The sequence below is a fragment of the Cucurbita pepo genome, chromosome 9, assembly GCF_057944985.1.
Source record: "Cucurbita pepo subsp. pepo isolate OVF chromosome 9, ASM5794498v1, whole genome shotgun sequence".
Classification (NCBI taxonomy): domain Eukaryota; kingdom Viridiplantae; phylum Streptophyta; class Magnoliopsida; order Cucurbitales; family Cucurbitaceae; genus Cucurbita; species Cucurbita pepo.
In genome coordinates this window covers 5,841,155-5,912,920 of record NC_141806.1, presented here as the reverse complement: position 1 = coordinate 5,912,920, position 71,766 = coordinate 5,841,155, and the positions used below count along the sequence as shown (strand labels likewise).

The window sequence follows — 71,766 nt, the reverse complement described above, 5'->3', positions numbered from 1 at the left end:
TAACAGGTAACTAAGAAAGGAAAGATGGAAAGAAGAAAGAAAAGATTTGGAAAGAAAATTTATCTGTTATATCTGTGAATTTTAAATGTTAACAAAATTGAAGAAAAAAAGAAATGAAAAGTAGATAAGATAAAGGAAAGATTTGGAAAGAAGAATTAATTAGAATAAAAAAGTATGAGAAACAGTAGAGAGGCCAGACTACTGTTAACAAAATTAGAAGAAAAGAAAAAATATATATATATATAGGAGGCCAAATACTGTAAACAAAATCAAAAGGAAAGAGAGAAAAGTAGAAATGTAAAGAGAGCAGGAAAGAAGTAAAAGAGAAAATACAAAGAAAGTATATAGACAAAAAAATAATAATAATAATAGAGAGGGCAGTGAAGAACTAAAAGAGAAAATACAGCAGGAAGAATTAAAAGAGAAAATACAAAGAAGGCCAAAATACAAAATCAAAAGAAAAAAAATACAGAGAAAGAGAAAAATAAAAGGGAAGAGTTGGGAATAAGAAGCGATCAGAATGGACCAATAATATGATTAAGTAAGAAAAAAATAAAAGGGAAGAGTTGGGAGCAAGAATGGATCAGAATGGACCAATAATATGATTAAGTAAGAATCGATTCAAAATTGGTCAAGAATGTCTTGAACAAAAATTGAGAGAAAAAGCGGAGTAGAGAAAGAACATCAAAAGACAAGAGAAGAGTCACTCGAAATAAAAAATAGAAAATGAAATCTTAATATAAATAAAATATATATATATAATATGTATATATATTTAGATGTATATTATAACGTTCCAAGACTTTATCCATGCAAAGTCTTTAATGCTCGCATGAAGTTTAAAACATGAACAATTGTAAGAGTTAGAGAATTGAACATGAAATTGATGCCATGGATTCTTATAGGTTGGCTCAGATATAATGGGAAAAATTGAACTTTCATTCAGGATAAATTGGAATACCCCTTCCCGAGCGGTCGACTTCGTCATCGAACTCGAGCCGGGAACTGGGCCTATTTCTAAAGCATCCTATCGCATGGCGCTAGCAGAGTTGAAGGAACTCAAGGCGCAATTACAAGACTTACGGGATAAATGGTTCATTCGACCTAGCATATTCCCCTGGACTGTGCCAGTGTTGTTTGTTCAGAAGAAAGATGGATCGATGCGTTTGTGCATCGATTATAGAGAGTTAAATAAGAGAACCATAAAGAACAAATACCCTCTGCCTAGAATAGAAGACTTATTCGATGAACTCAGAGAGGCAACGATATTTTCTAAGATAGATCTACGGTCAGGTTATCATTAAATAAAGAGTAAAGAAAAATATGTACCAAAGACAGCATTTAGGACAAGGTATTATCGCTACAAGTTTGTGGTGACGTCATTTGGCCTCACCACTCCAGTTATGTTAATGGAGTCAATGAACCGAGTGTTCAAGGACTGTCTAGACACTTTTGTGATTGTGCTCATTGATGACATCGTATTGTACTAAAAAATAGACCTAAAACACCGGGAACACCTCTGAAAAGTCCTAGCAACCCTAAGAGAGAACAAGTTGTATGTCAAGTTCTCGAAGTGCGAATTTTGGTTACGACAAGTCTCTTTCCTAGGATACGTGGTGACAAAGGATGGAGTATCCGTAAATCCTACTAAGGTCAAAGCAGTCACAAAGTAGGAACGCGCAACTACGGTAACATCAGTACAGAGTTTCTTGAGACTAGCGGGATACTATCGAAGGTTCGTACAGGATTTCGCTAGGATAGCCTCGCCTTTGACACAATTAATGAGAAAAAGGGTACCATTTATATGGAATAATGCTTGTGAGGCAAGCTTCCATAACCTAAAAGAGAGATTGGTAACTGTCCCGGTACTCACAATACCTGAGAGCTCAGAAGGGTACGTAATCTATAGTGACGTGTCTAAGAAGGGACTAGGATGTGTGTTAATGCAACATGGTAAAGTTGTTGCATACGCGTCGCGTCAACTAAAAGATTACGAAAAGAATTACCCTACCCACGACCTTGAGTTGGCCGTTGTAGTGTTCACGCTGAAAATTGGGCGACACTATCAGTATGGAGAGAAAACTTAAATTTTTCTGACCATAAGAGTTTAAAATATTTCTTCACCAAGAGAGAGTTAAATATGAGACAGAGAAGGTGGCTAGAATTAGTGAAGGACTACGATGTAGATATCCAGTACCACCCTGGAAAAGCAAACGGGGTCGTAGATGCTTTGAGTTAAAAAAATGGTCCACTCATCGGTCCTCATTACAAGGGAAGTAAGGGTAAAAGAGAACTCGAGCGAGCCAAAATAGCTGTAGCGATCGAGAAAGTCATAGCACAGCTGGCCCGAGTCATAGTGCAACCTACGCTTAGACAGAGAATTATTACCTCCCAACGAGATGATCCAAGCCTACAGAATATCCTGGGCAAGCTAGACAAAAGTCCTAGGTCAGCTAGACAAAAGTCCAGTAGACAGGTTCTCGAAGTCCTCAGATAAGGACTATTGTATCAGGGACGCCTATGTGTCCTAGAGGAGTTAAGGAAAGAGACACTAACGGAAGCTCACAACTCGCCATTTGCCATGCACCCAAGAGGTACTAAAATGTACCAAGATTTTAAACATGTCTGATAGAAGAGCATGAAGAGGGACATGGCCAAGTTTGTGAGCAAGTGCTTAGTTTGTCAACAAGTGAAAGCTCCTAGACAAAAGGCAGCGGGGATGTTGCAGCCCCTAAGCATACCAGAGTGGAAATGGAAAAACATAGCGATGGACTTCATAGTAGGATTACCCAAAACGCACAAAGCATATACAGTGATCTGGGTAGTTGTCGATAGGTTGACCAAATCGGCAAACTTCCTACCTGGGAAAGCTACATATACAATTCACAATTGGGCACAACTGTATGTGAAAGAAATAGAAAGCCTACATGGAGTCCCAGTGTCTATAATGTCGGATCGGGATTCACGCTTTACGTCAGAGTTTTGGTGCGAACTTCAAAAAGCACTGGGTACTCGCCTCGACTTTAGTACCGCCTTCCACCCCCAAACAGATGGACAAACGGAGTATTTAAACCAAATTCTAGAGGACATGTTATGCACTTGAGTACTAGATTTTAAGGGAAGTTGGGATTCCAAACTCCACCCGATGGAATTCTCGTATAATAATAGCTTCCAAGCAACTATTGGAATGGCACCGTTTGAGACCCTGTACGGAAAATGGTGTAGGTCCCCACTATGTTGGGACGAAGTAGGCGAGAGAAAGTTAGTAGGACCCGAGCTGGTTTGACTCACCAATGAGGCTGTCCAGAAAATTCGAGCGAGGATGCGTATCGTTCAAAGTAGACAGAAAAGCCTGGAGTTTGAGATAAGAGATCCAGTATTCCTCAAGGTGACACCTATGAAAGGTGTCTTGAGGTTTGGACGTAAGGGCAAGTTAAGTCCTAACTTCATTGGACCATTCGAGATCCTAGAGCGAGTTGGTCCAGTAGCGTATAAGATAGCCCTACCTCCAGCCCACTCAGGAGTACACGATGTATTTCATGTGTTGATGTTCAGAAGTACATTACGGACCCTATCCACGAAATAGACTACAAGTCACTCCAACTCAATGAAGATCTGAGCTACGAGGAAAAAAAAGTAGTAAAAATCTTAGCTAGAGAAGTAAAAACCTTACGCAACAAGAATATTGCGTTCGTTAAGGTATTGTGGTGGAATCACCACAGCGAGGAAGCCACGTGGGAGCGTGAGGACGAAATAAGAGAAAAATACCTCGAGCTAGTACAAGAGTTTGAGACTTTCAAGGACGAAAGTTCTTTTTAGGGTAGATAATGTAACGACCCGAAAAAAAAAAGAATAATAATAATAATAAGTAAATAATTAAATAATTAAAATAATAATTTTCCCTACCTACTCTCCACTCATCCCTCTTCCTCTCCCAAACTTTCTCTCCTCAACCAACTCATGAGTCAAAATCTCAATCCAAAATACAGTATGCATAACTTTCTCTCCTCAACCAACTCATCAGTCAAAATCTCAATCCAAAATACAGTATGCATAGCTGTCTCTCCTCAACCAACTCACAAGAATACAGGATGCATTCCGTGGTTCCTACAACCAAGAAAGAAAGAAAAAAAAAACCAACACCCAGATTTACAAGGAGAGCTAGAGATTTAATTTTTGGAGAGAGATCTTGATTTGTTATTACGGGTAAGCCATATTTCAGATCTCCCCTCCTTTATCTTATAAGAAATTAGTAAGAATTAGAGATTTCCTTTTCTTTTGTCTAATTATTCATAATTAGATCCCTGTTCTCCAGAGTTATTTAGATTTTTGGTAATGATGTTAGGTCATAGAAAATAACTTAGAATAAATGAGGCAAATATTTGTCAATAGAATAAAAGAAAATACAAAACAGATAGAAAAATGGGAGATAGGAAGTAAATACATAGAAGAAAAGAGAAGAATCGAAAAAAAATTAACATGTAACTAAGAAAGGAAATATTTGAAAAGAAAATTTATCTGTCATATCTGTTAATTTTAAATGTTAACAAAATTAAAGAGAAAAAAATACAGATAAGATAAAAGGAAAGATTTGGAAAGAAGAATTAATTAGAATACAAAAATTATGAGAAGACTGTAGAGAGGCAAGAATACTTAACAAAATCAAAAGAAAAGACAAAATATATATATAGATAGGAGGGCAAATATCGTAAAGAAAATCGAAACGAGAGAGAGAAAAGTAGAAATGTAGGGAAAAGAAAAAAAATAAATAAAGAGAGCAGGAAAGAATAAAAGAGAAAATATGGAGAAGGCATACAGTGAAAAAAAAATAATAGAGAGGGCGGGCAGGTAAGAACTAAAAGAGAAAATACACAACAAAATACAAAATAAAAAAAAAATAACAGAGAGGGCAGAAAAGAACTAAAAGAGAAAATACATAGCAAAATACAAAATCAAAAGAAAAAAATACAGAGGAAGAGAAAAATAAAAGGGAAGAGTTGGGAGTAAGAATGGATGGGAATGGACCAATAATAATATGATTAAGTAAGATTTTAAAAAATTGGTCAAGAATGTCTCGAACAAAAATTGAAAGAAAAAGTAGAGTACAAAAAGAATATCAAAAGACAAGAGAGGAGTCACTCGAAATAAAAAATAGAAAATGAAATCTTAATATAAATAGAATATATATATAATATGTATATATATTTTGATGTATATTATAACGTTCCAAGACTTTATCCATGCAAAGTATTTAATGCTCGCATGAAGTTTAGCACATGAACCATTGTAAGAGTTAGAGAATTGAACACGAAATTGATGCCATGATTCTTATAGGTTGGCTTGGATACAATGGGAAAAATTGAACTTTCATTAAAGATAAATTAGTGACACCCGTATAAGCTAATCAAGTAAGTGGTCTTACTATAAGATAGACTAAAAATTGTATGAGTTATGATGATGTATGAACTATGTCGTACGATGCAACTTATGAGTTATGATGATGTGTGGGTTACGATACTTGATGATGTGTGGGTTACGATACTTAATGATGTGCGCAGTATATATATATTTTGATGAATGACGTACTTGATATGTTTGATGCACTTTGTGGCAATATGATGAGTATGATGATTGCGTGACGTTTACCTTAATATGATGATGTTTTCCATATTGAGCATGCTATATGATGATGAGTGTCATATTGCATCATGTCGTTAGACCAACATAGGACACAACCCTAAGAGCGTGAAAATGATATTAATATAAATATCCACGAGTATGTGTTACCCAGAGTAACAAAGAGCTGAGACTAGAGGGTTGTGTCAGAAGAGACATTATGATGGATTTAGAGGGATCTCATGCATATTGTATGTTCATAAGCATAGGGCTACTTCCCCTAGAGATGATGAGTGCGAACGAGCACCGTATGATGAACGCGAATGCGCACAGGTGCGAATGCACACAGATGAGGGTGTTCATGAGGCGCATGACACTATGGGGTTCCGCTAACCTCCGGACGTCGCTACAGTTTAGCTTGACCAGAGGGTCCAGGGGGTGTGCGAGCGCCCTGGGATTCATACTCTCACGTGTCAATCGTGTGTAGGGAAGTACTACACATCCAATTTGTCCGAGACTGGAGGCCACTCCTAAGATGATTAGAGATAGGTCCCTACATCATGATTGCTTGTGTTTGCATTTGCATGGCCCCTATAGTGGGGCCACTTACTGAGTATTCTTTGAAATATGCAGGTCGTGTGCCACATCATTTTTCAGGTAAAGGCAATGCGCACTTGTATGGAGGACGCCGGCATCGCGAGCAGAGACTGTGGCACGTGCATAGGGTAGATTCATATTTAAATTTCTAGTCTTCCGTTAGAATAAGTTGTTTTGCATTTCATTGTTTTAAATTATTTTGTATTTGTTTTTTGTTTTCTCTAAATTTCAGTATTTCATATTGAAACACGTAAGACCATGACTGTGTTTTCAAGAGAAGAAGTTGTTTTAAACGTTTTTTGAAGTGTACGTTATAAATTATGTTCATGTAAGAGTTATATTTCCGCATTATAAATGAGCATGAAACGTTAGTAGCGACTCTGAGTATGTGGAAATTTAGGGTCGTTACAAAGACATACGTAATTATTCCAAATCATTTATTTGGAATTAGTTAGATAGTCATCTATTTATATTAGATTGAAAAATTACATCATTCATAATGAGTAATATGTCATTAACATAAAAAAATATTGAAAAAATCCATCCATTAGTAATTTTCTTGTTTTCACAAGCTCATTACAATTCATTAAAATCATAGGTTATTAAAAATTTTATTAAAAAATCTATAGGTAAAATTCATTTCAAAAATGAATTTTACTCAAGTTTTGCCTTTTTATCTAAAGTTTTATTAAAAAATCTATAGGTAAAATTCATTTCAAAAATGAATTTTACTTCAAACTTTTGCCTTTTTTTATCATTAATTCTAAACATTCATTTAACATATCTTATATAAAAATGAATTAGAGAACCATAGAGAACCATAGATACTCTAAAAGAAGATAACATAAGAGAAAGTCTACTCCTAGCTACTTTCTTCAGTTAAGTTCAATTCTTTGTCATGAGTCCTGTTTTAAAAATTTGTATCTTCTTGTCTATATATAATTTTCCTTTTGTAGATTGATTCATATCCTATAAGTTTAACCTCATCAAGAATACCTATAAATTCCTGAATTTTATGACTTTAACTTATTTATCCTTCGTCATCATCCCTCATAACTATTTTGAGGGTAATAAACCTTCAAATTGGTCATCTAACATGACAATTTGAATTTTAATAGGATTCAATCATCTCATAATTCTTTCGCTACGATGAGACTTATCGAATTAATGATCAGGATCCACTTTGATGACTCTCAAGTGAAATTAAATTGTTAACAACTTTCGTTAACTATTAGCAGCTTCACTTGAACTATTTAATTAACACTATCTCACCTTATTAAAGGTGTATGTCCTTTTATTTAAACTTGTTTAGAAAATTACATTTGTCATACAAATATGTTTTTCTATTTAGAATGAAATAAATGACTATTTTGTTTCTCTTTAGGAATAGGCTACACGTAGGCATAATTTTGAACATATTTGTCTCAGTATATTGATGGTGTTAATATAACACATGCGGAAGCAAGTTGGATCTTAGGCACTCTTCGAACATCAATTATAGTAAATAATTGGAATGTTCATAAGTATTAAAACTCAAGGTGTTTGAGTGCTAACCTTTTGTAGTTCAAATTCCTTTTTCCTCACGAACCAGTTTCGAACCACCACTAGTGTCTTCTCCACTATTCCCCGGCCTTAGAACAGGTGTGGAATCAGGTGAATGACTAAACATAGGAGGGATTTAGTATATATGAAGTATATATGAAGAGAGATTTTGTGAGAGTTTTTCTCAAGGTTTTTCCAATGGAGAGGTTACATGTACCATGATCACCCTATTTATAGAGTCATATTTGCATGTTCATGCAAATTTGAGATCACCAAATTTTAACACTCAAAATTCCACTCAAATGTTGTTAACCAAATTTTAACACTCAAAATTCCACTCAAATTTGTGGAGTTGCAAGCATGCAAGTTTGGTTAAACCAAATGTTGACACCTCAAAATTTCACTCACTCAAACATGGATTTTTCGATGAAGTGAAGTCAACATTTTGACTTTCTTCATTTTAATTCAACAAGTAATTTGAATAATTAATTTCAATATTAAATGATTAATTAAACTATTTTATTAATATTAAATATTAATTAAAATGTCAATCCCAATCAATTCCGACACATTTGATTAAAATATTTAAATCTTATTTAAATATCTTCGATTCTCTCTTTTTATTTAATTCGTAAATAAAACAAAAATGCGGTTAAATATATCGTATATATGTAGCACATATTCCCTAATTTGAATTCGAACACTTCGAACTCACTCGTCACGTTGTTCTATGATTTAGTTCGATATGAGCTAGCAGAGGGACCTAATGGACCTATAGATAATGGGCTCCAACAATCCAAGATTAACCGATTAAACTCATTAACCTTGTTAACCAACATTCGTTAACTACTAGAACACTCCACTATAGCCTAGTAGTTGCACTTCCCTCACTATAGATATATTTCTGTCCATTTGATATAATCATGATTAGTAAGTCGATCCTTCACAGGTTGTTCGTAACTAGAGCTGGGTCAATTTACCGTTTTACCCCTAAAGTTACTTCTTGTTCCTTAAGTCCCACTGATCCTCTAATGAACAATTGATTTGTGGTCCAACCACCAAACCGAATCCCTCTTGAGCCAATGAGAGGGTGGGGCCCCTTGTTCAAGACCTGGAGTCAGTACTTAAAAGAATAACCTCTCTACTATCCCTACAAGCGAGTAGGAGTGAATTCTATCTTGCACCCTATGTCCCCAGCTATTCACCCAGTCTTACCCTTGAAATGGGAGGCTTATTGAGTCGGCAAACTTGGGTCACTCTCACCATTGCAAATCTAAGGATAATTCTGAATTAACAGGAGTTCATAGTTAGCTTAGAATTAAGGTCGAGTTACCTAGGTCATCAAGTGAAAAAATCAGTCTCAATAGTAAACGGTATTATAAAGTGAGAGTGATTTTCTTCATGGTTCGATCTTATGCAATAATCATTGCATAGAATGCCCCCACTCACATGTCTCCACATTTACAACTTAGTGATCACATTGTTTATATCATATACAAAAGTGGGTCGCATCCATAGTGTCCCCAGAATGAGGTACTCAGCCTTATCCCTGTACTATAGATCATTTTGACTATATACTTGAACTTAATCCACTCTTATGTCTCTACGTATAGTTCAAGTAATCATCTTATAGCCAGAGTATTCTTAGTTTATTGGATTTAGGTTAATGATCGTAAAATTCACTTTATTCAATAACAATCTTTACTAAATAAACATCAATAATAAATTTATTAAAAATAGAATATGTTTTTATTTATAAACGATGAGTTTTAGGACATAAAACCCAATATATATATGCTTGATTACAATTATTGAAGTGTTGTAAACTAAGTTTACTACATTTCCATAATCCCAAAAATTGTCTCATAGACAATTTTGTAGGCAATAATGTTCATTATGCAATCCCTATTACATATCCTAATAAGAGTTCAATAATAGCGTATAATTTTTTTTTTTAATACGTGACTATGTGATATAGTCTTGTTTTCTCCTCTTACATCACAATTTTACAAAATTGTATTATGCTTAGAGTTTGAAATCAATTCCACTTTCTATCAACTAATTTTAGTATACAATGTTCTCGTACTATTCATGATGATCGGATCATAATGTCTTGATAGATTTACCAAAATGAATTTCAACTTTAGTCTATTTTTCTTGAACTTTTCAAACGAACAAAAAAAAAAAAATAGAGTAAGTTACATTCGGTAAAGATACTTATATATTGAAAAATCATCAATTAGATTGATAAAATATTAACAATATTCTTTTACTTTTGCATTCATCAGACCACTTGGGTCAAAATGCATAAGCCCAAAACGCTTTTTGATCTTGCAACCTTATTCAATAAAAGCCCAATGATTATCTTGCATGAAAAGCGAGATCTATAGACATGTAAAGCAATTAACTCCAACATTTAGAGAATTACCTTTTACTAGTCTCTTCCGTGTATTCAATTTGAATTTAATCAAATGAACTACCAAGCCAAATATCATCTTGGGGAGAAAACACTTTGTCTTTTTATTCTTGATTCTCTAATCATAAATATCTCAATGTTTCGTAGTATAGTAAGTGTTAACATTTTAACACATACTAATTGTACTTCATTTGAGCGGAACATATTTTTAAACAATTTTGAAAATATAAACTTCAATATTTCAAAGTAATTCATACTATATGAACTAAATTTCGCTTATGGTTATTAAAAACACCATATTCAACTTTTAATAACAATTCTTAACTGACATCTCAATGTCTCCCACTACACCACAATGTATAATATATTCTACATCATCAACTATTTTCCAAGAATTACCTAATGAAAAACAAATCTTGATAGGAGATCTTATATCAATTATCAGGTGTGTCACCCAGTCTCCACCAAAAATTTAGTAAATCAAATTTAAGTTAATTTAGATTTTTCTTTCCCAGAATAATTTCAAAATTTTCTCCTACTATAACTGTATGGTTAGTTAGGAACTATTTCCTATCAATAGCTTCGATAATAAGATTTTTCTTGAATTTTATAATACTTAATTTTGAGATCATTTAGATAATTTCTAAATTTAGTTTCTATCTACCTAAACATCTCATATGTTTTCGTCATTTGCATATCTTTGTCATGATATCCAACATGTCAACTAGAAGATATGAACAAAGCTTTTTCATCACCTTTTGGTTCACCAATCATGTGCTCTTCTAACAATTTGATTCACATCGACAATAGGTCTTGAGAACATTTCTCAATAAAGACAACAAAAAAAAAAAAAAAAAAAAAAAAAAAAAAAAATTATATACTACCATCATAGTGCTAATATTCTTTTCCAAGTATTAAAATTTTCCCAATATGACTTATCGTGAAAATTAAACAATTAAGAGATCTTGAACATAATATTTGAAATATATAAATCAATTATCCATTCAATTTCATAAGAACAAACAATTTTAGAAAATGAATCCTATAAATCATTTCTAATGCTATGATACATTAGTGATTTAAAACAAGGGCTGTCTTAGGGTAGGTCAAGTGTTCCTTCACTAAAAAAGGGATGTCGTAGGATAGGTCAAATGTTCCTTCACTAAAATGAGACAATCTCAACCAAAAATTATACCAGAATAACTCTTATTCCTATAATATTTAGTTACCATTAGTTCGGTCAAGAACATCATTAACAACCTTAATGATCTCTTCGTAAATGTAGCCCATCATTTTAGATCTTGTAATTTTATCCCAACAAGTGCCGCTGTATGGTAGGTCAAGCATTGAAAATAAAATTACTATCTTATCATTTTCAAGAGTTCACCCTGATATTGACCCATGCAAACACCTTCCGTAGGGGGACGGTCCAAAAGCCGCCACGAGGCCCCGCATGGATCTCACGTTATGAACCAATGATGGAGACCATAGGATATGTTGACACATTTCCTTCTCTCATTTATTATAAATACTTTCTCAAGATATTCACCTTGATTTTGACTCATGCAAACACCTTCCGTAGGGGGACAGTCCAAAAGTCGCCACGAGGCCCCGCATGAATCTCACAGTGTGAATCAATAATAGAGAACGTAGGATATCCTAACATGCGTCCTTAATATATTTATATTGACAGATATCCTTCTCCCACTAAATATTTTGAAATAGGGTTTTCTATTACTCAGACAAATTAGGCTAATCTCATTTATCTAAGTTTCCAATCTACTCTTTCATAACTCTTATGTTGGTTGGATTGCTTTTAATATGAAATTGCCAAATTTTTAAACTGTATAAAAAAATTAAAAAAATTAAAATAAAATAAAATAAAATAACCTATCAGATTGTGAGCCTGCTTAATAAAATTAAATAAAATTTGACTAATTCAACTCCAGATAGAGGTGTTTCATTTCTGTCAGCTTAAATACTTTAGCTTAGTGAGAACCTTCCATAGACCGAGTTCCTTATAGTCAATTTTTATTTGAAATTCATTAATCTTTAATTAACTATTAATTACTAAATTAATGATTAAACTGTTATTCACTTATTGAATAATTAAGTATTAATTACTAAATTAATGATTAAACTGTTTTTAATCCTATTAAAAACTAATTCACTATGGAATAATTTTAAGATTCTATTATTTTAAACTTTTTAAAATCAAATTTAACCGAAAATTCTAATCATATTAGAACATACCATAACCTTATTAATATTCAGACATTCAATTTAAGAAATAAATATCCTAATTCAATTTTCCATTTTATTTACCAGCATAACAATTATACTCAATCATATATGGAAAATACATGTTAATCAGAAAATCATCTTAATTATATTAGGAAACTAACTTAATCAAAATTTTCCAAATATAACATTTATATTTAAAAAAAATAATTAAAATTCGTGATTATAAGGCCTATGGTGGGATTTTAACCTAAATGACATTTCAATCAATTAATTTAAAACATACATTAAAGCAAAATTGACTGGTATATCTGGCATATCCTATTATTGAAAATAAATTAAATTATAATAATTTAAATCCAAGACATATCTTGATTTTCAAAAAAAATTCTGCTTGGAACAATTCCAAATTTAATAAAATTAGATTTAGAGATCTTTCATGTTGGAAAGATTCTAAATCTAATAAAATTAGGGTTTGAGATGTTTCCGTGTAAGATTCTAAATCTAATAAAATTAGGGTTTGAGATGTTGCCGATATGAAACTATTCCATATGTAATAAAATTACTAGGATTTGAGATCTTTCCGATATGAAATTATTCATATGTAATAAAATTAGGGTTTGAAATGTTTCCTCAACTATTCCATGTAATAAAATTAGGATTATCTTTTACCTTGGAAAATTCAAAATCCGTCCAAAGATTTTCACTTGGAACGTTTCCAAATGTAATGTAATTTTTTTTTTTCTTTTTGAAACAATTCCAAATCGATAATTTTTTCTATTGGAACAATTCCAAAGGTAGAAAATTAAGGTTTTAAAAACCCTAGATTGTACAGCGAATTGATGAACATCGTCATTGCCACCGCCGTCTCTTTTCAATTTACAATAAATCTAACCGTATACATTTGTCTAACAAATTGGTAAATCTAATGCCACACCAATATGCCAAAAACAATCAATTTCGCAAATCAATATTGCATATATCACATATATGAGAAAAAAAAAAATACCCACCCTACTACTTTTAATCTGAAATAAAAAACAACAGGCTCTGATACCAAATGAAGGGAATGAACTCTTCATCTACGTAGCGGAAGCATTGGGAACCGTTTTGATTTTATTATGAATTAAAAGAAAAGCAATAAATACGAGAGTAAGAACTCTACCTTTGTAGAAACCCTAGCTTGCAAAACTCCTCGGAGTATTCCAGCCATGCAAAAATTCTTCAACATTCCACAAGATCTTTCTTACTATGACTCGAACATAAGGTCAAAGCTTGTGAGAGCCTCTTGAAAGAAAATCGCAAAGGGATTGGAGAAGGAGAGTTTCGAGAATTCTCTAAAGATGTAATTTCATTCCCTAGAGAAAGTGGGAGAGATTGATATCTTTTTTTCTCAACCCGAAATTCTAGTTATAGGGACTCTTGGAGAATCTTTGCCAAATAATATATTTGTATATTTAATATATTATGATATAATACCTTATATAAATCATATTTAGACATTATAAGATAGGCTAATATATATTTTATTAATTTGAATCTCGTTCAAATTTCAAATGTATTTTTATTTAATGTATCAAAATACATTAATTGATTTAATATTTAATTGCATCAAATACTATAAATATATTTTTCCTTAAAAAATGAATGAATATATTTTTCTCCATTTATATTTAACATGTCTAATATATTAAATATTAATTTGAACCATTCAAATTAAATATATTTGATCTATTTATTTAATATATCTAATATATTAAATATTAATTTGACATTTCAAATTAAATTTATTTTCTCCTTTATATTTAACATATCTAATATATTAAATATCAATTTGAACCCTTCAAATTTTTTTTGAAATAAATTGAACATTTTAGTGTAATTGTGAGCCAGCAAGGGAACCTTATGGACCTAACGATTATAAGCTCGAATGATACAAAATTAATTAATTAAACTCTTTAATTAATCAATTTACATTCATTAACTCACTTCACTATAGATCTAGAGTTGCACTCTTATGCACTTTAGGACAAGTTATGTCCATTAATATAATCATTACAAGCAAGTCGATCCTTCTCAAGTTGTTCATAATTACAGCTGGGTCAAAAGTTTGTTTTACCCCTGTAATTACATCTTTCACCTTAAATACCACTGATTCTCTAATGAACAATTTGTCTATGATTCAATCATAAACCAAGTCTCTCTCGGGCCAATGAGAGGGTGGGGCCTCATTGTTCAAGTCCCGAAATCAATACTTAAGAGAACAACTCATCTACTTTCATTACATGGAAAGGAGTGAATTCCATCTGATGATATTATGTTCTCAACTCCCTATTTGGTCAAGTCTCCAAAATAGTAGGCATATTGAATCGACTAAAAGAGTCATTCTCACCCATGTAAATCAAAGGACAAGCCCACACAGACAGACAGGAGTTCATAACTCACCGAGGGTTCATATGATCATCATGTGAAATATTAATCTTCTCAATTAATGGATTTATAAAGAGAGATTAAATATTTGTTTGTCCAGTCTTATACAAACTCATTGTACAACATAAAGAGGGAGAGAGAGAAGTTGCGGTCCAAAACTCCCATAATCGATGTCGGAAAGTTTAGTTAACACCAGGAGGAGGATCCCCGATGACTGGACATCATTTTAGGGTAAGTTTTGTGGCCTTGTGATTACGTATTGATATCATCTCGGCACCGTGGGGAAAGGAATTTGGAAAACGAATTTTTGAGAAAATGAGATCTCCCTCCCCCGACGTCCATCAGCCACGAAACTTCGTGGAAGAGAAGTTGAAGGACTAACAGAGAGATTGAGGAGAAGAAAGGCGAAGGAGAACGTCGAAAATTATCGCGGGAAGGAGAGAGAAAATGAATCAGAAAATCGCATAGAAATTTGGGTGAAGAAGAAAGAATCTGATGGATCCGGGTCGAATCCGAATCAGATACCCACAGCCCAAGTCGGATCTGGTCCAGCCTACAAAATCGAGGCCCAAAACTCATCTTGGCCCAATACCCCAGCCTACAACCAGAGCCCACGTCCTACGAACCACGACCCAAACCGAGCTTCGACCCGCACCTCGACCCGAGACGCTTGTGCTGTCGTGGCCCACTTAGAAGCTGCCACATGTCAAGCCGTGGTGCAAGCAGCCCCTTTGGCTTGAGAGGCTTGGACGGCACGGCGGCTTCTCGGCGGCCTTCCGATGAATTTTTCGACAGCTTTTCCCGGCAGCTTTCAGCAGCTTCCCGGTGACTTTTCCAACATGTTTTCTGGCGGCTCCTTGGCTTGCGATTTTTAACCCAGTTTCTACTGTTCTAACCCTCCAGAACCTATTTTTGTCTCCGATTAAGGTAATTGAAGTTGTTTAGAGTCGTATTTCATATTGTTCGGATTATTAATTAAAATGTGAAATACTAATGAAAAGTGACGAACAGTGTGATAGGAAACAAATCCCGACAACGCTTGGAGCAGCTATCAAGGAATGGAGCTTACGTTTAGCTAATTAGGGAGTACTTCCGCAAAGACCAACCAAGTAAGTGTCCTTAGTATAGGATAGGCTAAAAACTGTATGAGTTATGATGATGTATGAGTTGTATCGTCTAATGTCATATACTAGTATATGATGATGTATGAGTACATAATGATGTATGAGTTATGATACTTGATCATGTGTGTAATATATATAGTTGATGTATGACGCACTTGATATGTTATATGCACTTTATGGCGATATGATGATATGTTATATGCACTTTATGGTGATATGATGAGTATGATGATTACATGTCGTTTGTCTTAATATGTTGATGTTTTCCATTTTAAGCATGTTATATGATGATGAGTGCTATATTGCATCATATCGATAGACCAACATTATATTGCATCATGTCGATATACCAACATAGGACACAACCCTAAGAGTATGAAAATCATATTAATATAAATATCCAACGAGCATGTGTTACTTAATGTAACAAAGAGATGAGACTAGAGGGTTGTGTCAGGAGAGATGATAAGATGGACTTAGAGGGACCTCATGCATATTTTATGTTCATAAGCATAGGGATACTCCCCCAGAGATGATGAGTGTGGACGCGCATAGTATGACAAGCAGGGTGTTCATAGGGCGCATGACATTATGGGGTTTCGTTGACCTCCAGACGTTGCTACAGATTAGCTTGATCTAGATGTCGAATATCTCAATCAGATATCTCAATGTAAGAACACTGATTGAGATTCGAATCACTCCAATGTAAGACGATCATGTCAAGCTCGAATGATTTTAAACATGCAATCTAAACTACATAGTATTTTAATTTTTGTTTGTTTCTTACTCTAATTTCTAGTATATCCATGTATTAGACTTCATGCGAGCACCCAAAACTTTGCATGAGGAGAGTTTATGAGCTATTTTATATATATATATACTGTTGTGCAAAAGAATTTGATGGAATTATTTTAAGTTGGAGTATTCTCTGTTTTAATATTTCAAAATTCAATTCTATTTTCGTGTTCTTGTTGTGCTCCAAAAACGGAACAAATGTACTCACAACACCAATGAACGAAATTACACAAAGAGACACCAAGATATTTACGTGGTTCGGAGAGAAGAAGTTCACCTACATCCACGGGTAGCAACCAATCACTAATAAACAAAGTGTTACAAGTGAATACCTCACTATCACACTACAAAGACTCTCACCAATATGTCACTCAAGAAATACAATGTGACACACAAAACTTGATGTTTTCAGCAGCAGAAAGAATGACATTATATAGCTTTTGTTGAACCTAAAAATATCAGCGAAACTAACCAAACCTAAAAATAACAGCGAAACTTATCCTAGAGAATAAGACTAATCAGTCCTAAAGAATAGGACCTTATGACAATTTACAACAATCTCCACCTTGTCATAAGATCTCCAAGTTGATAACTGATTTGGTTCCTACCACGTCAACACACTACTCCTTTCTTCCGACGTTGATGAAATCTAAACAATTCCAGAACTTTTCACGAGCGATCACCTTTGTCAACATTATCAGCAGGATTATCAATAGTTCCAATTTTTAATAAACGAATGTCCCATTCGCTAATAATTTCTCGAATAAAGTGAAAATGGACATCAATATGTTTAGTACGAGCATGATGGACATGATTTTTTGACAAACAAATAGCGCTCTGGCTATCACAAAACACATCTATATGTTCCTGCAAAATACCCAAGTCATTGATCAAACCATGCATCCAAATAGCTTCTTTAAAAGCTTCCGTTACTGCCATGTACTCTGCTTTGGTGGTAGACAATGCAACAGTAGACTGCAATGTTGAACGCCAACAAACAGGTCCACCAACCACAGTAAATAAATAACCCGTAGTAGATCGTCGCTTATCCAAATCACCAGCATAATCAGAATCCACATAACCAACTACAAGATTGTCAAGATTAAACATTTCTTGTTTTTGAAACTTAATACCAACATCAATAGTACCAAGATGTACCTAAGAATCCATTTGACAGCACAATGCTCTTTATCAGGATTATGCATATAACGACTCACCATGCTTACTGCGTGTGGAAAGATCAGGTCGAGTACACACTATAGCATACATCAAAGCACCAACAGCATTTGTATAAGGAATATTCTCCATATACCTTTTGTCATCGTCAGAACTTGGACACATGGAAGCACTAAGCTTGAAATGAGGAGCAAATGGAGTACCAACGGGTTTGGTTGAATTATTCAAACTAAATCTTGTCAATACCTTGCGTAGATATTGAGACTGAGTCAACCAGACTGTACCTTTTTTTCGATCTCGCTCTATCTCCATTCCAAGTATTTTCTTTGTGTTGCCTAAATCTTTCATTTCAAATGTTTTAGAAGGCTGATCTTTGAGCTTATTAATCTCCACCTGTCTCTTTAAAGCAATTAACATATCATCAACATATTAGAGCAAATAGATAAACGATCCATCATCGAGACACCGATAATACACACAATGATCAAATTGACTATGAGTATACATATGTTCTACCATGAAATGATCAAACCTTTTATACCATTGGCGAGGAGATTGTTTCAGCCCATGCAAAGATTTCTTCAATCTGCATACTAAATGTTGCTGTCCAACTACTCGAAAACCAACTGGTTGCGCCATATATATTTCTTCTTCCAAATCTCCATGCAAAAAAACAGTTTTTACATCGAGTTGTACAAGCTCAAGATTAAATTAAGCAACCAAAGTCAACAAAATTCGAATGGAAGAATGTTTTACCATAGGTGAGAAAATTTCATTGTAATCAATACCTTCTTCTTGTGCATAGCCTTTAGCCACAAGTCGAGCCTTATAACGTATACCTGAAGAATCTTCTTTCTTTGCAAAAACCCATTTACAACCAATTTCCTTCCTACCTTTTGGAAGTTGTACCAAATCCCAAGTTTGATTTATCTCCAATGATGCTATCTCCTAATTCACAGCCTCTTGCCAGTGTAAGCTATTTGGGCTCTAAATAGCATCTTTGTAACTGTTAGGAACTCCATCAATCAAAGAGAAAGCATATGCTATCGTATCATCAAACCTTGCAGGTTTTCGAATTACCCTTTGTGGTCTATTCTTGGCGATAAACTCAAGTTCCTCCACTCTTTCATTTACAAGGCTTTTCTCCTCAAGGCTTTGCTCCTCCTGTTCTAAGACATCAGAGTTATTATCTACCTGATCAGGTTTTTCAGTAGGAGCAACCATATCAGGAGAGAACACCACCTTCTCCACCTACTTCAATGCCTCGTCATTATTTTCAATTTTCTGCAAAAACATTCCAGACTCATCGAATGTCACATCTCGACTATTAACAATCTTACTTGTTTCTAGATACCATAACCTATAGCCCTTCACACCTTTGCTAAAGCCCATAAACTTGGCTTTTTTTGCTCTAGGATCCAGCTTTGAGTCTGTCACATGATAATAAGCCGGACACCCAAACACATGCAATTTATCATAATCACTAATAGGAGTACCTGACCATACCTCAAGCGGAGTTTTCCCACCATTTTCAGAAACAGGTAAACGATTCACCAAGTGAACTGCATAATTGAGAGCCTCAACCCAAAATGCCTTACTCAATCCTGCTTGAGACAATATGCATCGAATCTTCTCTATTAATGTCTGGTTCATTCTCTCAGCAACTCCATTTTGTTGTGGCTTACCAAGAACAGTGAAGTGTCAAACGATCCCTTCATCTCGGCATATTTTAAGGAATGGATCATAAGTATATTCTCCACCGTTGTCTGATCTCAGCTTTTTGATTTTCCTGTCCGTCTGATTCTCTACCATCTTCTTCCACTCTAGGAAGATTTGGAGAACCTCGTTTTTGTGCCTCATGGGATACATCCAAACTCTCCTCGAGTAGCCATCAATAAAGGTGACAAACCACCTCTTTCCTCCCAATGAGACATTCTTCATGGGACCCCATACATCAGTGTGAACATAATCCAAAATGCCCTTTGTTTGGTGTATAGTTGTACCAAACTTCACATTTTTTTGTTTACCAAATATACAATGTTCACAAAAATCAATTTTACCAGTTATGACACCCTTAAGGACTCCTTGGTTCACCAATGTCTGAAGCGCCTTCTCACCAGCATGTCCGAGTCGCATGTGCCATAAATTCGATATGTCTCGTTCTTTCGAACTTGCCACAGCAGCATGCCAATTATTGTGGTTCCGTTGAGGCAGTATATGCTACCTCTTCTAGTTCCTTTAATTGCCACCAAAGCTCCACGAGCTACTTTCAAATTTCCTCCTTCCAAAATGATGTGATAACCAATCGCATCCAAAACGCCAAGGGCAATCAAATTTTTCTTCAAGTCAGGGACATACCTCACATCATTGAGTTTTCGTATAACCCCATCAAACATCTTGATTTGTACTGAGTCGATTCCCATCATCTTGCAAGTACTATCATTGCCCATATAGACAACTCCACCATTGAACTCTTTGAAGTCCAAAAACATCTCTCTGTTGGGACACATATGATAGGAGCACCCAGAATCAAGAATCCAAGGAGATTGTCAAGGCATCATCTGTATCAGTGTCGTCATCTCTAACCACATTGGACTTCGACCCCTTCTCTTTCTTCCAATGGCTTTTTTGTCGACAATATGCACACTCGTTTTTATCAAGTTTTCTCCAATTATCAGATCTACCTCTCGACTTTAATCGGGACTCTCCACATTCGTTCCTTTTCCAAGTAGAAGTCCTTCCATGAGCAGTGAGAACATTTGAGCTAGAGCCTTGATATGTCTCCTTTTCCTTCTCCCCCATCTCATTATTCATTAAGGCATTTGAAACATCTTCAAAATCAATATTAGTGATTCCATGTAGTAGGGTCGTTACTAAAAACTCGTAGGATTCCGGCAAAGAATTTAATAACAACAACGCCTTGTCCTCGTCATCAATCTTAACATCAAGATTGAGCAAATCAGTGATGATTTTGTTAAAATCATCCAAATGCTCAGCCATTGAGATACCTTCCTTGTAGTCAAAACAGAAGAGTTTCTTCCTCAAATAGAGTTCACCCGCTTCTTCATATATTTCGCCTCAAGCTTGTCCCATAATTCTTTCGCCATGGTAACCTTCATAAATGGATATTTCTGATCCTTGCCAAGACAGGATCGAATAATTCCACAGGCTTGCCGATTTAATTTCTTCCATTCTACTTCTGTCATGTCTTCAGGCATCTCCTCTTGGAGAGAAACATCAAGGTCTTGCATGACCAGCAAATCGCTAACTTCGCCTCGCCAAACACCAAAATTATTGGTTCCATCAAATTTCTCTACTTTGAGATTGGAACTCCAAAATCTCGATCCACGCCGTGATTATTCTGCCATTTGCAATAATTAATCTAGATGTAACTAAAAACACAATTCTTGAAAATTGATTTACAAGAGAATAAGCACGATTGTGAGCACGTCTAGTGGTCGATGAGGCCAAAACTTTCACAATACCCCAAATACCACAATCAGGCTCTGATACCACTTGTTGTGTGCCGAAAACGAAACAAATGTACTCACAACACCAATGAACGAAATTACACAAAGAGACACCAAGATATTTACGTGGTTCGGAGAGAAGAAGTTCCCCTACATCCACAGGTAGCAATCAATCACTAATAAACAAAATGTTATAAGTGAATACCTTGCTATCACATTACAAAGACTCTCACCAATATGTCACTCAAGAAATACAATGTGACACACAAAACTTGATGTTTTTAACCGCAGAAAGAATGGCATTATACAGCCTTGTGTTGAACCTAAAAATATCAGCGAAACTAACCAAACCTAAAAATAACGCCAAACTTATCCGAGAGAATAGGACCTTATGACAATTTACAACAAGTCTATCATCCCTAATTCTTATTTTTGGAAATTAAGTTATGTCGCCAATGCACATACAAAAATTTCCAACATTATTGAGCTACTTAATTTCACCCACAATAAAAGACAATTTAATCAATTTCATATCTCCCATTTTTTCTTCTCTCTTTTATCGGTTTTTTCTTTTAATTATGTTCACAATTATCTTTGGTCAATTTAATCTATTCTTATTTCTTTTTTATAATTTTAATGTTGTTGATCCTGATTTCTGTAACAAGTAAAAGATAGCAAAAATCTAAATAATTGAATAATTGAAATGGATAAAAGAAACAGGAGATCTAAGTTATCCTAAACTTTTCTATCTCTTTCCTCCTATTAAATGTATGCCTATTTTTCTTTTACTTTTTCTCTCTAAGTAAATTTGACTATGTTTGTGCATTTCTATTTTTTTTTTTTACAACCATGGTAACATCGGGGAAATTTACCCGAAATGTCTATGTAATACAGTTGGAGGGGTGTTGAGGAGAGATGTTTGGGGAAGGAGTTAGTGTTAGATTTGTAGAGAGATGAGATCACTTACACTTTTATTATTATTATTATTTTTACTGTTACAAAAGATTTATTTTGGGCACTTGAATCAACCGATTGGGAGGAAGAAGAAGATAGGTAGGCCCAGTTATGCTTTGGATGATGCTATGCTTCGAATTTTGTGTATAGAAATTAGTTCGACGAGAGCATACAAGTAGGTTTGTTCATGTTTTCAGGTGAGCAGTAGAGCAATGGTGGGGGTATGCTAGATCGTGAAGCTGTAGAGGGGACCTCGTCAACCTGATTCTTTTGAGTCTTATATTTATTTGTAAATGATCTTTGTGTTTAAAATAGCACGCTTGATGTCTTCCATATTAAAAGCGAAAAATTTTATTGTCTTTTTATAACCCATTTCATCGTGACAATCCATACTTCAATGCATTGAAAAATGAGTTGTGACCGGTTGCAACACCTCCAATCCTATGTTCGTCACAATTCGTGAAGCATTTGTCACGTGGCTCTCACTTGTTGACACATCAGTAATTTTTTAACATCTTTTACAATAACTTGTCTCCCTCCTTTTGTAAAACACTATCATTACTGTCATAAGTCAAAATTCTTAACATGTAAGCCTTAATCCATACGAGTCATAAATATTTCCTTTACATGCCTGAATCTTTCGTTGTCACATGGAATTCAAAAAACCTTGATTTCTTACCCTAAAGGTCATAAATGAGTCTCATATAAAATTTCATGTGATATCCTTTAAAGTCTTGGGAGTTTTTTAGAATTCTTATAGGGGTATTTTGGTCATTTACCACCCAAATCTTGATTTACGTCCTTAACATATTCCAATGGCCTTGTTAAAGGTGTAATAATTGACCTCTTTGCCTATATACCCTCAAAATCTCGTTTTAACATACAGAAAAGCATGGCAACTAAGGGAGTTTGTTTCTTCAAACTCTTTTGTAACACTAAGGAAGAAGCTTAACAAAACTCTCTTTTCAAAATTGATTTTGCATAAGCATAGTGAATATCCTTACCGGTAAAAAAAAACATTTAGATACTTAAAAATCTGGCTTCAAATAAGAATCTTAAAACTTTAACTACGATACTACTTTTGAAACATCTTGTCATGGCTAGAACAATCCAACATTAATTTCCACAAAAATTAGTTTATACCGTGCTGGAATGTATTTGTATAGGGGTATAGGGGAGATTGTCATGAGACTTCTAGTTGATTTATAGACAATTTCTTCCTTTATAATCCTGGTGAATCTACTCCAAATCAATCTTAAATCATGCATGATAGTAACGCCTCATTCATATTGTGGTTCAATATTTTTAATTCACATTATAACTTTCATATTTGCCGTTATTGTTAAACTTAGATTTTAATCTCACATTTAGAATGAGACTCGTAGAAATTTCTACCTTACAATACTTCTAACACTCAAATTCGATTAAAGGCACTAGTGGCATTCACACATCACATATTTGTGTCTTCTATTTGATCGAAAATCGAAATCACTTGTTCCTCATTCGATCAATTTCTTCTGCTCATTCTCTCTGATTCAAGCGAGGTTTGTTCGGAAGATAGAACAAGCAATGGCGGAAAATGGTATAAACCCGCTTAATCCAATTTTGTTGTAATGCTTTAATCCTTGATTCGTACATTCAGTCCATTTTTCCTTGAGATAATGGATTTCATTTCTTATTCGAATATTTTGTTAAAAGATTGTTTGATTTTGTTCTTAGTTTCTTTCGACGAGTTCCTAGGAACTGCAGTCGATGCCGCCAAGAAAGCCGGAGAGGTTTTTTTTTTTCTTTTTCTTTCTTCGTCTCTGTTCCATTTGCTTCATTCAATCTGCTGATGATTCCTTCAATTCCATTTGATTCTGTGGTTATTTTAAGGTAATTCGTAAGGGATTCTATCAGACCAAGCATATAGAGCACAAAGGGCAGGTAATCGATCCATTGTCCCTTTTCCCCCTTTTTCCTGTCAAAATTGCTTAGTGTACTGAATTATTTATTGGCACATCTGGATGGTAGAGTTGTATGCGAAGGAAGTAATTTGCTATTGAACTTTATCACTGATTGATGTTGTGGAGAAAATGATTTGCTATTGAACTCTTTCACTTATTGAAATCTTATTCAAATTCGTATGCTCTTTAGAATGTTGTGAGTCATCTGAATGGTTTCATGGAGAACAGGGGAGGGATCGAAATGAAGCTAAATTTTTTGTAGTAATTACATTCCTAACTATACTATTTTAGAATGCTCGATTGTTCACTATAATATTGACAATTAATTTACTGGTATTCACATGGTTCAAAGGTTGACTTGGTCACTGAAACTGACAAGGCTTGTGAAGATCTCATATTTAATTATCTCAAGGACCATTACCCTTCACATAAGGTCTAGTTCTTGTAACTCCTTTTAAATTTCCCATTATGTAGGAAGAAAAAGTATACTTTTGTTCATACTCCTAAATTATTCCAAACATGCTACCTCAGTTCATTGGGGAAGAAACTACTGCTGCTTTTGGTCATACTGAGTTAACCGATGAACCAACGTGGATTGTCGATCCACTTGATGGAACGACGAACTTTGTTCATGGGTACCCATCCTTGCCTGCAATTTAGGTTCCTTTCCTTTATGTATCTGTCGCTTTTGCTGACGTTAATTCTGCTACATGACAACTTGTAGGTTCCCTTTTGTGTGTGTTTCTATTGGTCTGACCATTGGAAAGGTTCCCACGGTTGGAGTCGTCTACAATCCAATTATTGATGAGGTGAGACTCGCATGACAGGAAAATGATGTTTGATACTATCCCAGGTTCCTATATTTGTTTGGCAAAGTTCAGCTTTGTGATAATCTTATATTGCCAAATAGGGACACAATGTTGCACATTTTTCTACCGTTTGGTCAATTGATAAACATTTTGCATAATCTTACGTAAATGCTGTTGGCTTTGATATGATCAAATTGACCTGTTTATCATCAAATAGGTGAAATATCTTTATCTTCTTCTAGGAGTGATAAGGCTGGATTAGATTATCTCTTAACATCAAAGATCTAGAAGTAAGATTTTGAACCTTGCTCTAAATTGAGTCACTCCACAATCGAACTTGATCAAGGCATGATTGAATAGCTCAGATGCAATCTACCACAATAATTGTATGAAACTTATAAATGACAAAAATGATGCTCAAATTTCTAAGGGTGAAAGTCTCAACTTGAGAGCTTAATTTCATTCATTAAAATTATGTCTTTTACATAGTAATTTGTGGGTATTTATAATTTCTCCGCAAAAAAAAACTTTTAACTCGTCAAAGGCCTACTAAAGAAGATAGTGGCTATGATTTACTCCCACTGCCCTTTAAATCTCCACAAAACAGTCTTTGACAAGTAATTTCCACCCTTTTTTTCACTACAAGAAATTATGAAATTAAAATAATGAATAAAGTTTTCTAACAAATTATCAATCAAGTGCAATTTATAGCAACTTCATCCGCTACTTCAACTGTGCAAATATTCACTTCCGAAGCTCCAAATGGTCCTTCCTCAAAACAAGCTTCTAACACATGAAATAATGGTTGAACCGAGCCTATCCAATTTTGTAGATGAAGAATAAATGCTTGTTGAATCTTCTTGGTCTTGGATCGTGTATTAGGTTCAGTTGAACATTTGGAACACCATGATCCTTATCAAAGAGACTTTTACATTGTTTTATTATCCATTTCTTGCTGAGCCACTTGTATTAGTTTTTTTTTCTTTCATGGTCTCTAGCTTTTTACTGGAATTCGTGGAAAAGGTGCCTTCCTTAATGGTAGGCCTATTAAAGGTGAGTATGTGGCATTTCAACCTCTCTGAAACTTTGAAATTTTATATTATATATTTCTCTCAAACGCCTCATTTCTTATTTTTCAGTATCCTCCCAAGACGAATTGTTGAAGTCTCTTCTTGTATCTGAGGTATCTGTATCTCCTTAAAAACTGGTTACATTAGTCAATGTCTTTACTGGTTATGACACTGCCATGGGCATCACAGGCACTTCTTTACTTTGCATTTCTTGTGGAAATGAATTAAAGTTTGTAAAACTGCATTCAACGTTCTGAATAGATTGCAAAACCTTCAGTCCCTATATTCACATTTCTACTAACTCTCTTCATGATCTGTACCTTGATGTTCTGTTATGGATTATCTTTGGGCCAAATGCTTATCTGATAAGTACGATAGCAATGAATATGGCAATCATGTTCTAAAACCTTAGTTTGTAGAAATATTTTCTTAACCCTGTAAAGGGTCCTCTGTCAATTTTCTCTCATTGGCCATTTCCATCTCCTTGAGTTCTCATCTCTGAAATCCTTCACCATCCCTTAATTTTATCCACCCGAGACAGCGTAGGGAAAAACACAATTCAAATGCTGCCCTCGAGTTCTATGTCAAGTAGTGATTTTCTTTGTTTCATATCTATAAGCATATACTTGCATTAATCAATATATACAATGTTTGATAATTTTGTCTACAATTGGCCAATCTTAGACTTTTGACCAAAATAAAAGTCGATCGTAATGAATATGTACAGGTTGGGACCAAACGTGACAAGTCGACTGTAGATGCTACTACAGACAGAATTAATCGTTTGCTTTTGAAGGTATAGTGAGACCTTAACTCTGTTCCCTATAACATTCTGTGATCTCCACATTTATGTCAACATCTTTTTTGTATGTAGGTGAGATCAATTCGGATGAGTGGTTCCTGTGCGCTGAACCTCTGTGGGGTAGCCTGTGGAAGGATCGATTTGTTTTTCGAAACTGGTTTTGGAGGTCCCTGGTACAACATACTAACTTATCTGTTCATTGCTTGTCTGAGACATCACAATCATCATAATATTTCATTATTTGTTCAGGGATGTCGCTGCTGGAGTTGTTATTGTCACCGAAGCTGGTGGGCTCGTGTTTGATCCGTAAGTAGCATTAACTTGAGTCCTGTCTGTTAAACTTTTAACGCTACTCCGACAAGCAAACACTTTTCTAACTGAAATACTGAAATACAGAAATACAAACAAAAAAAGGAATTTTTTGTCGATGCTCGGGTAATGGAGTTCTTTTGTGGCTAGTCTTATTTGATAACTATTTTGTTTTGTTTTTTATTCTTTCAAATTGGAGCGTATAAACATTACTTTCACTTGTCTTGTTATTTACCTTCTGAAATGTTGTCAAAATCCGAAGTAAATTTAGAAAAGTTGTGTGTTTATTTGAAAACTGTGAAAGAGTTGGTAAACAAATTGTGAGAAAACAAGGAAGTCTTGTAAACTTTGGTTTTGATGGATGGATGTTAATTGCAATGGCAGATCTGGCAAGGATTTTGACATAACATCACAGAGGGTAGCAGCTTCCAATCCTGTTGTGAAAGATGCATTTGTGGAGGCTTTGGGGATGTAAGAATGTAATGGTTTTAGTAAATTCATGAGTTCTTCAGCTTTCTATTTGTTGGTCATTCTTTCTATGAGTTCTTCAGCTTTCTATTTGTTGGTCATTCTTTCTTGTTTTACTCGAGTGTTTTCACAATACAGTTCAATTAGATTACTGTAATCATGAGGATCCACTAAAAGGAGAAATTATGCAACGCAACCTTTTTAATAGATCATAAGTTTGAGAATAGGATCGTCTGCCAATGACTCTTTTTGTCTCGAGTTTTGAAGTCATTATTTTGAGTAACATTATATCTACCTATTTGAATTCACAATGTCTCGTGGTTTTATAAGTCCAATGTTAGTACATGATTCGAGTCTCTGGAAAAGTAGGTCATTACATCAAAAAGTACTTTTCCCATAGACGGATCACACCAAAGTAGGCCACCATCAATCTATCTTTTCTACCTTATCTTGTCGCCAAACCCGACCCAAGTTGAAATCCTCCTTCTAAGAATCTATTACAAGCTCTCTTACCGTTGGCTAGATGCTCAATTGAGTGAGCTATGCCCCTAACAGCCATCTTTATCCCAGCTTGCTCTAGGTCAACCTAAATCTCTACCTACCTTGTAATCAATGCTGATGTGTGAGTTGTTTTCCCATTCAGGGTATCGACCACAGTATTCACTTTACCAAGATGGTAAAGGATCTCGATATTGTAATCCTCGACTAGTTCTAGCCACTACCTCTGCTTCATGTGTAGCTCATTTTGCGTGAATAAATACTTCAAGCTTTCATGGTCGGTGAAGATCAATATTTTCTCTCCATAAAAACAATGGAGCTATATATTCAACATAAAAAAATTGATACCAACTATAAGTCATGAGTTATATAGTTGCACTCGTATTTCTTCACTTTGTCATTATGCATTAGTAGACGTCCTGAACCTTTTCCAAGGTGTCACTATTACTCCATTAAGTTCCATGAATCATCTAGCTTTGTGAACACATACGTCATCCTTAGTTTCTCCTTAAGACTAATATTAAGATGGCTTTTAATAATCTATAGGTAATGATTTCGAGAAAATATCATGAAAGTGAACAATAACTTTAATAACGGTTGTTTTGATTTACATAAAAAGAATCTCTAAGCTGAAGTGTTTAAGAGTCACTTAGAATGCAAAGAATTTCGAGATATGTCTAATTTTCTATAGGGCAAGTAGAAGAATATACAATGTATAGATATGTATAGAGTATGCCTTAATACACGTGTCTAGCTATAGTGCAAGTGAGAGATTATTAGAATTTAGTCATAAAATCTAGTAATTAATTATTAAAAAAAAATTAATAATAATTTTAATTATTTTATTTACCATTTAATATTATTTGTCGATTGAAAAATATAAGAATATTGGCAACATCCTACCATTATTAGAATCCATAAAATTCTCGATCAAAGTTTAAAAAAATAGAAAAATAGCAAAAAGGTTCATAAACTTTCCAGAAATTGCAAAAAGGGTCATATACTTTCCAGAAATTGCAAAAAGGTTCATATACTTTCCAGAAATTGCAAAAAGGTTAAATCTAATCAAAGTTAAATCATATCATGTCAGAGTTCCAACAAAGTATTTAGACCAATCAAAGTTAAATTATGCATACTGATTCGATAACTCATGTTGGTTCTTCTCTTATAGGCCTCACGAACATATTTTTTTCTTCGTTGTTCTTATAGTACTCGTCATGTTGAATACAATGGTCCAAGATTCATCAAGAATGGTTTAAAATAGAGGGTGATGTTGCCATTAAAACCCTTAGAGAAACTAAGAATCTCACCTCTGCAACTTATTCATGAATGGTCTAAGATTAAGTTTTTTTGTTCCGTAAGTGTTGTAGGGATTTTAGTCCATCCAAAGAACGTTATCATGAACTAATAATGCTCGTATTTGCTCTTAAATGCAGTCTTGGGTATATCTTCCTTTTTAATCCTCAACTAATGGTATCTCGAACATAGGTATATCTGGGAGAATACCAAATCTCTCTACAACTGATCAAATAAGTCATCTATCTGTGATAGTGGATGCCTATTTTTAATGGTTACCCTATTCAACTCCCAATACTATATACACAATGGTAGGAACCATTCTTCTCTTAAACAAATAACACTATGCTCTCTAGAGCGACACACTGAGTCCTATGAAGCCCCTCTTTCGAGTAGTTCCTACAACCTCTCCTTAATTTCCTTCGGCTCGATTGAGGTCATCATATACAGAGTCTTCAAGATTGAGGTCATCCCGAGCTTGAGCTCAATCATAAAACCATAAAACTAACTTTCCTCACTAGAGATAATTCTAGTAGCTGATGGGGAAAGACATCTTTAAACTCTTGTACATTGGCACTAAAGCTACACTACCTCTTATGTTCTATACATCTTGCCAACAAGTCCCAAGCCCTGTGGCTAACTAGCTTGTTCTCCATCAATGCAAAATGCAAAGATAACCTTCAACATAGCCTTAAAGCTCACTCCCTAACTTAATGCTGTGCTGAGTGAGTGACTTGATATCACTTCTCGATTGAGCACAATAACTAATGTTGGCATTCTTCTCTACCAACCATCCAAAGGCAAGTATTATATCGAAGTCACAAATATCTTCGACGATTAGGACTATATCGGGATATTGTTCGGATTCTTCTACTTTTCTAGCCTTTGAGTCCTCTTATGCTAACAACACCTCTCCGAGCAGTGTAGACACGGGCAATCTTTACTCTAAAGGCTTTATCCAAAATCATGTATGTAACGACCCTAAATTTCTATATATTCAAAGTCGCTACTAATGTCTCATGCTCTTCTTCTATGCGGAAATATAACTCTTAAAAGAAAACATCATCTATAGTATAAATGTCGAAAATATTTAAAACATCATCTTCTCTAGAAAACACAGCCATGGTTTTATGTGTTTAAATACAAAATACTAAAATTTAGAGAAATTAAAAACAAATATAAAATAAGTTAAAACGATGAAATGCAAAACAACTTATACTAACCTAAAACTAGGAATTTAAATATGAGTCTACTCTATGCATGTGCCACAGTCTCTGCTCGCGATGCCGCTACCATCTGTACATGTGCGCCTTACCTTGGCTGAAAAATGATTTGGCACACAGTTCTTCGAGAATACTCAGGAAGTGGCCCCCATGCAAATGCAAACCATGCTCTTGGGACCTATCTCTATTCTCATCTAGGGGTGGCTTCCAGTCTTGGACAACTATGGATGTGTAGTACTTCCCTAAACATGACCCACACCTGCAAGTATGAATCTTCAGGTGGGCTCGCACACCCCCTCGACCATCTCTGGTCAGCTAATCTATAGCGACGTCCGGAGGTCAGCGAAACTCCTTGTGTCGTCATGCGCTTCATGAACACCCTCATCATCATATTGTGTGTGTCCGCACTCATCTTCTCTAGAGGAAGAGAAAGTAACCCTATACTTATGAACATACCACATGCATAAGGTCCCTCTTCTGACACAACCCTCTAGTCTATCTCTTTGTTACATAAGTAACACATGCTCATTTGATATTTATATTAACATCATTTTCATGCTTTTAGGGTTGTGTCCTGTGTTAGTCTATCGACATGATGCAATTTGGCACTCATCATCATACAACGTGCTCAATATAGAGAACATCGTCATATTAAGATAAATATCATGCAATCATCATACTCATCATACTCATCATATTGTCATCAAATGCATCAAGCATATCAAGTCCGTCATACATCGTAACATATATATTACGCACATCATCATGCATCATAACTCATACATCATCATAACTCATTCATCATCATATACTAGTATACGACATCATGCGACGTCGCTCATACAACATCATATACTAGTATACAGCATCGTACGATACCATTCATCATCATCATAGCTCGTACATCGTAAATTGTAAGTCATACAATTTCTAGTTTATCTTACAGTAAGACCACTTATCTAATTAGCTTTGGCCGGTGTCACCAATCTATCCTTAATAAAAGTTCGTTTTTTGTCCTTTGTATCCAAATCAACCTAGGTGACCCGTGACATCAATTTCAAGTTCAATTCTCTATATTTTACAATATTTCATGCATTAGACTACAAGCATGAGAGACTATCTCGAAATATATATATATATACCAATATCATCATTCTACAGATTGAATCACATAAATAATTTTAAAAAATAGTTTAATCATCTCCAAATCTTCCTTTTCTACTATCAAAACATTTAATTCTGTTCATGCTTAAGTTTTGGGCAATTTAAATGGATTCCTACTCACTTCTTTTATTTAATTCTGTTCATGCTTATTTTCCTAAATCTTCTAATTGATAATTGGACCACAGAAAGAATTTGAATTTCAATTAAAAAAACTAAATAATTACAACAGCTGTTCTTTTTTTCTCTCTAGGAGAACCATCATTCTCAAGCTGGAAGAGTAGTTGAGGAGAGATATTTGGAGAAGGAGTAGTAAGAAATTGATGGGTGAGGAATGAGTTATTTTGATTTTTTTTAGAGGGGTTACATCATATACATCTAAAAAAAACTTTTGTCCTCGAAAGTGCTTTAATCTCGGAATAACTCGAGTTCTCGTTCTAAGAGTTCTTTACTAAGTCTTGAAACACAACTAAGGAAAAATTCTTAACAAGTATGCCATCATCTCATCCATATGAATCATAAACATTTCTCTGCATATATAAATCTTGCATAAGCATCTCGTTAATTGGTATTCATAAAAACCTTGATTTCTTATAAACGGTCTTGAGGGGTAGTTTTTGTCATAATTTCCTAAAATCTTTCATACTTACCCTAAATATGGTAAATGAGCCTCATATACATTTTCATAGTATTTTGAGTCTTTCAAGGTCTTGAAAACATCTCAGAATTCTCGTAAGGGTATTTTAGGTCATTTACTATCTCAAATCTGGATTTAATTCCTCATCATATTTCAATGGTCTTGTAACTTTGTATAATCCTTTTAAACCATGACATTTTCATGCTATTTATCAATATTCATGCTATTTAGAGATTGCTGTAGGTGGTACATAATTATAGGGGCATTTTAGTCATTTTACACCTACCCTTGTTGAGCCCATTATCATAGTTTAATGGTCACCAAAATTTCATAATAACGTTATCATGTCACATTGATTCTTATCCTAAAATTTCATGAACAACAAAACTTATTTAGTAGGTTTAATCTTACGTGAAAAACAAAAGTGCTTTTTTTTTTTTTTAGCTCTAATTTCGTTTCTCACAAGTGGGCCAAACACATGTTGAACTAGATTATCATTTCGTTCGAGAACTTGTCATCATTGGCAAACTTCGCACACAATATGTACTTTCCCATCTCTAAGTTGCTGACATCTTCACAAAAAAGTGTTTCTTGACCTCTCTTTGAATTTTTCAGATCCAAGCTTCATGTTTGTTCAAATCCGAAGCTCAGATTGTGAAAGGGTGTTAAGGATATTTGACTTACATTACCGCTTACCATATTTGACCTTTTATTAAATGCAAATGTATTATATATTCATTTATTATTTTTTCCTTTTATTATTATTTCCAAATTATTTGTAATTTACCATAATTTTTTTTGTAAATGATTATAAATAGAGAACTTTCACCATCATTTAAGCGTGGTAGTTAGCAAATAATCTCATCATGCACCTCATGAACACCCTTATTGTTATATTGTGTACGTCTGCACTCATCATCTCTAGGGGAAGACCCCTCGTGGTTGTTCATGAAGCAGAATTTCTTTCTTTTAATATATAATATTTGGGAGTAAACAACCACAAATGACAGATGTTCTCTCCAAAACTCAGCTTGATAACGCTAAGATGAAAGCCTAGGGATGGAAAGCCTTGAAAGAGTTGCTCCAAATTGGCCACAAATCCTTCCTTTTGAAAGAGTTGCTCCAAATTGGCCACAAATCCTTCCTTTAATAAGGTAAGGATCTTATAAATGAGACATCCTGCGAGCATACTATTGTGGAAACAAGTACTCAATTTATGGAGAAGGTTCTAAACCATTTTGGATCGCTTTTAGACCCATTTTCACTCAATTTTCTCTCATTCCTTAATCTTCACTCATTTCAAAGAACTTGGAGTTCAAGAGGTCTCAGAACATATGCTTTTAACAACTAGGACACGGGCATATGCTTTTAGCAGGATTTATGAATGAATTGAGTACGAAAATGGATAGCTAAGTCTAGGATTATGGATTTTGAGTGGTTTAACAAGAATGCACATTTTAGGACTTCCATAATTTGACTCTGATTGATTTAAATATTATTATGATTGAACGTACCTCGTTGGTTAGGAAAGTTTCTGGCTAGTGCTCAATATTAGATACGCTAGAGATCTAGGGAGATTAATGGGTCACTTTATAGTGAGCAACAACTCCTTCATGCCTGTTAGACTTCCTAGAGCTCGAGACGTACGAGGGCACCCTGACTTGTGCAATAAGCATGATGATAACATGTGCACCATGATAAGTAGGCAATGAGAGGGTAAGTGCACCTTGAAACCCGAATGCACTCTGATGGGTGACTTGCATCCTTGGAATAGGAGTAAGCAGTGTATATGAACCTTATGAGACCAAAAATGAATCTGAGCCATGGAATTGGCTAAGCCTAAGATCCCGACTGGGCACATAGCTTAAGAAACATTGAATAGGAGAAGGTTTGATGAGAGTCTACAAATGCTTATTAAGTATTTTATGTTCATTTCTGCTATTTTTTGTTTAAAGATAGAGCGGTAGGCACTATTTGATGATGGGAGCGGAGTCATGTGGCTATAGGGCAATGTCTAGATCGTGTATTTTAATGTTACTTTCTCAAAACTCGTTATTTTGTAAATTGTTTTGTCTTTGACTCCATGGAAATATTTTGAACTTTTAAAACTTTTTGACCGTTTACTCTTTATGTTTGACTTCAATTTTCTCATGCCTTGGTTTTACAGAATTAACAAAATTTATAGCCCTTTTTACCCACAGAGTCACATGGCAATCCATGATTCAAAGCCTCAATCGTTATGAGAATCTATAAATCTGTATTTTCTCTTTATAAGAATCTATAAATCTGTATTTTGCTTCATTAGTTGATTATTTGACGACTTTAAAATGATGAGGTTGAATGTTATCATGTACATCAATAGCATTATTCAACACTCAAAGTTATCACTTGTAGGATTGTTGATGATTTTCATGGGTCCAAATTTATGTGGTGCACTCACTGTAAAAGGATATCAAGAATGTCCAAGCATCTTCACAAAATGTGATACTCATTGAAAAGAATGTATGAGCAAATACTATTGCACATTATTTGATATTCCTGGAAAGACAAAAGATGGCTTAAAACTCGACTCGATTTGGTAGACGTGTTTAAAAAGAAAAAAGACGAGAAATAATAACAATAAACTTCGGATAGAGAATGAGAAGCTTCAGATATTTCCCACGGCAAGCTGAAACCTATCAATTTCCTAATAATTCTGGAAAGCATTCGAATATGAGATGAACAAACAATGCAAGTATTTTCCAAAGAATCCAGCACAGTAACTCCTCCAATTCATCGTCTAAAAATAATAGTAATAATAATACACTCAGTTGTTACAATCAGCGTTTTGATTGAGCAAGAACATGATTCAGGTCAATGATTAGTCCCAATCGTTCAACTCTTCATTCTATGGAGTAGAGTTCATCATCTTACACAATTTCAAGAAACAGCCAGCCGGCCATCGTCAACCATGGAGTTCAAACTTATGGGATCAAACAGAAATCAAAGCCCCATCGCACGATACCAAAAAAACGGGTTATAATTATAAGGTGCAAAAACAAATAAAAGAATCAAAATCTAGTACCGAACAATGTCCTGGAGGCAATCGAAAAAGTGAGAGATCTTGATCTTCTGAGCACCAGAATAGATGGCTTCTGCTCCTCCACCACGCTCACCTTGAGCAGCCATCTCAATTAACATGTACAGTTTCTTGATGGGCATCTAAGGCAGAGTAAAGGCTCGAGTTAAAAAGGTGTCATAAAATGATGATTTCCATTGAAATAATATCCACTGAAATAATATCCATTCAATTATTTCCAGTATTCACAGGAGATTTATTTTACATCGATTAAGAATTTGACAACAATTCACTCAGCGATGGAAAGAGAATATGGAACTATTAGACTTTTCTCAAAGAACTAATCAAACCCAAGGATCTCGTTCACACTAATCGAGGGGGGACAATGGAACCAGTTCCACTTAAGTCCTAGCCACATATATATATATACACACACAAACAGTTTTTCCACGGAACTAAACTAATACCAGTTAGTAACCTATCCAACTTTCTAACAATAAAAAGTTAGGGTCTCATCGATAACTATTTGATTTTTTTTTTTTTTTAATTAAGTTTATAAATGCTACTTGCACCAATAGGTTTCTTTGTTTTGTTAACTACCATTTACCTATGTTTTCTAAAATCAATTCAAGTTTTGAAGACTAAAAAAGTAGTTTTTAAAAAAATCTAGTTTTTTAAATTTGAAATTTGGCTAAAAATTAAAATGTTTTCTTTAGAAAGATGAAAACCATGGCACAGAAATGATGATAAAAACAAGCACAGTTTTAAAAAACCAATTGGTTATCAAACGGGACGTAAATAACTATCAAAGAAGAACATACATCACCGACAGCCTCTGCAGCAGCATCCACGTCATCGTCAGCAAAAACGTTCAGTTGTTGCATCACCTATGATAAGATGAAACAGAGAGCATTAAGAGTTTAATACAAATCTAAATAATTCAATCCAAAGAAGAGGAACCTGCGTATGATTTTATAATTTCCAGACTTCTGAGAACTAACATGAACCGCAAAATAGTAATTCATGCCACATGGTACAGCACCTGTCTTTAATACTACGAGTATATTTAAAAAATGGCTGCAAATATGAAAAGAAACAAAAAGGGTGCAATAGTACTCAAAACTTACCTTCTTTGCATCATCCGCTTTCAATGTCGGAACATGGTAAGTGACTGAGAAAGCATCACAAATACCAACTGAATCTAAAAAGCCCACTTCACTAGTTGTTCCAATTACCAGAAGCTTTTTACCCTGGAAATGTAATTCAAATGATATATCGATTAGTAACTATCAGTAATGTTATAAAAGACTGTCACGGATGAAAAGTCAAAACCTTAAGGCGATTTGTACATTTGTATTCACATGAAATATTAACTTTACCTCCCAGCTTCAGGATATCTACATACCACTAACTAATATTGCATTCCAATGAAAATGAAATAGTTGTGAATTAAAAACTTCAGATGCAGAGAGTTGACAGAAACCTTGGGAGGAAGTCGTTTGAGAAGAACCATCAGTGCTTGAGATATCAAATTTGAAAAACGAGGACCAATGGCAACATATTCCAGTAATCTGTAATAAGGCACTTAAATACAAGGACTCAATGGCGAGGATACTAATAAGTTAATCACTAGGAGGGAAATGTAGAGAGATGATTGTTAGAATCAGCATCAGTCACCTTTCAATGTCATCGAGAATGATAATGCTCAATGGAGACTTGTATGCATCCTCAAAAACCTATCAAACAGTGAAACATCATATAAGTCCCTCCGAGAAAAATTGTGCAGGCGATTAGCCAACAATTCAACATAACTGTCATACAACATCGAACAGACTACATAACTATCGGGCAGGCATAAGTTTGCTTCAGTTTAAACTTTGTTCAATAACAGTAAGGTGAGTAACAAGCTAACAGCCCTAGAAACACTGTCGAACCTTGACAATCTGTGCGCATTTGGTGCTCTCAAGAAGGCCAATCATTGATTCAGCTGATATCTAATCATCAAATAAATAAATAAATTATAGTTAACCGAAAATCAGGTAATGAGACAGAACAGAAGGATGTAAATGCATGCACAAGGAATGGAAAACTCAACATATTTGAAAATAATAACTTACAATTTTGACATAAGGAAACTCACTGCGGATACCAACTGTGGCTGCCATTGCAGTTTTGCCACTGTAGATAGGTAAGGTCTTTCAGCCAAAATTAACAAATAGAACTTGTATACACTAAAAAAAATTATATTACAGAAAAATAAATAAATGAATAATTACGAGGTTCGATAAAGCATACCTGCCACTTGGGCCTTCAAGAAGACAAGTGACGAGAGGACTTCCCTTGCTCACTTTAACTTGCTCTACAAGTAGCATCGCTCTTTCGTAAATGTGTTTATGTCGTCCACCACACTCAACTATTCCATTAAGCCTACAATTCAATTAACATAGTATATTAAGGACTAATATTTAAATTTTTTTTATAAAAGAATCCAACAAGGTTTAAGGGTTTTAAATAACTTAGAAAAACATATTAGCAATACAAGAGGTCGACGCTCCTCCCAGAAATGAAAAAAGAAAGAGACAGAAGTAATGGAATTAATTCTCCCTTATCAAATACAAAAAAGGCAAATACAAAAATCATTCATTTAAATGCAACAAGCAGATGTTAAACTACCACAAAAGTATTTGACTGCGCATAATTTACTTAAATATTCATGTCCTATCAATTACTTCTGAAAACAAATGGTTGAGATCTTCCCCCCAACTATCAAATATGAGCAATCGGAAAATCTCAATGTGAACTGTAAGGTGCCAGTAAAGGGATCTATCCAGGTCTCAGGTGACAATTATGAAAAATAATGTCAATACCATTACGCAAGAGTATCAACAATACAAGACTCATAATTAGAGTTTCTAGATTGATGCACTGTATACTTGTGCAAAAATCAAGCAGGACTAACTCATAATAGATACCATCCTACATGAGAAATTCAACGTGAACACCTGAAGCTTATAACTTGAAACCACAAATAACAATAGAACTAACCTCCGATTTACAATGAAGAAAGTACTTGAGTGGTCAAAAAGGAAAGGCTTTCATGTTCTCTTTCATATATTTATGTATCTTTGGTAGAAGAATAAGAATAGTTTTCTCATCTTTTCCTTTTATGCAATTTTGCTTTGAGCTTCTTTATCAATTTAGTATCCACTTGGTAATTCCAAAAAAGACGACATTTTGGAAATGTTCAGTTTCAACTTCAGGATAAGTAGTGTGTCTGCGTCCATTTGAATAAGAAACAGAGACTTCCATTAAAGAAAAACCAAAAGGCCAAGGAGACCAAGAAGTCCCCTTCCTACGAAAGGAGAGCTAAAAAAACAACTCAATTAAGTTGTGGCTGAAGATCCCAAATAGTTATAAATTTTCCATTGAAGATTTTTTTCCCCCACCATATGTGCTTACCAATGGTGGGTAATTTTGTGGGAAGGACTAGGTGTCTTATCAAATAGTCTGACAATTTCAGAAGTATTTGGAACAAAATTTTATTGTTCGATTTCTTTTTTTATTTAATTAAACACTATGTGGGATGGGAATTCAAGCTACTGACCTATTCATTGGAGTTGTAATGTCGAAACTAGTTAAATTATGTTCAGGTTAACAGAAAAAATGTTAAACTTTTGAGATTTGGTCTTATCCCTTAAAGTATTCAAGATGCATAATTTCTTTCACAAAGTTCCTGTATTCTACCCAAGGGATTCGCCATCTTCTCTTCTAATTATTTATTTATGGACAAATGACATTGATTTCAAAGAATATAGTAACGAAAGGCAATTTGTAAAGTAACCTGCATCTTTCAAGGTCGTCTGTTGAAGCACCGAAAGCAGGAACGATTTCTTGGACTGCATTTAGAAAGTCACTCATAGTAACCTTAATGCTCTCTTCATCAACTGGCTTTGTGAGGTCATCAAGACTTAATTGTCTATTCAATGCGTATGATACTGCACTTTTTACAACCCCTTCAATTTCAGCACCACTGTAGTTCTTTGTACGAGCAGCTGTCAAAGTAAATAAAAGTAACTCAGAAGTCTTCAAAATTATTATCCTCAACCATCTATTGTGTGTTTAAACAGTACAGTCAAGAAACAATCAAATCAAAACTTCAACATTGCACCTCCCACCTTGGTATTCATAAAAAAAATTAAAAAATTGACTCGGTCTTTTTCATTCAAGATTCAACAACTTTTCATATAGGATTTAATAAATTATGCAGGAACATACAATTGGTTAGACTCCAATAGAAACGCTTCCAAGAGAAGAGATTTAATAGGTATGCCAACTATTTGATTTAGCAAGCAGCAATATTTGGCCGAAATTTTCTTTCCACCAGGTATGAGTATCCAATTAAAGCAGTCCTATCTTTTTCTAGAACTTTAAATATTTAAGAACGTGTCTATGCAAAAGTCACGGTTCAACTAATTTAAAAAAGAAAAATCCATGACTGAACTTCACATACCTCAATTAAAAAATTCATTCAAACCCAACTGATTGATTAAAGATTCTAAACCAACCATAAACAAATTTAAAATGGGTAGGATAAGAAGCAATTTACTATAGCTTTTTTTCAAGATAATTGGGATTGTGTGAAAGAGGATCAATGAAATAGATATTTTGGATAGCCCTTTCATTGAATTTTTGTTTGTCTTTTTCCAAAGGAAGGGGCAAAGAGGATTAAGGACTTCAAACCTATTAGTCTTGTGACAATTTATAAAATTCTGGATAAAGTGCTAGCCAGTAGGTTAAGAAGGGTCCTTCCCAAGACAATCTCTGATTCTCAGGGGCGTTTCTAGCAGATAGGCAAATCCTGGACCAAGTCTTCATTGCAAATGAGGCCCTGGATTATAAGAGTAGTAAGCAAGAGGGTATTACTCTTAAGATTGATTTTGAGAAGGCCTACAATCATGTGGATTGATATTTTTTGGATAAAGTCCTGGAAAGAAGGGATAAATGGAGATCTTAGATTTGGAGTTGTATTAGAATTGTCACATGCTCCACTCTTGTTAATGGAAAACTGGGTTAGAATTCATACTGGTGTCAAGATAACCCTCTACCTCCATCCTCTTATTCCTTCTTGTGTTAGATGATATGCACAGAGTCGTTTCTGTGGAGGGAGGCAACATTCAGGATGGCTTTTTGGTAGGGAGGGATAAGCTTTCATGGACTCATCTTTTGCTGGTTTACTTCCTTTGTTCGAGTAGGGAGGAAGCTTTTGTGAATCCAAACTGTTTTTTTTTTTCCTTGTCATTCCTTTTAGTCTATTTCTGGCTTAAAGATAAACAAAGGAAAGAGTTTGATTCTAGGCATCAACTTTGATTCGGTGAATATTGGGTGAGGTTGGCTTCCTTGTTCTTATTTAGGTCTCCCCCTTGGTCACAATCTTCACAATTTATCTTTTTGGAACCCTCTTGTTGTTAAGATTCAGAAATGTCTAGCTTCTTGAAAGAGGAGTTTTTTATCTAAAGGGGACAGGCTCACTCTTATTAGCCCGTCTTAAACTACATTCTGACCTACTTTCAATCCTTGTTTAGGATCCCAGTGTTGGTTAGCAAAACTTTGGAGAAGCTTATGAGGGAATTTCTATGCGAGAGCTTTGACGAGGGGAACAGGTCTCATCAAGTAAGGTGGGAGGTAGCGGCTAAACTTGTGGACCTCGGGGGGGTAAGCATAGCAGCTTAAGGGTCCTAAATGAGGCTTTATTGGCTAGGCTATGGTGTTTTCCCCCGTGAGCCCAATTCTTTATGGCGTAGGGTCATCACAAGCAAATATGGTCCCCGTCCCCATGAGTCGCCTTCAAATAGAACTGTCAAATGTACTTCCAAAAACTCAAGGAAAGTTATGTCCAATGTTCTTCCTTGTTTCTCTTCATATATCTAGTGTGTGGAGGGTGATGAGAGGAATACCTAATTTTGGGAAGATAAGACATTGGAGTATACCATCATTCATCAATAAGGAATGATCCGGTGGCATCCGTTATTTCTTGTTCAAAAATTATCTCGCCCTCATCTTGAGTTTTGCCATCCAATCAAATGATCTTTTCCTTGTTGTGGGAAGTTAAAATCTCAAAAAAGGTGAAGTTATTTACTTAGGCAGATCCTTCACAAAAGAATTAACCTAAGAAGCACAGATAACTTAGTTTGGCTAACGAATCCATTTCCAACACATGTTGGACACTTGAAAACTCCAACAATTATTAGACACATACCAAAAACTTGTTAGCATAATAGAGATATTGTTAGATACTAGTGGTACAAAGTCAATATAAGTCTAACAGTTGTTAGACACATGTCAAACACTTGTTAAGTATATACTAAATAGATACACAATAATATAGGATAAAGTAATAAATTTTGAGAGCAAAATACATCAAACTCATTTATTTTAAGCATATAAATACATAAACTTAGTGACTTAATTTCTTTTTGGTATAAAAATGATATATATTATGAAAATATAAATTACAATTAATGTGTCTTTGTCGTGTCTGCGTCCTAGATTTATATATATATATATAAAAAAAAAAAAAAAAAAAAAAAAAAAAAAATATGTGTCACCGTGTCTGTGTCCATGTCTCATACCTGTATATGTACTTCTTAGGAATTAACACTTTAGATCATATTTTGAGGAGATCATATTTCGAGGAGTTGAGGGATTCATCTAGTTTGATGGGTCCGTAGTGCTGCATACTTTGCAAGGGTGCAGGTGAGGACTTTGATCACCTCATTAAGATTGCTTTTTCGAGTAGTCCAATTTTCAAGCAATCTGACAAAGAGAAGTCTACTCGATGGTTGAGGTGTTCCTTTTTGCTTGCCTTTTCATGTGTCTTGCAGTGACTTGTGCAATTTTATGTGGTTTTAGTTAGAGAGGAACAGTTGAGTTTTCAAAGGATTTGAGAGGTCTAAGGAGGATGTATGGACCCTTATTAGGTTCCCATGTCTCTTTCTGAGCCTCGGTCATTAAGTCTTTCCATAATTACCTCTAAGTCTCATTTTGCTCGATCGGAGCCCATTTTTGATTTAGTTCAGCCTCTTTCTTGAGGGGTTAGTTTTTATATCTCCTCATCTTCCTACATTTATTCTCAATGTTCAACATTCCAACCAAAAATAATGCAATTTAACATCAAAAACATGTCGTCTCATAAAAAACAATATTTTTAATATGTTGCACATTTCCTTTATTCAATTCCAACTAACTTATTGAGTTGAAACTTTTTTTAACTTACGATGGATTTAAAAATTAAAAGCTTTAAAATAATAGAAATATAATTTTAAAAAATAGTGCACTTTAGAGAACTAAATTATATATTTACCTTAAAAGATTAAAAATTGTGATTGAACATACCAATATCTTGAAGATTCACATCAGGAGCAATAAAAGAATTTTCTTTCATTTTGTTAGTGTGGATTTGAAGAATCTGTAAACGGCCATTCTCATCCGGCAGGCTGATTTCAACTTGAACTTCCAGTCGACCTGGCCTGTAGAAGCAGATGTGCTTAATCATAGAATCATTAACAAAATACTTTGAAGAAAAGAAAATTAATGCTTAAGAGAAAGAAACCTCAAAAGGGCTTCATCAAGTAAATCCTTTCTGTTAGTCATGCCAATAAGTAGCACATTGTTTAGTGATTCTACACCATCTATCTGCATCAAAACGATGCCTCTTAGACATGATGTCATCATTGTGATAAAAAAGGATAAAAGAAAGTCCTCAAAACGTATTACTAAAATTAAATATGCAACACAAAAGTTCACACAAACCTTTGTGAGTAACTGGTTGACAATGCTATCATGAACTCCAGTTCCGTCTCTAGTTGATCCCCTTGCCTGCAAACATAGTGCGAGAAAGTGAACATGTAACTTTTGGCATACATCCCGATATATAAAAAAACAAATGCTCAAATGAAAGAGAGCCAAGCCTGGAAAATGAGTGCATTGTTGATTACAATCTGTGTTCAGTTACTATTCTATAGATTAAATTAGATTAATAGTTTTAACCATTGAAATAAAATTACAGAAGACGATTAGATTCATTAATAGCCAACACTATGAGACAACTCTTTGTTTACCCAACATAGCTTTTTCAACTATGAGAGAGGAATTAAAAAGATCTAGTGCCTTTTTTCAGTCAGGGAAGTTAATTCTTTGTGAATCTACACAGAAGAAAAAATGGAAGAAAGCTACAATATACTAAAACAAACGCATACCTTACAAATAGCATCAATTTCATCAAAGATTATGACATGCAACTCACTTTGGTCTCCTGTCTTGAAAAACAGCCGTCTTCAAATTAACAAAATTGAAATATTGTGTTGAAGTATCTAAATATCTATAGCACCACCATTACCGTGAGTCCTTTGATCATTCTCAGCATCAGCAAAAAGATCTCTCACATTCTTTTCAGTTTCACCAACAAACTTGCTCAAAACTTCAGGGCCATTGACGATCTAATAAAGTTGAGAACATGTGTTTGTATGTGTGTGAGAGAGAGGGAGAAAGAAAAAAAAAGTTTGATCAGACCTTAATATAGATGATGGCAATTGGCAGATAATAAGATTCAGAGCCGTAGCATTCAGAGACCATAAACAAATTGACCATTGAAAAGATGTCAATATTGACGATTGCAAATGCAGGAAGAAACTTTGTACATGCAAAATCAAGAATGACTATGCTTGAGCACAGTGGGTATTTATGCCTCCGAGGTCTTAGTTCTCACTTCTTTATTTTTTTCAAACCAATAACAGTCAACGTATTGTTATTTTTTCATTCTTTTCCTTTTGGGAATACCAAAATATAAGAGATCTCATGCACTAAAGTATATATCGGAAAAGAGAAAAGAGAATAAGGATGCTAAATGTGGAGAATGATATGAACCTAGGAGGCAAAAAATACTCTCTTTTATGTTTTTTTTTTTTCTTTCTTAAGAAACCAAGCATTCATCAAGGAGAATGAAAGAATATACAAACATCAATAAAATATGCTTCAAACATAAATGAATGGTTGAGGTGTGTATTAACCTTTGGTTCTCTCCCATTCAACATTTTTCCAATTTGACGGGCAATCAGAGTTTTGCCAGTTCCAGGTGGTCCATAAAGCAGCATTCCTTTTACATGTTTGATGCCCAACCTGTCCCAGGTATCTGCTTAGAAACATGGTAATAACAAGAAAAGGAAGTAAATTTCATTATTAGATTATTACTTGCTGGTCACGTGAGGAGGAAAAACACGAGAGGCAAAAGCTCTTCGAAATATGTCAGCAAACTCTTCACTTAATCCACCAATACCAAGTGCCTGAAGGTTAAATTCCTTTTGCCGAAAAATGTTACTACTAGCAGCTTCACGCTGATTAACTATCTGCAGAGTACAAGGGAATGCATCCAAGTCAGATAGACAGCTAAAAAAATTACTCACCATGAATAGTACACTAAAGAAATCGAATATAGATGAATATCATGTCAACGTCCTTAGGACTCCCTTTACAGTTTATAATGAGCAAAGAGGAAACAGAAAACACATACGGAGAAGCAAGGAAACTTCCATTGCTAGAGAATTTAAGCCAACACATGAAGAAGGCACCAAAAAAAGTTCCAGCCTAACTACAATATCTAGGACCTGTACTCAGGTAATTTTTTCAATTAAAAGTACAGACAATGAGGGCAGTCAACGTAGTTTTAAACTAGACTTGTGATGACATAATAGGAACTTATTAATAATTATATCTACATTTCTATACTACAAATCTAGGATTGACTTTTTGCATTAGAAACGAGAACGTTGATAAAATTAAAAGCACAGAGAAGTGGAAAGAAAATTTCCTGCACAATAGAAAGTACAGGAAGAACTGTTAACTGATGCAAAGAAAGAATAATTACGCTTGCACCAAGTAGCAGCCACGTAAATATTATTAATCCATAAAATACAACAATCCAGGGATGCAAACTTCATGCCATTTCATGGCTCTAAATGTAGCTCCTTCTAAGACAATCTATAAGAGTTGGTTAATTAATTATTTATAATCAAATGAGTCAGTTAATTAATTATAAGAGGGTAAAGGATGAGGAATAAGAAGATAAGCTTAAAATGAAATGGGTATAATATTCTCAAACAAAAAAGCTTGGAAGGAAATGGATGAGCTTTTCCTAACAGGTGATCTGACCTTTATACCACTTCCATTTGATGTTTCAAATATAAAATACGTATCATTTGAAATAATCCCCCTTTCAACACCATTGGAGTTATCTTGCCCTTCCACAACAGCTTGATTAACGGTGAAGATATAGTTAGTACCATGGTACTCAAAAGAAGCTCTTTGCCCTGCTGTCATTATCTGCATGCAAGCATAACCAGCAACTCAGTAAGGTATGGCCTTCCAACCTTTTTCTGAAAGATATCATATGTTATCAACACGTAGATGAGTAACTCAAGATAAACTAAATTCTAGACAATCAATATTGCCCTGGCAGATAAGTTAATTATTTAGTACGTTTTAAAATAAAATAATGATGGGAAAGATCAATGACTCATCAGGAAATTTTTCAAAAGATGTCTAAATTCATCAGCCATCACCATATCACCGTAGAAATCTTACGAAATGTTATAATGGGGGGAAATTAACACAATCTACTAAAAAAAAACACTTAGAAATTATCAGCTGGAAGGTTACCAAGTAAGAAAAACATGCAAATCCGGTAAGTTAAGCTCAAAATCCTACCTGGTTGATAAATCTCTTCCTCAATTGGTTAGACAAGAGAACAGCATCGACCTACAAAAATATAAAAGGAATAAAACATTAATAGACTTCCTTGACGATACGCTTAGAAACTATCCTAGGTCAGGGGAGAATAGTTCAAATTTGATTCCATTCTGCATACCTGCTCACTTTTGGACCCTTTTTTAACAAACTCCAATTCCAATCTGAGTAATGCCAGATTGAAATCATCTGGCGGGATAAATCTAAGAAAAGATCAGTTTGAAAGCATTATGATTACTGAAACAGCTGCAAAAGAAAAGAAAAGAAATAGAGTACAGTACGGGAAAAGACCTGGCCACAGATATTTTGTCCCCAGTTGAAACTCTAGCATGACGACGCTGAATAGCATTTAAAGCAATGTAGCCACTGCCAATGCTTCCGTGAGGAGTTTTTCTCAGTCAAGAACACAAAAATAAAATAAAATGAAAGAGAACCCTCACCATAGAATGTGCACATACTCTCCCTTTTAACCTAGTATAATTGAAACTTTCTAGTTACCAATTTCCATTACAACCTTTGCTTGATTTAGTAGATAACAAAAGCAGTAATAAAAAAAAAAACTAAACGAGCAGTACCATAAATGTCAAAATTTTCATACAGAGCACAGTGGTTTTCTCAAATAACAGGCAATAATCTCAGCTGATTTAGAAGTAGGATAATCCATAGCCTTATACGCTCTAAATTAGTCACAGATTAACCTTTAGACGAGCTAAAAACCTCACCAAGCTAATGAACTATGCTCATTGAAAATAAGGCATAATTAAAAATTAAGGCACCGTAAAACAGGATATACAGCTAAGAGAAGGAAGAGTAAAGCGATAAAATAAGAATCGAAATCCGAAGATTGAAAATGATTGAGGCAAAAGTAAAGAAATGGAAAGGATATGCGAGGGAAAGAACAAAGGAATCGGCAACCAACGCAAGGAAGAGCTTAGTGCCAGGGACGGCGTAGTTTTGCAGATCAGAAGCGGAGCAGTAAGCAAGATTAGTGAGGGCGAGGTCCGCCGCCGGTGTATTGGTAACGATCATGGTGGCCGGAGCAGTTGAGGAAAGCCCGAAGCGACCCGCCATTTTCCCGCGAGGTGTTTAGATCTCTGCGATCGCCAGGAGAAAGAACCAGAGACTGAAGATGGAACAAGTCGTGCAGAGAAGACGGAGAGGGAAGGTCCTTCCAGGAAAATATTCACACGTAAAACCAATAAATAAATAAAAAATATATAAAATTATAAAATTATAAAATTATAATTAAAAAAAAAAAAATTAACAAACAATAAAATAAAGGAGGCTAATATAATTTCTTCTCAAAATTACCTTTTAACTCCTAAAAATTTAATAATATCCTCACATTTTCACAAAAAAAAAAATAATTAAAATTAAAATACGTTTGATTTTCAAAAATACCATTTAATTTTTAAAAATACTTTAAAAATAGAATTTCAAAAAAAAAAATTAAATTTTTTTAAAAAAAGAATTCAAAAATTTCCTATCATGTTTAAAAAAATACCGGTGAATTTTAAAAAATAAGTTAAAAAATTTAGAAATAATTTATGAGAGGTTGATAGAGAATTTTCTGTAATACTTTCTTTTCTAATTTTTTTTTATAATGTTAAAGTATTCACGTGACTTTTAAACTTTTATGAGTATTTTTAACATAATATTAAGGATATTTTTAAATTTTTTTAAAATTGTAAAGATATTAATTAAATTATTAAAAGAGGGTATTTTTAACGTAAACTCTATGGATACTATTGATATTTTTGAAAGTTTAAATACAAAATTTACGAGATAAAGACTATTATATAATTTTTAAAGATTAATTTTTTAGATAATTTGAATGGCGGCTCTATTTTAATTAAATTGGATTTAAGAGAATTAATTTTGTAAATTTTTCAATTAAGTGATTTATGAGAAATAGTTATTCAGTAAATTTTAGTTTAATTTTGAAAAGTCTGAAATTTATTATTCATAGTATAAACTTATATATCAAATGGACCGTGACATTATTTTGTTGCACTTTTGTTATGAGCAGTATTTGACAATTCTCCACTAGAAAAGGATAACGGTAAAGACTGTAGTAATGTTGAAGAGACTCGAGTCAACATTGGCAAGATGGGGAAGGGACCATATAGGTATTTAGTAGCCGACGGGAACGAGGTCACTCCTCCCCGAACTTGCATAACATTATGAACCTATTTAAAAAGTTTGTCATTTTAAATGAAATAAATATATAAAAAGAAGGGCTAAAAGGCAATTTAATGAACTCATGGATTGGGTTTACTAACCATTTCTATATCACGGCTTTGTCGGATAATCATTTACAAAATAAGGTAAATTGATATGAACTACGACTAAGAAATTTTCATACCTCAAGGTCCAATTATAAGAACAAGAGTCAAGAAATTAGAACAAGATTTGTATACTTATTTTCAAGCTATAGTGAGTTCGTTAAAAGAAATTCTAGAAAACGTTGAAGACCTTCTTTATATGTGGTGCAAAGTTGAGTTATCTATTAAATATACTTTAATTTGCATTTAATGAACTTAGTTGAATTTATGAAACTGGTTAATCAGTACATTTCATTCCTTACATTATTTAATTATAATTTAAATATTTGTTGGTTATATTTAAACTAGTTTTTAACCTACGAATTAAGGTTATATCGTAATTCACATAGGTTACCATATTTCATCATTAACTAGACATTTTAATATGGAGGTTATGAATATTTCCATTTTAAGATGAGAGTAATGTGTCACATAAGTTAAGGTCGTCAAAGACTTGACTTCTTTTCTTTGGTTGTAGACATCACATTTTGGAATTAAAAAAAAAATAGAATTTATATTTTAGCGTTGTTGAGAGCTAAGTTTTTACTTTACAAATTCTTGTGGTTAAAATTTGTATGTTAGAGTCATTCCGATCGTAGGTTGCTTGTTGTAAATAAGACTTATTTTGCTTAATTGTTCTCGTAACTCGACTCCATAGAGTTTAGTTATCACTTCAGCCCAATCAACTTCATAATTGTTATATATGTTCCATAGTACATATGATTCTCGTGTAACTACTTATTCTCAAGACTTCCTTGTGTCTGAGTGTTGCTAAGTACGCCTTAGGTTTCGTTCAGCCGTTTAGCTTTTATTGGTTCAATATTGAGCCCCTATGTTATTTTATGTTTATAAGTAAATAATAATAATAAGATAAAAAAAGAAAAAGTTATGGGTACTTGGAGAAAGCATATTACATAGTGGTATTGATATGGATAGAAGAGGTTGTGTGTTTAAGCTAGGGGTGTACATTCAACCCCACAATCCGACAACCCGGACCAACCCAACCCGAACTACAAGGGTTGGGTTTGGGTTGGGTTGGATTAGCATTTTGGATATGGTTGGGTTCATTTTTCTAAACCCGAACTGAATCGGTTCGATTTCGGGTTCGTGGGTAAAACCTTCAGGTTGACCCGAGTCAAATTTAAATATATAAAATAAATTAAGAAATTTGATTTATAATAGGTTTGCGAGAGTGGTACTTTGGCGGGTCTAAGAAGATTCTTTTATATCAAATTATATTCTTTATATTTCTAAATTCTAGTTTAAATATATTTAAAGATAAACGAGCAATTCTAAATTCTAAATGTATTTATTTGGTAACATTATTATATCACAATTTATATAGGTATATATATAGATATATTATTTTTTAATAGTTTAGGCTCTCACTTTATCAAATCACGTATTGTTTTTTGGTTATATATAATATCTTTAAACTAATTATTATTTATTTAATTTGATGATATATCTTATATTTTTTTTCTATTTTAACCTATTTTCAAGAAATGTGGTATTTAACCTTATTTAAATTAGGTTTATGATATGTTAGAACTATATTAATATGTCACAATTTTTACTCGAACTATGTTAATATGTTACTATTTTCGTTTGTTTTTTTATTAAATTTATTATTATTTTTTTTAAATAATTATGGATTGATTTGTGTTTGTTTGTAAATTTTAAATATATTTTATATAAGATTATATCTGGATAATTATAAATTGTGGATAAATAAAACTTAAAAAAAAATAAAACTAACAACCCAACCCGAAAATAGAGGGTTGGGTTGGGTCGGGTTGTGAAAAGTTTCGGGTTGGGTTGGATTGGGTTACCAATCCAACCAACCCGAACTTTTGGTCAAAAAAAAAATCGCTCAACCTAACCCAACTCGGACCATGTACACCCCCAGTTTAAGCATAGGATTAGAAGCGTTTTAGGCCAATTAGGGGTGAGGGCGGGCAAGAAAATAGAAGTCCTTACTTATCACCGGCAGCTTGCTCAGGGTTCCAACCTCAACAGTTGGCAACTAAACACGAGGGTTGCACTCGTTGCAGGACTTAACCCAACACCTTACGGCACAAGCTGATGACAACCATGTACCACCTATGGCCGCGTTCCCGAAGGCACCCCTTTCTTTCAAGAGGATTCGTATGATGTCCCAAATTGATTGGGGAGGAGATCAAAACACCCTTGTGTGGAAGAACAAAACACCTTTTATAAAAGTGTGGAAACCTTCCCCTAGCAGACGCGTTTTAAAGCCTCGAGGGGAAGCCCGAAAGGGAAAGCCCAAAAATGACAATATCTGCTAGCGGTGGATTTGAGCCGTTACAATTCGTGACTTTCCAAAGCCCGCCTCATGGTATCCACATACATATATGTTGACCTAAAACGTATACTTTTTGTAGATGAATGCTTTTTTATTTCTTTAGAATGAACAATTATTATTATTATTTTTATTTTCTCGACATTTTTAGTTGATTATTATTATTATGTTTATTTTGTAAAAGAACCAAGTTTAGGGTTGACTCATCCAACAACTTAAACAAAAGTTCAAATTCCAGTCATACTCTTGATTGGGCGAAAATTTTAATTTCTATCTTAGAACTTTGAGATTTGTTCATGGTTGAAATCGGAAATTTTGTACTGTTTTGTTAAAGGAACTTGAGCGAGCGGGCCATTATTGTTATAGCTCAGCCCAGATTCTTGCTTCAGTTTCCAATTCAATCAATTCTGATTTTAGTACCGCTTCCGCTTCGAACGAAGAATCAGGATTCACGTCACTGCTCTTGCTGTTCCCATTATCATTATCTCACCAAGTGATGAACGTTGACGAAGCTGCTTCTTCCTCCCCGTAATTTGCAACCCTAACTCTCATTTCAGGTATTGATCTTCCCCTTTTCCTTTTTCATTTCAATCCCTTCGTACTCTTCAACGTCTTGCAGTTTTTTCGCTTTCAGCCTTCACTTGCTGCCCCCACGTGCCCACTCCGTTCTGTTTTTCCCTCATTCTGATCACTAGAACTCAAATTCAAATTAAGACGAACTTACCCATTGCCATTCCTCATCTCCAAATCTAACCCCCACTCTGTTGGAGTTTCATGTTCTTTTAAATTTTTCTTGGGACTTTTGCTTTCTGCAATTCTGGGTTTTGGTTGATGTTGGGAAACATGATTGTTGGTTTCAATGAGCTGTTTGATTTATGGAAATAGAGTTCATTTTCCTTTCACTTTTGTGTTGTTCGATTCTGGAGTGAACTCATCTTGATTCATCGTGCTATTCTAGTCTGAGCTTATTAAGATTTATGGGTTTCGGTGCCATTCTCTGGATTTCTGTTTATTTCTTTTCCCATGTCCCTTATATACTTGAATTCTATTTCTTCATTGTAGATAGGGAAGAGTTGATGTTTAGGTGGAATTACAGAATTTGACTTCCTGGAGGATCCAAATTTCAGAAGGTATTTTAAGATAGTATGATTCTATAGAGTTCTGTGAGGCTTGGACGATGGCTTAAGATATTATGATTCTGTTTTAGTTGGTGTTTTTCTGTGGGAAAAATCAAAATTTCTTGCAATATTTGTAAGCGATTATTCAACAGCAATTTAAAGTCAACCACCTGTACAATCTTCTATTAATGTATACTTCTTTTGGAAACATTGTTAAACGGACCAAAAATCTTTGTTCATTGGAGCCTAAGATTATTAATCATATTGAGAACTCTTGCAAATCTAGCTTCTTAGCTGGGAATATTGGAGATGGAAGTGGTTGTTCAACCAAGATGAATATTGAATCAGAGCGTGAATCCGAATGGGAGAGTTTACTTGAACCTTTTGATCTCACAAAGCTTAGAAAGTCCCACATTCTAATTACCCCTGTTCAACTTTGTAAATTGCTTGAGCTTCCACTTGATGTGCCCACATTGTTGGAAATATTTGAACGGGTGGGTGCCCAAAAGGCTTATTGCCATACATTTGATGTATACTATGTGCTAATAAATAAGCTTGGAACAATTGGGGAGTTCAAGGTTATAGATAAACTGTTAACACAGATGAAGGAAGAAGGGATTGTTTTTCGAGAGTCCATTTTCATGATCATTATGAAACATTATGGGAAAGCTGGACAACCTGGACAGGCAATTCGATTGCTGCTAGATATGAGAGCTGTCTATTCATGTGAACCGACTTTTGAATCTTATAACGTAGTTTTGGAAACACTCGTGACGGGCAATTGTCCAAAAGTTGCTACAAATGTTTATTATGACATGTTGAGTAAGAGTATTTCTCCCACTGTTTTTACTTTTGGCATTGTGATGAAAGCTCTTTGTATGATTAATGAGGTCGACTCTGCATGCTCACTCCTTAGAGACATGACAAAGCATGGATGTGTACCGAATTCTATAGTTTATCAGACGTTAATACATGCGCTATCCAAAAATAACCAAGTTAGTGAAGCCTTAAAGCTTTTAGAAGAAATGTTTGTTATGGGATGCATGCCTGATGTTCAAACCTTCAATGATGTTATTCATGGCCTCTGCAAGGTAAATAAAATTCAAGATGCAGCAAAATTGGTTGATCGAATGCTTCTTCGAGGTTTCAACCCAGATAGTATGACTTATGGTTTTCTGTTGCATGGATTATGTAGGATTGGAAAACTCAATGAAGCAAGAGCATTATTGAACAAAGTTCCTTGTCCAAATAATGCAATCTTGAATACGTTAATCAAGGGGTATGTTATGAGTGGACGACTTAAGGAAGCTCAAAGCTTTCTTAATGAGACTATGATAAACTTTGGTTTTGACCCTGATATTTTTACATACAACATCTTGATGCACGGGCTTTGCAAAGAGGGGAGTCTTGGTTTTGCTCGTGATTTGGTTAATGAGATGTCTAGGAGGGGGTGCAAGCCGAATGTGATCACATATGCAATATTGATTGATGGGCTTTGTAAAGCTGGTTGTCTTGAAGAGGCTGGTCTTGTTTTACATGAGATGTCAACAAAGGGATTGACTATAAATACAGTTATATACAATTGCTTGATATGCGCCCTATGTAGGAATGAGAAGGTTCATGCTGCTTTAAATCTGTTTCGTGAAATGCCCACGAAAGGTTGCAAGCCCGACTTATTTACATATAATTCTCTAATCTTTGGATTGTGCAAGGTTGATCAGATTGATGAAGCCTTCAGGTTGTTTCATAATTTGTTATTGGACGGTTTAGTTGCCAACAACGTGACTTATAATACACTGATTCATGCACTTTTGAGGAGGGGTGCATTCCAAAAGGCACTCGCACTTGTTAACGATATGTTATTCAGAGGATGCATCCTTGATAAGATTACTTACAATGGACTGATAAAAGCGTTTTGCAAAGCTGGGAATGTTGAAAAAGGATTGGAATTATACGAGAAAATGATAATGGATGGACTTAACGCCGATACGATATCATGTAATATTCTCATCAACGGGCTCTGTAAAGTTGGAAAAGTGGACCATGCATTTGAGTTTCTAAGAGATGCGATTAATCGAGGTTTCGCGCCTGACATAGTCACATATAACAGCGTTATAAATGGACTTTGCAAGGTTGGACGTATCAGGGAAGCCTTAAATCTATTTGATAGATTACAAGTCGAAGGTGTTCACCCTGATGCTTTTACGTATAATACTTTTATCAGTTGGCACTGTAAAGAAGGCATGGTGAATGATGCTTGTTTATTTTTTTATAGAGGTGTAGAGAATGGTTTTGTACCTAGTAATGTGACTTGGAATGTGCTGGTCAATACTTTGGTAAAACAAAGTCACGAGAATTTGTTTTTCGTGTCAGATGAGTTCTGATGATAAAATGCGCTCGTGTTGTGTTAGATGTTCTTCTGGTAATTACTCTTCTCTTGTCATTATTTATAACTGAAAAGTGTTTTCTGAGACATTTCAGTTTCTCTCTCGGAAGCATACATTTATCAGAATGTTTAGAAATATATGTAAATTAGCGAATTGCCAACGCCCTTAGAAACAAAATTACGAAGCTAAGGAAATTTTCACTTGATTGAATAAGTTTTGTGTGTGTTCATGCCTTGTTCATAGTAGCCTGACTTTGCTTGATTTGAGTCCCTTACTTTCACTGTTTTGCTCGATTATCGATTTATTTTCTTCTTTTGAAGAGTTTCATGATATAATAATTTGCACCAAAGTAGATATCATAGTATTTCTGCTTCTGTATGATCTTTGAAGAGGATTTATGATGTAGATTCTCCTATATCGCTTTCCAACCAAAATCGCCAAAACAAAAAAAGCTCTTATAGAAGACCACGAGATCGTCCTCTCCTTTTAAGACGATGATATCTGAGAATATAAGTTATGTGAGTGATGTTATTAGTTAGAAGAGTTTGTAAGGAAAGGGGGATTCTTTTCTCTTTTTTCACCAGCAAATGGGCAAGTAAAGAAAAACATCTGATCATGTGATTGCCTTTTGTTGCATCCTTTGCATGTGGACTATGAATTGATCTTGTCATGTCACTTTTCTCTGTGGACGATGAAATTGTGTAAATTAATATTTGAGTCTGGTCGTAAAGTGAGATATCCCACATTGGTTGGGGAGGAGAACGAAACACCCTTTATAAAGGTGTGGAAACCTTTCCCTAGCAGACACATTTTAAAGCCTTGAGGGGAAGAACGAAAGGGAAAGCCCAAAGAAGACAATATCTGCTAGTGGTGGGCCTGGGCCTGGGCCGTTACATAAAGAGACTCCAATCGTCACGTGTGACATTGGTAGTTACTCTTTTTTGTGCTTGTGTGTCTGTTCCAATGTTTCGCTCGAGAAAGTCATTCTTTGCTGGTGCCAAAATCTTGTATGTTGTTCCATCTCTATAAAGTATTTGAATGTATATAAAAGATGAGGAAAATACAGCTTATTTTGTGAATTCATATCGGTTACTGGATGATAAAACTGGGCTGGTCGCCCGCTGGTCACGTGCAAACGCATTGCTCTCAAGGTATTAAGTTTAATCTTGCTTGGCAATAGTATCCTATACATGTATATTGGTCTATTGGTGATATGTTACTCATTTAATAATAGAATGTCATAATATTGTCTATTGGCTTCAGAATATAGGTAGCTCATAGATTCTTTCTTTACTCCATCAAGTAAGTACTCACGAAATGTGTCTGCCAGCCTATTTTATACCTTTCCCTTCCTTTCAAGTTTCCCTTTGTATCTTCACGAATTCTATTTCTTTGATTGTGAATAGGGAAGAATTGCATCCTGATGTTGAATTTGAGTTTGTGAAGAACCCTGATTTCAGAAGGTATTTTGAAACTATTATGGTTCTATAGAGTTTGTGTGAGGTCTGAGCAATGGCTTTTTATTCTGAGGAGGAAAAAACAGAGGATTATCTTTTCAAGATTGTTTTAATTGGTGATTCAGCCGTGGGAAAATCGAATTTGCTCGCTCGATTTGCTCGAGATGAATTCTACCCTAACTCAAAATCAACCATCGGAGTCGAGTTCCAAACCCAAAAGATGGAAATAAATGGAAAGGAAATCAAAGCTCAGATATGGGATACTGCTGGACAAGAGCGATTTAGAGCTGTTACATCTGCTTATTATCGAGGAGCAGTTGGAGCTCTCGTGGTATACGACATTAGCAGGCGTCCGACCTTTGACAGCATTGGAAGATGGCTGAATGAACTTCACAGTGAGTATTATAATAACGATACGCTTTTTATTTGTAATGATATTGTCACGGTGTTAGGTTGTTTATGTCGGGAAGTTTTTGTCGTGTTTATAACCTGAAAGGACTGATTGGGTAATCGATGTTTTATTAAACAGCTCATTCCGACATGAACGTAGTAACCATACTGGTAGGCAACAAGTGTGATCTGAAGGATGGTAGAGAAGTAGGTACTGCTGAAGGGAAGGCTCTGGCAGAAGCTCAAGGTCTGTTCTTCATAGAAACCTCGGCCCTCGATTCCTCGAACGTAACGAACGCTTTCCAGACAGTCGTGAAGGAGATCTACAGCATACTGAGCCGAAAAGTTATGATATCTGACGAACACAAGAAGAAGGATGGGAGGTGGATGGAGAATGGAAGAAGTACCGTAGTGTTACATGGAAAGGAGGAAGTAGAAGAGGACGCCAAAAGAGGTAGCTGTTGCTCATCTTAGTACTTTACATATTCCATTGCTCTGAAACACTGTATCTTATGTTGTCTTCTCTGTAAACAATGTTCATGTTTGTACTTGAAAATTAGTAGGTGTTATTGATTTGATTTGATTTGATTAGAGTAGCTGGAGGAGTCGTGTTTGTACTTAAAAACGATTCCAGGGACGGGGGCAGGAATATGTTCTCGTACTGGTTTAGCTGACGGGAAAAAATTAATTAACAAAACGTTCCAAAAAATAATCATATAATAAATTACATTCCATCCTTGTTGAAGAGTGGGTCGCACGCTTCTCAGAGTGAAAACATGAAACATAAAGAATAGTTCTTAATAATAAAAATTTAGATATGTTTCGCAAGTTTAATTAAAATAATTGACCTATTGAAAAGTCTGATTATCGTGTGATTGTATTAGGTAAGTTTTACACCGTTCAACCTGTACCGTTAGTAAAAAACAAAATGGGCAAATAAAAGCATACATAAATCTATATATTGTAGCGAATATATATATATATATATATATATATATATATATATATATATATATATATATATAAAACCATGCCAACCATGCCGGTTTGATTTTACCTATTTTTCAACTTCTAGATAAATCTCACCAATTTCTTGCAAGTCGTTATAAATCACATGATTTTCATTGCTCATCAACTCCGTTCTTACTCACTCTCTCCGTTCTTACTCACTCTCTAACTCGAATAAAGGAATTGAATTCTACACTCGTTAGAAAGTTGTTATGATTCAGTGATCGTCATTGCATTTTGATTGAAACTAAGGGGTATTGTTGCCCTGTTTGGTCTTAGCTTGTCATCGCACACCGAGATTTGTGAGCAATCGACCACAGCTAAGTCGGTAAGTCCTTGATATGAATTTTTATGAGTTTGGTGGCTATTTTATGTTAGATTTCATTAAGCATGGGTTGTGCAACCATCAAATTGGTAGAGGTGTTAGGATAACCACCGTAGCTCGGCCACTGCCATTGAGCTATGCTGCAGTGAGTTGGTGTGGATCACTAGAGAATAACGAAAGGAAACGTGCAAGGATGCTAGCTTGTGCATTCGATTTGGTTCAACATGCGCCTTGGTTCGTTTCGATGCATGGAAGCGGTTCGGGTCAACAATCAATTAATTTACGGTCAACAGTTTAGTTGGATCGATTGAATTCAAGTTTTTCTCTTGATTCGTTTTTAAGACCTGTTTACCCTGGATTTGCGTAAGAGACATGACCTATTGGCATGCATAAAAATTAAAACAATTACCTATCTGTATGCATAGAAATTGTAGTAATTTGATATATGTGTACAGAGAATTACGTTTCTTACTTTGATTTAAATTGAGTGAAATTTTGTTGAAATTTTCATTGTTTTCTTTTGCACGTGTTTTCATTGCATAGTCCATTGGTATTAATGTAGCTTTCGAATCTTCGAATTTTGACCCATTTTGTAATGGTTACAAATGATTTAATCCAAGTCTTTTATACATGTGAGTGGGGTCATCCTATAGAATAAGTTTGTATACGATTGGACAATAAAGTATTTACCTCTCTATCAATCTATTAATTGAGAAGATTAATATTCACAGGAATATTATATGCGACTTGATTTTAGTCTAAGAGTTATGAACTCTTGCGGTGAAGATTTGTTCTTTGATACATGGGTGAGAATGACTACTTGCATGATATTTGAGGATTTATTGTACCTCTCTGGACACTTGACTATGATGGGTCTAAAGGGAGTGTGCCTGGTGGGCTCACGCTCGGATGTGAAGGTCATGTGTAGGAAAGTTCTACACATCCAATTTGTCTGACTGAAGGTCACCTATATGATAGTATTAAATGATAGGTCCATAATCATGATTCCATATGTTTGCATTCCCTAATTCAACCTATTATGTTTGCATATGTTTGCATTCCCTAGTCCCAAAGCGGGGTCACTCACTACTCCAATATTATTGTATTAAAGGATAGGTAAATGTTTACAATCCTTGACCCCAAAGTAAGATCACTTACCGAATATTTCTTAAAATACTCAAACCACGTGCTACTTTTATATTTTAGGTAAAGGCAATGCACCCTGTAGCCGTTAAAATATTCAAACCATATGCTACTCCTTTATTTTAGGTAAAGACAACGCACCATTGCACCCGATTGATGGTAGCATTGTAAATAAAAACCATAGCACATGCATAAAGTAATCGCAGATAATTTGTAGATCCGTTTTTGCTGTAAAGTAAGAAAGAATTGGATGGAAGGTAGATGGAGAGTATGATCTATCTCTAAATAAATCAACCTCAGTTTCATACAATCAATCACATGAGAAGTAAAAACCCAGAACCGCTAATAATAATAACAAGAGATGAAACAACAAGAAGAAAGCCTGAATGAGTTGTTCTAAAACGAACCCGAAACCAAAGAAAAGAAGAAAAAATATGATGTCGATTCGTTCGTGTGACACCGTTTCTTTGTCGGAGTAACGTATGATCATACCTTACCCACAATCCAATTATACATATCAATCAAATCAAATTACAAGTAAAGAAAGGAAGAAAAGACCTATATTTTCAAGCTCAATCCAAAAACCAAACCCTCTGGAACCTGCTTTCTTTTATGGGACACTTTCTCAAAACAGAAAACAAATTAGTTCTCACAGTATCATATCATCATATGGGAGGAGGGGGAGGAGGAGGAGGGGGAGGAGGAGGAGGGGGAGGAGGAGGAGGAGGCGGAGGTGGAGGAGGAGGCGGAGGTGGAGGAGGCGGAGGAGGAGGAGGAGGAGGAGGAGGAGGAGGAGGAGGAGGGGGAGGAGGAGGAGGAGGCGGAGGTGGAGGAGGAGGAGGCGGAGGAGGAGTGTATCACAATTACCAAAAACATCATCACCTACTATTATAAAACTCTTGATTTCTGTTGCTTCTATCTTCTTCTTCCTAAGCAGCAATTCCTGAATCAAACAAACATTTCACCATTCATAAACAGATCTTGTTCAAGTAACGTCGTTGCGTTTTAATCATGCTTAAACTGATATCAATAAGCTCGAAGATCTAATGTTTGTAGAGATGTAATGCACCGCTAGCAGATATTGTCCTCTTTGAGCTTTCCCTTTCGAGTTTACCCTCAAAGATTTTTAAAACACGTCTACTACTAGGGAGAGGTTTCCACACCCTGTAGAGAGTGTTTCGTTCTCCTCCCCCCCCAACTGATGTGGGATCTCATAATCCACCCCCATTCAGGGTCCAGCGTCCTCGCTGACACTCATTCCTTTCTCCAATCGATGTGGGACCCCTACCAAATCCACCCCCCTTCGGGGTCCAACGTCCTTACTGGCACACCGCCTCGTGTCTACCCCCTTCAGGGAACAGCCTCTTCGCTGGCACATTGCCCGGTGTTTGACTTTGATACCATTTGTAATAGCCCATTCCCACCGCTAGCAGATATTGTCCTCTTTGGGTTTTCCCTTTCGGGCTTACCCTCAAGGATTTTAAAACGCATCTACTAGCAAGAGGTTTCCACACTCTTATAAAGGGTGTTTCGTTCTCCTCTCCAACTGATGTGGGATCTCACACAATCCACCCCCCTTCAGGGCCCAACGTTCTCGCTGGCACTCATTCATTTCTCCAACCGATGTGGGACTCCTACCAAATCCACCCCCCTTCAGGGCCTAGCGTCTTTACTGACACATCGCCTTGTGTCTACCCCCTTCAAGGAACAACCTCCCCATTGGCACATCGCCTAGTGTCTAGCTCTGATATCAGTTGTAACAACCCAACCCCACCGCTAGCAGATATTGTCCTCCTTGGGATTTCCCCTTCGAACTTACCCTCAAGGTTTTGAAAACACGTCTACTGGGGAGAGGTTTCCATACTCTTATAAAGAGTGTTTCGTTCTCCTCCCCAACCGATGTGGGATCTCACATGTAACGACGATAAAAGAACGAAAGAGATAGAGAGAGATTCACCTCTATTCGACTGTGTATTAGAAACACCATATCCAACAGTATAACCAGAAGCATTGTTTCTACTAATAACATCTGAAGCAGCATTGCCAAGCCCAAACCCAATTGAGGAAGAATCCTCAAGCTCTGTGGGCAATGACTGCCAACTTGAATGCCCATAAAATGAGTTTCCTTCTTCATTATTCCCATGAACTTCATCATAAATATTTGGTGCAGAGTACAAAGAAGCTGAAGAAACATTGCTTCTAATGCTTCTACCATAACCTACAACGCTTCCTCCGTTTCCAAACTCGACATTACCAGCACCATTGAATGGAGAAGAACCTGCGTTTTCGCCATGACCTACACCCCAAAGCCCTCCAATGCCGTTCAATGAACTCGTTCCCGTATGCACACCACCAGAGCCAGGAAACGTCCTCAGGTGCGAGGCATTCGTACCAGCCGAGTTACCGACATTTCCCCACAGATTCTGAACCGATGAGCTTAAAATAGAACCATTACCTCCACTGCCTCCGCCATATACCATGGGGCTTGGACTACCATACCTATTTAAATTTCCACCATAGGAAGAACTCATTACCCGTCCGTAAATGAGGTTAGAACTGCCATTGGGACCGGTCCCATAGTTCAGGTTCAACCCTGCGTCGAGATTTAGACCTATTCCATAACCAGGACTAATTGGAGACAGCCCACCCCGACCGACCGTAACAGGACTAAACCTACCATCAGATCTCAGTCCATATCCCCCAACTGAGGTTGTGTTATATCCTTGATTATAACCACTTAAATAGCTACCAACTCTACCAAAACTGTAAGGGTATGCACCTAATTGATTTCGATTTGGCACTGGTGATAATTCTTTTGGAACAGCTCTCTTAACCTCAACCATTTTACCATTGAGTTCATGAAATGTTTTGTATAACACTTTCTCCACCGATTCCTCCGACTCGTACGTGATAAATCCAAAGCCTCTCGGTCTCTGAGTATTGTGATCATACATCACCACGGCATCTGTGATCGTTCCAAACTGATCAAAATATTTTTTAAAGTCACTCTCCGTAACTGTTGATGCCAAACCCCCTACAAATATCTTCTTTGTGCGAGTCGGGCCAGGTGACCCAAGGATACCGGTATTGTTCCTGCTCAAAATGTTCTGATCGTCTCGAGGAACAGCCTTCTTTGCTTCAACCTAAAACAAAAAAATCAATATCGAAACATGAACATGATAAACTTTACTCTAATTACGATACAAATAGATATATCTTGACGCAACAAAATGTATCATTTTAATATAAGCAGTGAACATCACATGTAAATCCTAATGTCCGTGCATCCACGAACTCCATAAGATATCGAGCCCCCGAATTTTCACAAATCTGAGTTTCAATTCTTCCGATGTCCTTTCTCGGTCGAGGGTATAGCTAATTACCATTGAGTTATGCTCACTTGGACTAGTTTCAAACCATTCCTTTACTGTCATCGTGCTTATTACCTTTTCTAGAACATGTATAAACAATCGGTTCCCGAAACGATTGAAATTCGGGGCAAATGCAGGCGGCATTGTACTTCCACAAAAATATGAACAGCCACATGAAACAAAATTCACCCTGATAAAATGCAGACAGCCAAATCTTCCCATCCAAAGCTCCAAAGGAAAATTATAGTTTATATGTTTTTCAACACAAAAGTGATTCGACGTTAACTAGTGTTAGGAACCACGACTCTCCACAATGGTATGATTGTGTACTGTTTGGTTTCCCAAAAGGTCTCATACTAATGGAGATGTATTCGTTACTTATATACCCCTAAATTAACCAATGTGGGACACACCACTTGAGTCACTTTTGACTACACCTTCGAGGCTCACAACTTCTTTGTTACATTTGAGGATTCTATTGATATGGCTAAGTTAAGGGCATGACTCTGATACCATGTTAGGAATCACAGACCTCCACAATGGTATGATATTGTCCACTTTGAGTATAAGCTCTCATGGCTTTGCTTTGGGCTTCCCCGTAAGGCCTCATACCAATGGGGATGTATTCCTTACTTATAAACCCCTAAATTAGCCAATGTAGGACACATCCTTTGTTCGACACTTGAGTCACTTTTAACTACACCTTCGAGGCTCACAACTTCTTTATTCGACATTTGAGAATGCTATTCACATGGCTAAGTTAAGGGCATGACTTTGATACCATGTTAGGAATCCCGGACCTCCACAATGGTATGATATTGTCCACTTTGAGTATAAGCTCTCGTGAGTTTGCTTTTGGCTTCCCAAAACGGCCTCATACTAATAGAGGCCTCATACTAATAGAGATGTATTCCTTAATTATAAACTCAGTATCATTCCCTAAATTAGCCAATGTACGACTCCCTCCCAACAATCCTCAACAAGATATTCAAATTCTCATCCCGAGTTGTGGAACTCAAAAAAATGTAAATGTAAGAAGAGTTCTGACAAGTTTCAATCATGATGAACACCAAAGAACAATCAAGAAAACCATGATCCTTCCATGAGCATATTGATTAGCAAAATCAAAAGAAGAATTCAAAAAACTTACAGTTCTTCCATCAATAACATGCTTCTCCAATACAACTCTAGCTGCAACAACAGGGTCAGAAAACACGACGAAACCGAAGCCACGAGCACGGCCAGTGTTCCGATCCCTCATGATCATCACCTCCACCACTTCTCCATAGGTTTGAAAATACTGTTTAAGTCGATCTTCATCTGTGTCCCACGAAATACCCCCAATAAAAAGCTTGCCAGGATCCATGAGCCCACTCTACAAATCCATCCCAACTAACCCCATCAAATACCATTCAACAAAATGAATCCACAAACCACACACCAATAGCATATCTTAAACACAAACAATCCAAAGAAGCATTGATTAGGGGAAGCCTCAGAATGCAAGCTAAATTAAACAAACAAATGATTGAAATCAGATTCGATCTCAGAACATCGGAGCGGCCAGGATGGATCTAGAAGCCAGAAATGCTCAAAAGGGCAAAGGAAGAAAAGGGAAATGAGCGGAGAGGTCAAAATTGAGAGGAAATGAGTTTTGATTGAAAACCCAGAAAGCATTGGAGTAAAAGGATTGCAAGAAAAGAAGAAAGAATAAAAAACTTACCGAAATGAAAAGGACCCAGGTAGGAAGTGTAGAATCTAAGATCTAAGAGAAGGCATAATAAGAAGAGAGGGCGAGAGGCCCTCCTTTTTGCTATCTCTTCCTTCGGTTCCAGTTACTGTTTTGGTTTATGTTCAACATAAATATGCAATATCAAGTAAGGTAACCAAGGGTATATATGAAACAGAGAGGTGAAGGATATTTGTGTAAGAAAAGGAATTTGCATCTGAAATGCCCCAATATTTGCTATACACTTATATATATATATCTATCTAGCTAGGGAGAGAAAAAAACCAGACCTGGCTGATTTTATTTTTTTTAATTTTTTTAAATTTTTTAAATTTTAATTTTTTTTTTTATTTGAGAATAATTATTGATTTTGTGGATTGGAAGTAGTCAATGTGAATTAAAAAAAAAAAAAAAATGAAGTTTTTAGTGTTAATTGCCCAAATTACTTACTGTGGAGGCAAGGAATGAGCCATTTTAGGATGAACTTAGCTTATCCACTCTTTTTCAATTTTTTAATTCAATCAAATTAATAAAAATAATTTAAATTTTCTATTTTCTACTCTTATATTTTTTTTTAAAGAAGAAATCTATAATAATTAAGGAAGACCGTTACTAATCTTTTATTTTAATTTCTTTTACTAAATTTCATTAATATTTTTTTAATTTTTTTTAAGAAATTAAAAATATTTTTACTGTTAGGTTAGTATCATGCTTTTAAAAAAATATTTATTAAATATTAAGGGAACACTCCTTACCTTAAAAAAAAAAAAAAATTCTAACATTTCATGGATTATCTCTAAATTTTTTAATCATGCGTTTAAAAGTTCATAAGTATTTTTAAGGGTTTTTTTTTTTTTAATTGAAACGTATAATTTTTTTAAAATTTTATTAAACAAGTTTTTTTTTAAAAAAAAATTTAGTCTATTTAATTATTTAATTCATACGTGTAACACAAAAAATCAATATTTTATTAAAAAAATTCTAAATTATAGGTGTCACAGACCTGTTAAAAAGATTCTAGTTCAGAAATAAGTAACAAATTCGAACATTTAATTTCTTAGTTAGAGAGATAATTTTCCTCCCAAATACATAAACAGTATATACAAATATTTTTAGTTCAACAACATATTCGACGATAAATTCAAACATTTAACCTCTCGATCGAGAACATTTAAATTATTTAAATCCATGTAATTCTTTTCGAATCAAAATTTTTTAGTACGAAAATAGAGAGTAGAGGAAAAGAAAAAGTGGGTAAAGACTAAAGGGATTGCTTGTGGTCACACACATGGAATACAAAGCTACAATTTCACAAGTTTTCCCTGTATTCCCTTCACTTTTTTTATTAAAATATATATTTACATTTATTAAAATTCATTTACAGAACCGAACCCAATCAAGCATAGTTCAACGATAACTTTACAGTCAGAAATTCTTTTTTTATATTATTTACCCACATCGATTGGAAGAAGGAAAGAGTGACAGTGAGGATGTTGGCCCCAAAGGGGGTGGATTGTGATGTCTCACATTGGATGGGGAGGAGAACAAACCACCATTTACAAGGGTCGGGAAATCTTTCCCTACCATACGTGTTTTAAAGCCTTGAGGGGAAGCCCGAAAGGGAAAGCTCAAAGGGATCAATATCTGTTAGCGGTGGATCTGGGCGTAACAAATATATATTATACATAGGGTTATTATAGTTTTTAATTAATAATATATTAAAAGCTCAAATTTATTTAGAAAATTTGATACCTACCTTATTATAACAAGTTACTTTAAATGTTTAAAGCATGTGATTGTATTTTATAAATTAATACTAAAAGTTCAATTATTCTTTTTTTCTTTTTTTAGAATTTGATGATAAATATAATATTTAAATGATTAGATAAAATAAAATAAATGACTATATATATATATATTACAATTCCTAATGCTTTATTTTGATTATTTTTCTATTTAATTTTATATTGTATATCGATTATAATTAGTATTTATATGTATGAAACCAATTTATAAATTTTAATTAAAAAAAGAATATGAAATGAAGCCAAAACAATAGCTACCAACCACATAACACAACAAATTCAAACTACAAAAAAGATTGGGTTTAACTTTTGTAAAACTAAAAGATTCGGGTCAGTTTGTTGGTAAACTTTTTTTGTTGGGTTTGTTAGGAATCATGACTTTGTTGGGTCGGTTAGGAATCCTGACTCTCGACGATGGTATGATATTATCCACTTTGAGCATAAGCGCTCATGGCTTTGCTTTTAGGCTTCCCCAAAATTTCATACCAATGAAGATATATTCTTTTCTTATAAATCCACGATCATCCCCTAAATTAAAGATCGGGAGTTAAAATGGCTTTTTTAGATTTAATTATATTTTTTAACATTAACTTTAGCTTTCAAGCATGATGAAATTTGATATTGCTTTTTAAAATAGTATTAATGCATTTTTTTTTTTACTAAAAGTAATTTTAGATCAGATAATAATAAGCGTAAAAAAGAAACAAGAACGAGAATAAATATGAAATGAGCTCGATACACTGACAAACAAATATTGAAATTATGTAAGTTGAGTACATAGTTAACCTCCCTATTAAAATAGTTAGTTAATGATGGAATATGACAACCGTTGTAATATAATTTAACTCTCCTACTAAGAATAACTTAAATGACAAACAAATATTGAAATTATAATTAAAATAATACAATAAAGGAAATGTGTTATTTAGTAACTATCCTTTAATTAAGTTCCATAAATTCAGTTATGAGTTCATTAAATGCAAATTAAAATGCATTTAATGTATCTCTATCTTGAAGTTCGACTTTGCACAAGGAAGAACTTGAACGTCTTCAAAAATTTCATTTGATGAGCTCACCATAACTTGAATATAAGTGATTAAAGCTTGTTGTAACTTCATGACTCTCGTCCTTGTAATTGGACCTTAAGGTATGGAAATTTCTTGGTCGTGGTTCATAGCAATAACTAAAATGCGGAAGAAACTATCTATGACTTTGTTTCATGGCCTCTTTAGCAGATGTCATCATCCGTACATGAGTCGCTTGCATTTATGTAGAAAAAAGTTAATAATTATAGAACAGGTATTTAAAAATACTAGTAAGTGATGTCATTGTTGGGGTTGAAAAAATGCGAACATATGTAACTATAGTTTCACGTTTTAATGTGACCTAAAATCATGTCTACAACCTTAGGTTCAAAATTTATTCTCGAGTGGGTTTGGTTGTATAGTACTTCTCTACACATGCAGGTAGACCCATTAGGCAAATCCCTCATTTTCGTATACTACTTCTCTACACGCGTTGTCAGACACCACGGAGGAAAATGCCCGCATGATATCATGGCGAACATAGGTATCAAAGGTATGCATCCGTACTAACATAACATAATGGAGAAGTATCCCGATGCACATGACATATATAAATAAATGAGGTCCCCATGGCTTAAAATCAAAGCATATACTACGAATCATTTCATTATTTATTTCATTCATGTCATAGTACACACATGAGTCATGTATGCATAGTGTCACAACTTCACTGACAGAAAGTAGGTTGTGATCCCCACACATAAGACAAACAAGGTGAGACCATTCGACTACGTGAGGGACAAGATTGAGAAGTGTCATTTGCGACCGAGGATGATGGTGCATCACCCGCAATGAAACTAAGTCGAGGCATATACAAGGTTCCAGAGAATGAGGCGATACGAGTGTCGAAGACAAGCTAAAAAATGGCTGGGTAGGGCCCCAAACCATAACCTAAGAAATTGGAGTTTCGATATGAGTTTCGTATGCGGCTCACGAATTAAGTCTGTCGATATGAAAGATGAAAGCTCACCAATTTGGTATCAATCGAATACTTGACAGACTATGCACAAAGATGTATGTCTGCTCGCCAAAAATGACGGCTACTCAAGAAGAATTGAAAATGCTTTCAAGAGGCATGGTGTTAACTCTCCACCACCTTAGGCCCTATGGCCTAAGTGAGCTATCTTGTGGCATGTATGAGTGTCATAGCATAGGCGAGTGTCACAAGATAAGCATCTCAGACGTCTTCTTTTGAGAAAGGTCTTTCAAGGCGAATGTCGTTTTTTTATTTATTATTATTTTTTTTTAACTTAATGGTATTTTTTAGATTTTTTTTAGTTAAAAAAAATATTATTTAAACTTTTAAAAATTTAGATATATATATTTGAAAAAATGTAAAGTTAAAAAAGGGTATTTGTATTAATTTAATTTGAATTTTAGATTAAAAAAAAAAAAAAAAAAACATTTAATTTTGTATAATTTAATTCAATTCTTATTGCTGAGCTGGGAACGTAGCTTCAACAAAGCAGAGTTTGGGGCAAACCAAACCCCAACCTCTCCGCTCTCCAAATCAAAATTTACAGACCTTTCTCAACCCTTTGCCAAAACCCCATCAAAACCCTCCTCAATACGCTTATGCTACCCATTTCTAAGATGAAATCCTTCGTATCATCATCATCTTTCTCAACCCTCTCGCCCTATTTCCCCATTACCGCTTCTCCAACCCTCTCTTTGGCTTCTAAATCGACGCAATGCAACCCTATATTCACTCAGTTGTCCAATTTTTTCTCTCTGAAAACGCCCAGAAACCAGGGGTTTTCAACCCAGAAACGAAGTGCCCGAATGGTAGCTTCTTTGTCACCGCCCTCCGGCGAGGTTCATGTGATAGTAGGGCCGATGTTTGCTGGGAAAACAACCTCCCTTCTTCGGCGGATTCAGTCCGAGAGCATCAATGGCAGGTATTTTATGCTCTGATTTTGTGCTTCTATTCATTAATCTAATGGGTTGCGAGTGTTTATTGTAATGTTTTCTCTAGTCTCTTTTGGACTTGTCTCGCTTGTATTTCTAAGTTTCTACGATTAATGGAAATGGGGCTTATTGGTATGATAGTAGGTGGTAAGTTTGCTAATAGATTGGGAGAATTTGTATTGGCTTCAATAATAGCATGAGGGTATCCAATAAGAAATGAGAAGAAATTGGCATTCTAAGGTTGTGTTAAGATGCTCTAATACCAGAATGAGAAACAAAAATGGGATTGAAAGTCCTCTGTTCCGTTCTCTGTCACTTTCTTCCGTTCTTCCGTTCTTCCTCTTCTCCCGCTCTGATACCATGTTAAGAATGAACCTATATCTCTCTTTCTTAACAGTTTTGAACGGTTCTAATATGATTATTCTTGTCTATGCGTACAAATTCTCAATAATAGAGTCATGCATATTGGTGATAAACGAGGGGTTAGGCTGAAATATGATGTGGGTTTTGGCCTCTTGATAACGAATGAGTTAATCGGGGGAATTGACAAGCTGAGTTATGATTCTTTGGGGGAAATGCTCTAAAAAGAAGCACAAAAAATAACTAAATCCCAAACTTTCCCTAGTTTTCCTTAGCTCTTTTGAAAGAATTTCCCCTTTAACGTAGCTCTCAACACTCTAGAAGGCAGCCCTTTTAACATTAGACCATATGACCTTGACTCTTTCTTTGAAACAAGGCTATTGATACATAGACATTGTTGCACCAAGTTCTAAGGTCTAACAGTTTCCATTTGAACTGTAAAATAAAGAAACATTCAAGAAGTAGGCGACTTGCATTTTCACAATGCCTTTTGGCTTTTGCAAATGTATGCACCAGTTCAGTTGGATTGTACAATTTGGCGTTAGATCTTATAATTTGGAGATGATACAAGAGTTCACTGGTGATCACCTACTTGGGATTTGATAACTTGGATTGAATTTGTGCTATGATGTATCTTGATTGGTGTAGAAGCCTCTTTTTTGGGTACAATTCATAAGAATTATTATTTTTTACAGAAGTGTAGCCATTATTAAGTCGAATAAAGACACAAGATATGGACTGGATTCGATTGTGACGCACGATGGCATGAAGTTGCCTTGCTGGGCATTACCGAACTTATCGTCTTTCAAACAAAAGTTTGGTGAAGGTGCTTATGACAAGGTATGATAATCCTACCTTCTTAAGGGAAGCTTGATATCTCTCTATGAGGCTAAAGATTTGGTTTGCAGTTAGAATGAGCAGATAGCTGACTAATTGGGCATACTGATTTTCCTGTAAACTAAATTTTTAGTTCGGTTTTGATAATGGTATGATAGCTAGATGTGATTGGAATTGATGAAGCTCAATTCTTCGATGATCTTTACGATTTCTGTCGTGAAGCTGCTGATATGGATGGCAAAACAGTAATAGTTGCTGGGTTGGATGGGGATTACTTGAGGTATTATCAAAGTTACTGGCGTAGTTTTCGTTCGTTCATTCGAAATATTTGAATTATTTTCTTCAAAACTGATGGCCTGTACACATTCAATAAAATGTCATATTGATTTAAACTGAATACGCATTAGTAACTCAGCTAAAGCTTTTTTGTGTTGGGGTTTATCTGAAAAACATGAACAGGAGGAGCTTTGGTTCAGTTCTTGATATAATTCCGCTTGCCGATTCTGTAACAAAGTTAACTGCTCGATGCGAGATCTGCGGGAATCGAGCTTTCTTTACATTAAGGAAGACAGAAGAAAAAGAGACGGAGCTGATTGGTGGTGCTGACACGTATATGCCCGTATGTCGACAACATTATGTTAGCGGGCAAGTAGTGATAGAGACAGCAAGAACTGTAGTAGAAGAAGCACACAAGGTTGAGTTTACGACCACAGCATAGTTGTTCCTAGTAGTAGGTCTGCAGAATCACATACAGCCCAGCAGCCTATGCCGAAACATAGCAGTTGTTCGGTTGTCCCGACGACTATGGTAAACAAGGAATAGGCGATTTTGGGAACGGATGGAATTACGGTGAGCATTTAGTCAGAGTTGAAGAGAAGAGTGTAGCAGCAGGGGGAGGGAGGGCGTTGTGCTGTAGGTTTAGAAAATGGGATTGTTTTCATGGATTGGATGATAGGGAAAAAGGAGTGAATGGTATGTCATATGTATTTGTGTTAGTTGAAAACTCAATTCATTATTGAGGGAGGAGGAGACATTCATGTGTGTATTATTGGGTAAGTTGTTGATCACACACCTGTTTCTTGTATTCTCAGTTTCCATTGCAATATAGCAACTACTTTTCATAATTAAATAATGAAAAAGTTGTTTGGGTCTGACCTATACATGTTGAAAAGTTAAAAGAAAAGTTATATTTTCTTCGAATGCATGTGATAGGATCGTGAGATCTCATATTGGTTGGAGAGAGAAACAAAATATTCCTTACAACTCTTCTTAGTGGATGTGTTACAAAACATACCTGTTGGAGAGAAACATTCATATTGGTTGGAGAGAGAAACAAAATATTCCTTACAACTCTTCTTAGTGGATGTGTTACAAAACATACCTGTTGGAGAGAAACATTCCTTGAAACGTAACAGGTAAAAGTGCAGAATATCTGCTAGCAGTAGGCTTTGTCTCCTTATTTCTTCACTGTGGATTCTCGTGTCATTTTCTTGGAAAGATATTAGATCACCGTGGGACACTTTAAAATGAGTAATGGAGACCATTCCTTTATTCACACAAACCCTTCAATGACTTATCGACTGCCTTGCTTGAGGAAGAGTTTCACTAAAATTGAGACAAACCGGAATAAAGAAGTTAATCTCAATGTCTATTACAAGAAAGGTGAGAAATAGCGGTCAATCGTTGGATCTTGGGATGCAAAATGAAGCATTGTTGACAAACCACTTTCCTCAAGACTCAACCTAATGGCATGAGGTAAGT

The 71,766-nt window shown here is 35.1% G+C and overlaps 6 protein-coding genes across 8 annotated transcripts; 4 read left to right on the top strand and 2 right to left on the bottom strand.

Moving 5' to 3' along the window:
* Positions 1-23,780: 23,780 nt before the first annotated feature.
* LOC111801415 (inositol-phosphate phosphatase) lies at positions 23,781-27,991 on the top strand. Of its 2 annotated transcripts, XM_023685411.2 has the most exons (12): positions 23,781-23,943; positions 24,081-24,136; positions 24,237-24,287; positions 24,660-24,740; positions 24,839-24,942; positions 25,032-25,116; positions 26,115-26,169; positions 26,256-26,299; positions 26,914-26,982; positions 27,061-27,161; positions 27,238-27,294; positions 27,682-27,991. In XM_023685411.2, exons 1-12 carry the CDS (start codon positions 23,931-23,933, stop codon positions 27,770-27,772), a joined length of 807 nt encoding a protein of 268 aa, XP_023541179.2. In that variant the 5' UTR covers positions 23,781-23,930; the 3' UTR covers positions 27,773-27,991. The 2 variants fall into 2 exon arrangements, with proteins under 2 accessions (XP_023541179.2, XP_086982714.1); XM_087126588.1 differs by lacking the exon at positions 24,237-24,287.
* A 7,302-nt stretch (positions 27,992-35,293) lies between these two features.
* On the bottom strand, positions 35,294-47,618 carry LOC111801908 (vesicle-fusing ATPase-like). Its single transcript, XM_087127067.1, has 21 exons — positions 47,323-47,618; positions 46,727-46,823; positions 46,557-46,638; positions 46,397-46,447; positions 45,842-46,012; positions 44,885-45,039; positions 44,704-44,812; positions 44,034-44,133; positions 43,894-43,949; positions 43,448-43,513; positions 43,248-43,330; positions 43,031-43,164; positions 39,480-39,690; positions 37,934-38,065; positions 37,756-37,816; positions 37,573-37,632; positions 37,316-37,374; positions 37,122-37,209; positions 36,766-36,888; positions 36,460-36,525; positions 35,294-35,781 (listed from the first exon to the last, which is right to left on the bottom strand). The coding sequence occupies exons 1-21, from the start codon at positions 47,504-47,506 to the stop codon at positions 35,638-35,640; spliced, it is 2,232 nt and encodes a 743-aa protein (XP_086983193.1). The 5' UTR covers positions 47,507-47,618; the 3' UTR covers positions 35,294-35,637.
* Positions 47,619-51,499: 3,881 nt separating this feature from the next.
* LOC111801734 (ras-related protein RABA5a) lies at positions 51,500-57,025 on the top strand. 2 transcript variants are annotated; one of them, XM_023685858.2, is made up of 4 exons: positions 51,568-51,639; positions 52,145-52,212; positions 55,994-56,439; positions 56,574-57,025. In XM_023685858.2, the coding sequence occupies exons 3-4, from the start codon at positions 56,100-56,102 to the stop codon at positions 56,906-56,908; spliced, it is 675 nt and encodes a 224-aa protein (XP_023541626.2). In that variant the 5' UTR covers positions 51,568-51,639; positions 52,145-52,212; positions 55,994-56,099; the 3' UTR covers positions 56,909-57,025. The 2 variants fall into 2 exon arrangements, with proteins under 2 accessions (XP_023541627.2, XP_023541626.2); XM_023685859.2 differs by lacking the exon at positions 52,145-52,212 and having other exon boundaries at positions 51,500-51,639.
* Positions 52,208-54,610, top strand: LOC111801733 (Pentatricopeptide repeat (PPR) superfamily protein). Its single transcript, XM_023685857.2, has one exon. It carries the CDS (start codon positions 52,389-52,391, stop codon positions 54,582-54,584), a length of 2,196 nt encoding a protein of 731 aa, XP_023541625.2. The 5' UTR covers positions 52,208-52,388; the 3' UTR covers positions 54,585-54,610.
* Positions 57,026-59,168: 2,143 nt separating the features above from the next.
* On the bottom strand, positions 59,169-64,204 carry LOC111802088 (heterogeneous nuclear ribonucleoprotein 1). The gene is made up of 4 exons (XM_023686335.2): positions 64,005-64,204; positions 63,432-63,656; positions 60,868-62,053; positions 59,169-59,853 (listed from the first exon to the last, which is right to left on the bottom strand). Exons 2-4 carry the CDS (start codon positions 63,645-63,647, stop codon positions 59,840-59,842), a joined length of 1,416 nt encoding a protein of 471 aa, XP_023542103.2. The 5' UTR covers positions 63,648-63,656; positions 64,005-64,204; the 3' UTR covers positions 59,169-59,839.
* A 4,143-nt stretch (positions 64,205-68,347) lies between these two features.
* On the top strand, positions 68,348-71,159 carry LOC111801720 (thymidine kinase a). Its single transcript, XM_023685837.2, has 4 exons — positions 68,348-68,798; positions 69,864-70,008; positions 70,164-70,285; positions 70,465-71,159. The coding sequence occupies exons 1-4, from the start codon at positions 68,476-68,478 to the stop codon at positions 70,721-70,723; spliced, it is 849 nt and encodes a 282-aa protein (XP_023541605.2). The 5' UTR covers positions 68,348-68,475; the 3' UTR covers positions 70,724-71,159.
* Positions 71,160-71,766: the final 607 nt, after the last annotated feature.

Bases quoted from the DNA above. Each gene is read 5' to 3' on its own strand.
- LOC111801734 (XM_023685859.2), top strand. From the start codon at position 56,100: ATGGCTTTTTATTCTGAGGAGGAAAAAACAGAGGATTATCTTTTCAAG. The intron at 56,440-56,573 runs GTGAGTATTATA...TTTATTAAACAG, and splicing joins ATGGCTGAATGAACTTCACA to CTCATTCCGACATGAACGTA.
- LOC111801733 (XM_023685857.2), top strand. From the start codon at position 52,389: ATGTATACTTCTTTTGGAAACATTGTTAAACGGACCAAAAATCTTTGT.
- LOC111801720 (XM_023685837.2), top strand. From the start codon at position 68,476: ATGCTACCCATTTCTAAGATGAAATCCTTCGTATCATCATCATCTTTC. The intron at 68,799-69,863 runs GTATTTTATGCT...TATTTTTTACAG, and splicing joins TCCGAGAGCATCAATGGCAG to AAGTGTAGCCATTATTAAGT. The intron at 70,009-70,163 runs GTATGATAATCC...ATGGTATGATAG, and splicing joins GTGAAGGTGCTTATGACAAG to CTAGATGTGATTGGAATTGA.
- LOC111801415 (XM_023685411.2), top strand. The intron at 24,288-24,659 runs GTAATCGATCCA...CATGGTTCAAAG, and splicing joins ATATAGAGCACAAAGGGCAG to GTTGACTTGGTCACTGAAAC. The intron at 27,295-27,681 runs GTAAGTAGCATT...TTGCAATGGCAG, and splicing joins GGTGGGCTCGTGTTTGATCC to ATCTGGCAAGGATTTTGACA.
- LOC111802088 (XM_023686335.2), bottom strand. From the start codon at position 63,647: ATGGATCCTGGCAAGCTTTTTATTGGGGGTATTTCGTGGGACACAGAT. The intron at 62,054-63,431 runs GTAAGTTTTTTG...TTTTTGTTTTAG, and splicing joins ATGTTATTGATGGAAGAACT to GTTGAAGCAAAGAAGGCTGT.
- LOC111801908 (XM_087127067.1), bottom strand. From the start codon at position 47,506: ATGGCGGGTCGCTTCGGGCTTTCCTCAACTGCTCCGGCCACCATGATC. The intron at 44,813-44,884 runs GTAATAATCTAA...TACCTGGGACAG, and splicing joins CCTCCTCACGTGACCAGCAA to GTTGGGCATCAAACATGTAA. The intron at 44,134-44,703 runs GTTAATACACAC...CAACTTTATTAG, and splicing joins TGAATGGGAGAGAACCAAAG to ATCGTCAATGGCCCTGAAGT.